The sequence below is a fragment of the Bidens hawaiensis genome, unplaced genomic scaffold, assembly GCF_021521415.1.
Source record: "Bidens hawaiensis isolate Kalapana, Puna unplaced genomic scaffold, B.hawaiensis_p1.1 tig00015852_1, whole genome shotgun sequence".
Lineage (NCBI taxonomy): Eukaryota > Viridiplantae > Streptophyta > Magnoliopsida > Asterales > Asteraceae > Bidens > Bidens hawaiensis.
The window spans coordinates 110,477-182,565 of NW_027492416.1; the positions used below are offsets into that span (position 1 = coordinate 110,477).

Genomic DNA, 72,089 nt, shown 5'->3' on the forward strand with positions numbered 1-72,089 from the left:
AAAGCTGAGAATAAGCCTAATAGTAATTTTCGTGCTGCTAAAAATGAAAACTACTTAAAATTCAAAAATGTGACTAATTCAGGTTTTCATAGAAACAAATCTCAGTTTTACACTGCTAATAACCAAACCACAAGCTATAATTCTTTCAATTCTCAAAGGTTTGGAAGGCCTCTCAATCAATCTTCAAGGAGGTTTCCTAATAGGACTTACAGGAATTTTAGAGATACTAACTTTGGAAAGCCAAAGTTTGGGATGTATAGATCCAAGACCAATTGGTCTTGGATCCCTAAATTCTAATCTTTTGCTTTATTGTGCAGGAACAGTTGAACAGGGCTGCCAACAATCTTTGGGTTGTAGATAGCGGCTGTTCCCGGCATATGACGGGTAACAAATACTTGTTACACGATTTGAAACCTGTTCAAGGAGGGAGGGTGAGCTTTGCCGGTGAAAGTGGTGGCAAGATTACTGGAATGGGAACGGTGTCAAACGGAAAGATGACTTTGGAAAAGGTTAACTTTGTAGAAGAATTGAAGCACAATCTGCTGAGTGTGTCGCAGATTTGTGATAAGGAGTACACCGTTCATTTTACAAAGAATGAGGCGATTGTGTTGAAACCTGGTTTTCAGATACCAGACGAGTGGATTGTGATGAAGGCTCCACGTGAAAGAAATACATATATTATGGATATGAGATCAACTGAAATGGCCACGGCAGAATCATGCCTTATGACAAAAGCGAGTGAATCAGAGTCCGAATTGTGGCATAGGAGAATGGGGCACATTCATCTTCGGAAGATGAACCACATTGTCAGGAATGGACTTGTGCTGGGCGTTCCCTTGAAGAATTTCAATTTTGAAGATAAATGTATAGCGTGCAAGAAGGGAAAGCAGCACAAGAAATCCCATCTCACCAAGAAAGTCAATTCAATTGCCAGTACTCTGGAGTTGCTTCACATGGATCTCTTCGGTCCCGTGAATGCAAAAAGTCTAGGAGGAACTTCTTATTGCTTGGTGATCACTGATGACTACTCACGATATTCGTGGGTGTATTTCCTGAAATCAAAAGACGAAACGGCTCAGATGGTGAAGAATTTGATTACCAAAGTTGAGAACGTTATGGATAAAAGGGTTAAGTTCATCAGGAATGACAATGGAACGGAGTTCAAGAATTTTGAGATGGAGATCTTCTGCCTTCAGAGAGGGATTGAACACCAATACAGCGCTCCGTATACACCGCAACAGAATGGAGTGGCTGAAAGGAAGAATAGAACATTAATTGAAGGAGCCAGAACTATGCTGGCTGATTCGAAGCTTCCTGTGGTGTTTTGGGCTGAAGCTGTTGCTACAGCCTGTTATGTTCTGAATAGAGTTTTAACTGTTAAAAGACTTGGTAAAACGTGTTATGAGATTATGCATGGGAGAAAGCCCAACTTGAGTGGTCTTGAACCATTCGGGTCCCCTTGTTCGATTTTGAAGACAAATTCAAAATTTGGTGAGGTAGCCGATGAAGGAATCTTAGTCGGTTATGTTGTTGGGACTCCCAACAGACGTGTCTTCAATACATCGACCAGCAAGGTTGAGGTGGTGTGTAACACCGATATCACAAGTTACCAACCGCCAAAACCAAGCAACGGACCTGCTGAGTTTTTCGACTATGTTAAACTTTTTAAGTCTTTTAACATACCGTATTTGGATATTGCTGAAGAAGAAGAGAGAGTTGCTACGAAGATGATCCTTGATGAGGAAGAAAACCTATTGCAAAGACAGCTGATCGATAAATGTCAACCTTCCTCATCAAATGCTGTCGATACCCCTGCTACCTCGACTGAAGAAGAATTTTTCAATCCATTTCACTCTCAGCATGAAACAACCATTGACGAGCTCTCTTCTAACTTGGAAGACAATTTGCATGTCGGTTCTGTTCCGACCACGAGAATTCATAAAGATCACCCTTTGGAGAATGTGATTGGTGATGTGTCGTCCGGTGTACAAACAAGACGTAGCTTGAATGAGCACACCAGTGTTTACACAAGCATCAAGGAGACAGGGATAATCAACGAATGCTTGTACACCTGCTTTATCAGCCAGATTGATCCGAAGAATTATCAAATGGCTTTAAAGGACAGCTCGTGGGTCGAAGCCATGCAAGAAGAGTTGGCTCAGTTCAAGAAAATGGAAGTATGGGATTTGGTTGAAAAACCGAAGAATGTGCATGCGATAGGCACAAAATGGGTGTTTAAGTGCAAGAGAGATGAGAAAGGGATTATCATAAGAAACAAGGCGAGGCTAGTTGTGAAAGGATTTAATCAACAAGAGGGTATTGATTATAATGAAGTGTTCGCTCCGGTGGCAAGGTTGGAAGCCATTAGATTGTTTTTGGCGTTCGCTGCTTATAAGAAGATGAAGGTATTTCAGTTGGATGTGAAGAGTGCGTTTCTGAATGGGAAAGTTGATAAGGTAGTGTATGTTGAGCAACCTCCGGGTTTTCCTGACCCAGACTTTCCTGATCACGTGTACAAGTTGAGCAAGGCATTGTATGGACTACATCAGGCACCTCGTGCCTGGTATTCAACTTTATCAGATTACTTGCTTGAAAATGGTTTTGAAAGAGGGAAGATTGATAGCACGTTGTTCGTTAAGAGAGAAGGAAGCGACTTCCTGCTGGTGCAAGTCTACGTGGATGACATTATCTTTGCTGCATCTAAAGTCTCCATGTGTCAGGAGTTTGAGGACGTCATGAAGAAAAGGTTTGAAATGAGTGCTATGGGTGAACTAACTTTCTTTTTAGGATTGCAGGTTGATCAGAAGAAGGATGGGATGTTCATTCATCAGACCAAGTATGTCCATGATGTGCTCAAACGCTTCAAGATGGAGGACAGCACTCCATTCGACACTCCAATCTGCGTCAATCACAAATTGGGTGCTGAGTCAGACGGTGATGCAGATGTGGACCCAACTCAATATCGGGCAATTATAGGTTCTTTAATGTACTTAACTGCTTCTAGGCCTGATATAATGTTTGCTGTTTGTCTTTGTGCTCGTTTTCAGGCAAACCCAAAGGAATCTCACATGAAGGGTGTGAAGAGGATCTTGCGGTATCTCAAGGGCAAACCGAAGCTGGGGTTGTGGTACCCGAGAGGAGGAGACTTGGAGCTAGTCGCTTACACAGATTCTGATTATGGAGGGTGCAATCAGAGTCGGAAGTCAACAACTGGAGGATGTCAGTTTCTTGGTGGCAGATTGGTGTCGTGGCAATGCAAGAAATAGACTTCGGTCGCAATTTCAACCTGTGAAGCAGAATACATGGCAGCATCCAACTGCTGCTCCCAGGTTCTTTGGATTCAACAACAGTTGCGCGACTATGGTCTGAATTTCTTACTTACACCTATTTGCATTGATAACACAGCTGCTATCTCAGTAACTAACAATCCCGTGAAGCATAGTAAAACTAAACATATTGACATACGTTATCATTTTATACGGGATTGTGCTGAGAAGAAACTGATTGTGCTTGAAAAGGTGGATACGCTTGATAATTTCGCTGATTTATATACTAAAGCGTTTGACAAAACGAGATTTCAAAACCTTATCGAGCTGAATGGGATGATCAATCCCGAGTAACCATGCTTTTCATGTTATATTTAAAAAAAAAAAAAAAAACGTCACTATCGCTTAAAATATGTCGGTTACTTCAGTTTGAAGGACTTGTCTTCGGATATGTTTTGGTCCTCATTTTCTACTTGTAGATTTTGAGGATAGCCATTAACCAGATGACTGAAAGTGACCGGGGCGGTTTATGAGGAGTTTTCTTTCTTTCGCTGAAAATTAGTCGATCATATTAATTAGTTAGAAGGACACATACTAGTATGTGGTCGGTCCAGCTGATCCATTGGATCTTCGGGATAACTGTTTACCTGAAGACTTTGTTTTGGTCGGGGCGATTAATGTTAAAAATTTTTTTGAGGGAAATGAAATTATTTTTCAAGTCTACTACTTCGTAAGAAGTTCGTTAGCTATGTTTAACAGAAAATTGATCCAACCTTGGAAAATGATAGATATACTGATTCTGTGTGCTTAACTAGTGAAGTTATTAGGCTTAAAAGGCTTTAGGACAGTCATTGTATGTCATGGTAACTTTTTATGGTGCGTAAAAGTAGATGTGATACAAACTAAAACTACTTGATTTTACGTGGAAACTCCTTACGAGTTTTGCATGTCTTCATATATATCTTTCCGAATGATAGGCAGAAAAGCGATTACCCAGTCATACACGAGCCCGTAAGTGTTCTGATTCCCGTGAAGATAGCGTTTCAAGAAACTGCAGTGATCCAGATTCGGGACTTGCAGTTGGTTACTACTCTGAAGTCTATGTAAATGTTTATCATAAAAAAAAAAAAAAAAAAAAAACACTTATGAGTTATTGAAACATTCTAGAGTTCAACATATCAAGACTTCTTAATCATGGAGTAAGAAAGAGAACGGGAAGGAGATGAAGAATAATTACAAACTTAATCAGACACTAAGAGTCAAAGTCAATTCGGGGTGACTTGGGGAAAGCCAAATACGCTTTGAGAATAGATAGGAGGCATCATAATCTCTGAGTTGTTGCCCACTTAATTTTTGAGCTTAATTGAACTTAACTCGTATCACAGAAACGATGAAAACCATCTTAAGTTATTTACCTGCTTACAACCTGTCTCTATATGTCATAATACAGCTAAACACGGATCTATGTGACAGTCACATAATTAGTATGATTCCTGTTCGGATCTTTTCTAAAACGTAGTAGTCCCTATCGAGACTGAAATTTGATCCCTTATACTTTAATTGTTAAAGTTTTCTTTTTATGTAGTTGTTTGCTTTTATAAATGGTTACTTGGACTTGATCGTGTTATTTGATTCTTAAAGGGAAGTTTTAAAAGTTAATTGCAAAATTTTCGAATTATAAGGGTTGATTTTGTAAATATAGGCGATGTTGTTAAACAGGCGAACTTATGAATAACTTCGCCTAGGCGAAGTTAACCTTAACTTCGCCTGTATAATATCTGACCCTATATAAAGAATTTTTAAGGTCAAACTGTTCATAACTTTCAATATCAGCGAACTTATCCTCGATTATCACAGCGAACTTAATCCGTTTTTCATCCGATTATCTTTTTTTTTCCGATTTCAATCAGTATTCAAGGTGTGTTTGGGTTCTATATCTTATACTCGATGTTCAATGTTGTTAATCCTAGGTTGTTTCGACACCCGGTTAGCGACCTCGGATGTTCGAAACCTATACCCGATTTCAAAACTTGTTTTCCGTGTTCATGAACAAACTGATCGTCCGGATTACTTTACTATCATGTGTTTTAGTCTCCTTAATCGTCTAAATTGACCGAAACACCAGATTTTCGATGTTTGAATCGATCTCACTGTCGCCGATTCAGATTCAGGCGAACTTAAGGTTTGGGCGAAGTTATCCGTAACTTCGCCTGAGTCTCAACTTCGCCTGAGGCGATGCTGTGGTGAGGCGAAGTTATCATTAACTTCGCCTGGACCTTTTAACTTATCAGTTATCAGACGAACTTGTGGCTGACGCGAAGTTGTTCTTAACTTCGCCCCAACTTTAACTTCGCCGATACATATTTAATCACAACTTCGCTCATGGTAACAAGCGAACTTGTGTTATGCTTTAACGTTTATCTAACTTGATTCGTTTGTTGCAGATATGGCTGCTGTTGCCGGTGCTGGAGGTGCTGGAGGCGATGACGGAGATAACCAGAGGCAATTTTTTCCGGGTCACAATATGTACATTACCTTAGACCCGGAAGCGAGCGGAGTTGAAGACTACCGTGAGATCATCACATTCCTCATTCGCTCGAGGATATTCCACGCAATCACGACGACTCTGCCGATATCCTTACCAAATATCGAGGATTTCTGGCAGACGGTGGAATACGATTGCCGTGTTGAGCCCCCGGTTATGCGAGCAACCGTCAACAACCAAGAAGTTCAGTTCTCGTCTGAACAAATACGGGTGGCGTTACGTTTTGGAGAGGAGACTCGGGACGACCCAACTGACTTTGTGGCTCCGTTTCTTGATGGAGCATTCCTACGAATGGGATATTCTGGTCCCTTGGGCGATACCCAGAGACGGAAGGGGTTCCTGCTCGATCAGTGGCGCTTCCTCATGCACGTCATGATTGTGTGTATGTCTGGGAGGAAGGCGGGTACTGACGGAATGGGTGCGACCATGCAGTCCGCAATGACTGCTCTGACATATAACAAACGTTATAGCTTCAGTCAGATGGTCTTTTATGAGATCGACAGACAGAGGAGGGCGATGGCTCGTGAGCGGTTCATAATATATCCAAGATTCATCCAGATGATCTTGAACCATGTGGCTCCAAATTTGCCTCAACGACGCCCAATACGATACGTGGAGAGTGTGAGCAAACGTATCTTTGCTCAATGCCGTACTTCGAGTGCGAGGAGCAAGCCTGAACGTCGTCCAAGGCATACTCCACTCTTTGGGTTCTTAATAAACCCGGGGTATGTGCCAGCTCGGGGGGATGAGTTCAGAGACCCTCAACCACAACATGCAGGAGCAACTCGAGATGTACCTACTGTGCCTGTGGTGTCGGCTGAGGAGGATGTAGACCTTGATGCTGCATTTGGTGGCCAAGGATTCTTCGACATGGACCGGTTTGATCCACAAGAAGAGGTGCAGGTCTCTGCTGCACAGGTTAGGGAAGTGCGTGTTACTAGAGCAGCTACGATGGTGGCTGACTCAGATCTTGATGACATTATGGATGAGGCGAGAAAGATGTTGGTGAGACGTGAAAGGACGATTGGGAAGAGGAAGAGGACAGTTGATGATACTGAGTCAGAAGAAGAAGAAGAGGATATTCATAAGCTGATTAGACGATCAAGACGTGAAAGGACAGGTGCAGGTATGGGAGCTGGAGAGACTTCAAAAGTTGTACGGTTCGCTCCATCCGCACTGTCAGGTACGTCGATTGTTCCTACTTCTGTACAGGTTACAAGCGCCGCGGATGTTCCCGTGGTGGCTACATCAGCTGTCGGCATCCCATCCATCACACTACAGACGACGACTCCGGAGATTGTGTCGTTACCACCTCCAACGCTTACTCCTTCAGAGGTGGTGGCACAATTTGTAGAGTCTACCGTCGTTGCAACTGCAGGGTTGTCGGTCACGATACCACCTACGGTTACGTCCACAACTGCTTCTGATGTCCCGGTTACATTCGAGATCCCTGCTGAGTATACTCCAGATACATCTAACATGAGGTTTGATTTCGATGCAACCCTCTCAGACTCGGAGAGAATAGCTGCACTTGAACGGGTCGTGGCAGAGCAATCAAGGATAAACTTTATCCAGACCCAGGCTATTCAGCGCCTTGTAGCAGAGAATCAATTACAGTCGTTCCTCCTGGTTGAACATGGGCGAATTATAGATGGTATGAAGGAGTTCTTGGCATCTCAGGGGGAGACAGGCTGTAGAGGCGACGAGTTAAGGACGAAGAAGAGAAATGACAGAGACGATAATCCCAATGCACCGAAAGGTGCAGGTGGTGAGTTGCCAAGAACTACTCAAGCTCTTGGGACTTCCACAGCCGATATGGGATTGAAGAAGGTGAAATAATTGAAGAAAATGTTGAACACGAGATCCCAGATGTTGAGAAAGCCGATATGGGTACTGAGATGGAAAATGATGAGACTGAGTGGGAGGAGCAGCCTAGGTGGAAGGAAGGTTGTGCTCATTGGTTTATTAAAACTAAGAAGCCTGCTGTTCCAACCATGTTCAAGAAGAGTTATAATATCAAAGGCTATGCTGAGTCGAAGAAAGGAATTATTTGTTGGATATATGATGAACAGATAAAGTTGTTTGTGGTGAAACGTTTTGATGGAATTCAGTATTTTAAAAGAACGTTGAGATCTCTCAATACATTGCCGGAATGTGAGGTGAAGGATTTGGCTAGATTGGGGCTGATCAATAGAAGCGACGACAACATGGCAAGGGTTATTGGGAAGATCGTGTGGAAAGAAAGCATAAAAGAGAAGAAGTTTGAGTTATTAAAGCCACAGAAGGGAAAGCTAGTGGAAGATAAAGAAAGGGGAATGAGAGCAGATGGCAAGCCGTGGATGGTAATGAAGTACAAACCGATTCGATGCATTAAGGAGGTTCCAATGAAGATTATGCCTCAAGATGTGTTGAAGAATCTTAAATGGTGGTATGTTGATTGCCAGACTGCTGAAGCCGTGATGGAAGACGAAGACGAACAAGAAGTGCTGAGGGTGTATGATCCGATGCATCTTGTTAACTTATCGAAAGCTGATCTGCAAGTGTTGAATGAAAAGAAGATATTCCATATTCCTGCTTGGAAAGACGAAGCGAGGAAGTATCAGCGAGTAGTCACGGTATGTGTTAGAGAAGGAGTGCATGCGTGAAGATTACAAGACAAGAACTTAAAGATCAAGATATGAAGCTACTGCCAAGGGGGAGTCTGTTGGTGCATAAATGTCAGTAGTTCATAGTCTAGTGTCTGTAATCGAGTCTGTAATGTTATTTATGTTTTTGTTTAAGCGAAGTTGTTAACAAGTTCGCCTAGGCGAACTTGTTGAACAAACGAAGTTATGGACAACTTCGCCTGAACATATCAGGCGAAGTTGTCGTGTATTTATATATAGGTTACGGCTTGTTTTGAGTAAGTCAAGAAGTAAGTCGTTTGAGTCGATCGAGTTGATCTAAGTCTGTATCAGTGATTCATATCACGTGAGTTCGGTTATTAATATATAACGTGTTTCGGTTTATTCGTGTGTGTTTGTTTGATTTGCTTTCTCCGCTCGTAACGATCTACGCAGGGATTCCGTACCTGAGTAGACCGAGATATCTCGTGTGATCCGTCCAGGGAACCTTCATCCTCCGAATCATCGTCCAAGTACTCGCCGAATTCATCAGCCTGTTGGAGTGAACGTAAGTGTTCATTCAACTCAGCTTGGAATTCTTTTTGACGTGCTTCCGCCCACGCTTTAACTTCATCGAGTGTTTGGCGGGGGAGCTTCGTCCGTTGTCTCTCTAACTGGGTATCGGTGAATCCCAGTGAAAGTTATTTACTGCACTTGCCCCAGCTCGGGTAACTGGGGTAGTGTTCGTAAATTTTACTGCACTTGCCCCGGTTTGGGTAACCGGGGTAGTGTTCGTAAAAACTGTGTAGTCGCCGGTACTCCCCCCAGTAGCTGGGGTTGTGGTTACCGGGGTTTCTTGGTCACTCGTTGGTTTTGGGACCGGAGTAACTTTAACCATCTTTCCAGAAGTTTTGAGAAAACTGAGAGAATTAAGTTCTAGCTTTTATGCACGGATGGCGCCAATGAAGAAACACTAATCGACCCCGGGCAGATTACGGATAATCTGGGGGTTAAATAGATGTTTCCCACGAGGGGTTAGATCCGGCAAAGATGGTTCTTCTGATAACCTGCAAAACAGACACCGTGAGCTCGTCACTGAGAATGGGGGGTACCTCCTTGTGACCACCCTCCGACGTGAGAATCAGACTAGATTGCTCTTGAATATTAGTGTATATTAAGAGAATGACTAGAGCAGATATCAGGTAATATATCAAGATATGAGATATGAGATAAGATGATACCATTCCAAGGTGTTGGAGTATTTATAGCCGAAGGTAGGTTTCCAAGCAGGTACAGCCGGCTGAATAATGTTCCTGTTCTGCCAACTGTGGGCTACGCACATGCCATGCTGGTGGTTGGTGGATAGGCAGCGGCTGATAGTGACCAGGCCGGCTGTGTACTATTCCTGTTCCACCAACTGCAGGCCATGCCATGCACGTCCTCCGACAGGTTGGTGAGTAGGCAGCGGCTAATAGTGACATACAGTACAAGAGCGTGCTGCTCGTCATACTGTTGTCAGTGAGCTGTCATATCCTTGATCAGATCTTTTGTCCATACCTCGTCAGGTACAGTACAAAAGATCCTCCAGTATCATACGGACTGGCTCATTTGGGCGGGAGTTCTCCCGGCTTTGTGCGGGAGTGTTCCCGGCTTGCTCACTCCTTCTTCAGGTGACATTACTGAATTATTTAAGAGTTAAGTGCCTTGTGCGTGTAGCTTTGCTGCGCAGGTAGCCTTCCCTGATGGCTTGTATCCGTAGCTGCGGGAACAGGCAGAGTACTTCACCATTGGGAGGCTTTTCCTGCAGGAACAGCTTGCGTACTGCGGGTAAGGACGTCACGTCTCTGAGCATGGTGGGTCCTGCGGACCCAGTTGGTTTCTGCGCAGACGTCCCTCTTAAAGGTGGGTCTTGCGGGTCCAACTGGGCTCTGCTGGAACCTACCTCTTCAATATTACATGCACACATATTATAATTACACATTAACAAAGTATTGATGCTTGGTAGGGTACGCGTTCTAAACGCTTCAATCATTTCTTCCAATTAAATTATTCTTGTAGCTTTATCAACTTAAAAGGAATATTAAATACCTCATGAGTCTTCTATCCATACACTATTTGGTAGACACGTTGCTTTTCTTATTCCTTAAGAATTACTTCGATAACTAGGAAACACATATCAAATAAAACCACATATAAATATGGCAATAAAACTAATTTTAAACATGTGAACTAATACCTTAATTCAATTATCACAACAATACAAAGATGTCTTGAGAGTTTAGATTTGATGAAGATTTAAACGTACAAAGCCACTATTACAACATTTGGATTGTGTGCAACAGTGGATTGTGTTGATAAGAAAAAAACACTTGAATATAATTACTATGTAGACCAAAAACAGGATCCCAAGCGAGTTTTTAATTTAAAAATATTTATATAGTTATTATATATAAAATTATGATTGAAATTAAGGAATATATATTAATATTATATACAAAAGCTATGATTATAAATACATATGTAAATAATTATAAACTGATTAAATAATTAAAAATAATAAACAAGCTAAGCTCAAGTTTGAAAAATTACTTGTGAGACGGGCTCGAACACTCTTAAGTAAAAAACGAACCGAGTGCCTTAACGAGCTTGGTCACGTCTCAAGTTGTTGACGCCCCTAATCATAAGGAACGATTGTTTACGCAAGTCAAATGAAACTGAACAAGTGGATGAAAGTAAATTAAAGGAAGTGCTTTTATTAGTAATCTTTTATAAGATCAATGTGTAGTCATAACTCTTCACATGTGGACGTTTTGCGATACGTGACATCTCAGTTAGTAATGAGACATTTTACCAACATTTGCAAAAAGTAGTGCGGTAGTAAAAGACCCCATAATTCAATGATTACATGATTATTATTTTTTTTTAATTTTTAATATAAATAAAGATTCAAATGTGAAATGTGAAGTCATAAAACCTTGATTGGTCAAATTCTCCCTCACCTGGTGCTTAGTAGAAAACTCTTCAAACCAAAACTCAACCCAAAACGCTCTCGAGGATGATGTTCTCTGGGGTTTTCGGTAAGAGACAAAGCCCATTATGCATGGTCTAACAATAGCAATATCATATACTTGTATTTGACCTAAAATACAAGTGTAATCATTAGTTTTCCCAATATAGCAACATATAAATTAATAAATAGATAATATCAACTTATACATTTGTGTATAAAATACAAAGTTTAATCATTAAATTTCCTAAACTCGCTCGTATCAGCTACGGAAGAATCAACTAGAATCTTATATTAAAACATGATTAATAAATCATTTGCCGGTAACCTCTTGTCACAATTAATTAACCGAAAATGACAGCCCACTAACCCACCCACCCACCCACCCCTAAATATGTGAACTACTTCATTCAATTCACGTTCACACTCATTACAAAAACCAAAACACAAGCCATCATCTTTCCAACCATCACAATCCTTACAACTTAAATAAACAACCCTCAATTCATCTCCTTTTTATCATCTTTCTTTCTTTCTTTCTTGATCATCATTACCCATTAAAAGTCTTGAAACTTGTCACATGGGTTTTGTCTAGATTGCAGTTTTGTTACATGGGTTTTGTTGATTTCGCCCCAAATTGAAAGAAAGATCATAAAAATCGGATCTTTTTCTGGTGTTAATGGACCGCATCCGTGGATCTTTGCATATTGTTTTCGCCCTTGTGTTTCTTGTTTTTTGCTTTCACACCCTGACCCATGATCGGAGCTCCATGGGGAGAACCCGGGTCGGGTTTCTTACCACGGATAAGTTGTCCATCACAACCCCACCTGATTGCACTGGACTGAATCAGCATGAGGGTTTTGAAAGTGAATGTGAGTTCTTGATGGCTTACCCTCAATGTAACTCTGATGGGTGTTTTAATTATTTGAGTTTCTTTTACTGTTCTTGTCAAAAGCATAATTCTGTTGGGTATATTGTGCTTGTTGTTTGGTTAGCTGCTCTGTTTTATCTGTTGGGAAACACTGCTGCTGATTATTTCTGTTGTTCTCTTGAAAAGTTGTCTAATTTGTTGAGGTTATCACCTACTTTAGCTGGGGTGACTTTGCTTCCATTAGGGAATGGTGCTCCTGATGTGTTTGCTAGCATAGCGGCTTTCGCGGGTACGGATAATGGTGATGTTGGACTTAGTAGTATTCTGGGTGGGGCGATTTTCGTGACGTGTATCGTTGTTGGGACGATTTCGGTTTGTGTGTCGGATCAGGTTGTGAGTGTTGATAAGAAGTGTTTTGTTAGAGATGTTTCTGTGCTGCTGTTTGCTGTTGTGTCTCTTGCTGTGATCTTGCTTATTGGGAGTGTTAGTATAGGTGGCGCGATCGCGTTTGTTTCGATTTATGTTGTTTATGCTACGTTAGTTGCTGCTAACGAGTTCTTTAGGCGAAAAGTTGGTGTTTTGAAAGGGGAGACTTGTGTCCCCTTATTATCTGTTACGCAAATAGATGATGATCTTGAAAATCTTGAAAGTAAGGATCATGAATCGGATCGTGTGTCGGTTGCAGAATCTGATGATGTGCCGCATTTGATTGAGTCCAAGGTTCCACATTGGATGTGGAGTTCGAATGTTGCAATCTATTCGGAGGTTGTTGGACAAGGTTCAGAAGATGTCACAAACCATATTTGGGGATGGAATGATGACGTGTCGATTCATGAGAGTAAAGATAAAGATTCGTCCTTTTCGTGTTCCAAGCTGGTTTCATGGTTAGAGTTACCGCTAACACTTCCAAGAAGCTTAACAATTCCCATAATAGAAGAAGAAAGATGGTCAAAGGGTTACGCGGTTGCCAGTGTTACATTTGCACCTTTGCTTTTAGCGTTTCTTTGGAACACCGAACACAACGAGAGTCAAAGTCAACTAGCCATAGGTCTTATCTACTTAGCTGCTGCGGTTCTTGGGTGCGTGTTAGGTGGTGTAGCCTTCATATGCACCCGACCGGACCAACCGCCTCAGAAGTGGTTGCTTCCATGGGTTCTTGGTGGTTTCTTTATGAGTATAGTTTGGTTCTACATGATAGCTAACGAGTTGGTAGCATTATTAGTGGCATTTGGGTTAATATTTGGGATCAACCCATCGATACTTGGGTTGACGGTTTTAGCATGGGGTAATTCAATGGGTGACTTAATGTCAAATGTAGCATTAGCGGTCCATGGAGGTGAAGGTGTGCAGATAGCCGTGTCTGGATGCTACGCAGGTCCTATGTTCAACACGCTTGTTGGCTTGGGGATTTGTATGCTAATTGGATCATGGTCACAGAGGCCCGGATCTTATACAATGTCAGGTGATGTTGGGCTTTTTTGTAACGTAGGGTTTCTAATACTCGGCTTGCTTTGGGCACTAGTAATGTTGCCTAGAAACGGTATGCAGTTAACCAAGTCGTTTGGGCTAGGTCTTATGGTGATTTACGTCATGTTTCTAGGAACACGATTAGGGATGTCTATAGGTTCTGGATCACTTGACAATGGTAAATGATAAAACCGTTGTAGCACGTAACTATTAACGGTTTGGCGAAGGAGTAGATATGTTTTATAGGGTATAGGTTTGTATACATAATATATGCTTACATAGTATGTTTGTAGTTCCTTTAATTTGTATAGTTATTGGATGGTTTTATCTTATCATAGCTGTTGTTTTACTTCTATTATTGTCTTAACTAGCGAGTAGCGGGTATGTAATTTTATTTGGTTCAATCAATAGGAGGTGTTTTCGGTTTGGTTTCGTGACGGGTTGTTTTGTTATATCTTCATATCGGTTGTTTTTTTCCTCCCCTCTAAACAGGACCTGAACAATTTGATTTGCTGATTGGTTTTGAAAACCAGCTGATAACAAATGCATAATTTCATTGAATTATTAATTTGTGTAATTATTGTAGATGAAGTGAATGATTTAACCTTATTTTATAACTGGTTGTGATTTAAGTACAAGAAACTTTATTTAATCCTTTAAATGACAAGACACCTGAATGGTAAAAATCCTTGATAACTTATCAAGCTAAGGACTAGCCATAGTAATTAACTTTTGGGATTCACAAATCAATTGTATTTGGTACGCAAATAAAGTTAAGGGAAGTAAATACAATATTTATATTTTAACCTTGACAAAATCATGAAAATAACTAATATACGTGCATGCATAATATAGAGAGAAAAAAAAAACTACATTTTTAGTTAGGGGTGTGTATATAACCGAAAAAACCAATCTAAAACTAAAATTCCCGAATCAACAAACCGAAACAAAAACCAACGATTTGGTTTTTTGTTTTCGTAAAAATCAAGCTTTCGTTTCAGTTTTGGTTTTACATATAATAAAATTCGAAAAAACAAATCAAACCGAATATATAGACTTTTATACTTTTTATATATAAAAAAACTTTCAGTAATCTATAAGAAGTTAATAAAGCATCTGACCCAAATATTTTGCCCAAATGTATATAAATAATGAATTAGCTGTAACTTAACCCAAAAAATTAGGCCCAAATTTAGTATTTTAAGTCAATTTTATTCCGCCCAAAAGGCAAAACATAAAACACCAAACTGAAAACAGAAAATGAGCAGTTTTTAAAAATTTAAAACCAAAATTTCAGTTTATGATTCAGTTTTAACTCAAAGCCAACCCATACACGCCCTTACTTTTACTGATACGGTTACGTATCATTTAATATGTGAAAATAAAATTCATTTTTATACATACATTTTTAAACGGCCAACGAATCATTCAAATTGTGCTACTTGCTAAAGTCACTACATCGGGATACACTCGTCTTTTGATTCAGAAAAAACCTCCACTTAAGGCTAACGTCTGTGAACATTCTTCCGAAAGATAAATCCCGTTCAGTTTAAGGATTCAACTGGTGAAAGTACTTACTTGCGTAGTCTCTTATCATCACCATACACAAATCTAAAATCAGACGTATCATTTAATATATATATATATATATATATATTACACAATCTGTAAATATATATATATATTTACAGATTGTGTCTTTGTCGTTAATTTGGAGTTAAGACGCATAGAGTTCTCTGGGAGCTGCACACAAAACGAAACAAAAAGATTAAAAACAAAAGAGTAGTTAATAGAGTGTAGAGGCTGCAATTAATAATAAAATGAGATATTTTATGAGGATTAAAGGCATATTCATCGAGTTTTGATGGTTGAGAATATTCTGAGAATATATAATAATATTATCTAGTTTGATATTGTGCAAAGTTGAAGGAGAAGAGACAATATGCTGGAATGGCAGTTATTGTATTTAGCTCTTTAGCTTCTTGTTATTTTCATAATATTTAATAATATCCAGTCGTTACAAAAAGGAAAAAAAAAATATTTTCTCTCTCTGTTTTTTTCTTCTAACAAAAGCCAAATTTCATTAAATGTTATCACACATTTCAATAAAAGCATACGTTCTTTATGCTAGTGCCACTTGCCACACTTTTTTTGAATGGCATTTGTCGCACTTTTGCATTGCTTACAAAAATGCTAGTTATTTTGTAATAAAACAACTAATAGATTTATGAGTAGCAATAAGCAATCCTTACACAACTTGTTTAAACAAATTAAAAGTATTTATTCACACTACATAAAATGGCTATATAACTACTAAAGAGAAGTTTAGTTCGATGAGCCAACCACTATTTTGATTAGTTTTTTTTGTGAACACTATTAAACACCAAAATGCAGAGGATGAAAGTGACTTCAAATACTAATGAATTTAGGTTTTCCTATACTTAACTCACATGAAGTTTGCACTCTTTATCATCTTCATGATCTTATTGATGAATGCTTTTTTGTTATTATAAATGATATCATTTTTGTTCGTTATATACACTAACAAGTGGTAAGAATCACCACATGAAAACTTTATTTCTAATCGAATAGGAGAGTAGGCTTTTATGAATGTCAAGTAGATCCCGTATAGGAAAGTATAGATATGCCATATATGGGAGCTTGCACCTTTGGCCAACTAATTGTCAAATAGTGATCACCGTACACCATGTTATAAGTATATGATCCTCGGAATTCGAAAATATCATTGCAGAAAGGACACCGTTCCGCACTTATTATAGCATTACTTTGGACATATACCGTCAATGACAGATCTAGAACAAAATGAGGGGTAACGTTCAAATTTTTTTTACCGTATTTCATACAATGTAAACTGAACAAAATAGAAACACTATTGGACGTAATTTCTATCTTAATAGGCCTATCACGTGTAGGTGACTGGGTTGAACCTATTTGGGCCCATGGAATTCATTAATGTTGTAATGGGGTTACGGGATTGCAAGTTAGGTTAGTCTATATAAACCGAGTTATGGTTAGACATTAGAGACACACACGAGATGTAACCGAGTTAGGGTTCATCTAGAGAAACACGAGTTGTGTGTAATAGGGTGAAGAGGTAGGTCCCAGCAGAGCCCAGTTGGACCCGCAAGACTCACCTCAAAGAGGGACGTCTGCGCAGTTGAACCCGCAAGACTCACCTTCAACAGGGACGTCTGCGCAAAGGCTAAACTCGCAAGACTCACCTTGAAGAGACGTCTGCGCAGAAACCAACTGGATCCGCAGGACCCACCATGCTCAGAGACGTGACGTCCTTACGCGCAGTACGCAAGTTGTTCCCGCAGGAAAAGCCTCCCAATGGTGAAGTACCCCGCATGTTCCCGTAGCTGCGGATACAAGCCATCAGGGAAGGCTACCTACGCAGCAAGGCTACACGCACAAGGCACTTAACTCTTAAATAATTCAGTAATGTCACCTGAAGAAGGAGTGAGCAAGCCGGGAATACTCCCGCACAAAGCCGGGAAAACTCCCGCCCAAATGGGCCAGTCCGTACGATACTGGAGGATCTTTTGTACTGTACCTGACGAGGTATGGACAAAAGATCTGACCAAAGATACGACAGCTCACTGACAACAGTATGACGAGCAGCACGCTCTTGTACTGTATGTCACTATCAGCCGCTGCCTACTCACCAACCTGTCGGAGGACGTGCATAGCCTGCAGTTGGTGGAACAGGAATAGTACACAGCCGGCCTGGTCACTATCAGCCGTTGCCTACCCACCAACCACTAGCATGGCATGTGCGTAGCCCACAGTTGGCAGAACAGGAATACTATTCAGCCGGCTGTACCTTCTTGGAAACCTACCTTCGGCTATAAATACTCCAAATGGTATGGACACATTACATTACCTTATCACATCTTATCTTTTTTAGCAATCTCTTAATATACACTTATATTCAAGAGCAATCTAGTCTGATTCTCACGCCGGAGGGTGGTCACAAGGAGGTACCCCCCCCCCTTCTAAGTGACGAGCTCACGGTGTCTGTTTTGCAGGTCACCAAAAGAACCATCTTTGCCTGACATAACCCCTCGTGGGAAACATCTATTTAACCCCCAGATTATCCGTAATCTGCTCGGGGTTGATTAGTGTTTCTTCATTGGCGCCATCCGTGCATAAAAGCTAGAACTAATTCTCAGTTTTTTCAAAACCTCCGAAAAGATGGTTAACGTTACTCAGGTCCCCAGGCCAGGGAGTAACCAAAAAACCCCGGTAACCACAACCCCAGCTACTGGGGGGAACACCGGCGAATACACACATTTTACGAACACTACCCCGGTTACCCAAGCCGGGGCAAGTGCAGTAAATTTTACGAACACTACCCCGGTTACCCGAGCCGGGGCAAGTGCAGTAAACAATCCTCCCCTAGGATTCATTGATACCCAGGTGGAAAGACAACAGGCGAGGCCCCCCCGCCAAACACTTGAACAAGTTAAAGCGTGGGCGGAAAAACGTCAAAGGGAATTCCAAGCTGAGTTGGATGAACGCTTACGTTCACTCCAACAGGCTGACGAATTCGGAAGCACTCAACAGCTCAACATGAGCAATGAGTGCGAGTACTTGGACGATGATTCGGAGGAATCCGAAACCGACGTAAACCCTCGCCATAGGGCGAAAGGGAAGCGTAAGGACACGGACTTCCAACCGAGAATTTTGGGAGAAACTTTCAAACCAAAAATCGCGGGTAGAAACCCACGTGACTTCTCCAAAGCTTTTAGACCAACTGTTGCAAATGCGGGAACGTCCAAGTTTGCAAGGGACATTGCGGAAGCAATCGCCCCGAAGAGTGCCAAGCAGATGCCCAACATCGGCACTTATGATGGTATATCCGACCCAGACGATCATTTGAACAGATTCATAGCGGGGGCAACCGTCAGCAATTAGACGGAACCCATGTGGTGTTATATGTTCCAGATGACGCTAGTTGGAGCGGCTAGAGCGTGGTTTGACCGTCTACCGGTCCACCACATCTATGATTGGGCAGACTTCCAACAGAAGTTTAGCCAACACTTCAGCCAACAAAGAATGTATACCGAAGAGCAATGGACAATCCTCAATTGCATTCGAGAGGAAGATGAATCTTTGCTAGACTTCATCACTCGCTTCAACTCAAAGAAGCTAAGTCTGGGTAGTATTAGGAAAGATCTTGTTCGCGCTGCTTTCATCCAGGGCACAAAAGACCCAGAGCTCATCCGCACCTTAACGGGTAAAGATGGCATGCCATCCACATGGGATGCCATCATGACAGCAGCTAAACGCTTCGCGGAAACGGAAAAGCAACTGGGTAGAGATCTTCCCCAGAGCACAAACCTCTACACCCAGAAAACAAGAGAAAACAATGTCCTTACCGCCAGACTAAACAAAAAGAGGAAGCTAGGCATTTGGCAGTCAAGGGTAAACTTTGACACCTCATCCGGCTCGCACCCTCGGTTAGGCGGAAAGGATAACATGCCGTCATCAAACCGGAACTCCAGATGGACGCCACTCACCAAAAGCGTCACCGAGATATTCGACACCGAGAGACTCCCATGGCCAAAGGCTCCAATAATCCGAGAGCGTCACAACGCTGATCAGAGCAAATTCTGTGACTTCCACAGGACAAGAGGCCACAACACCGAGGAATGCGTAGACTTGAAGGACATCGTCGAAGCATTTGTCAGAGATGGGACGCTCACGCACCTCGTGGCGTAATGAACGCTGAGCAGGCTAATGCGTGTAGAACCCCAGTTGGGGAAAACACGAATAAAACTGCAGCTTCAATGTCGGAGACTACATACTGCGTAAACAACGAGATTCCGAACCAAGTGCATATCGGCTCGAAAGGCTCGATGACACTCCCAAGAACATGGAAGGGAGCTCAATTACACAGTCTGCATGTAGATCAATTCCAAACTTGTAAAAGAAAAGGCCCAGAGCAACTTCTAATGGAATTGATTCTCCTTATCACATTGACGCTGATGGTCTTACATTTATACTTAATGAAATTTCCACACTGATATGCCGGTCTTCACCGCATACATAAGTGGGAAAACAAGTCGTTGCATGTGGAAGGCGGCAAAACCCGCATAAACACAAAACGACAAATTTTTAAAGAAAATATAAGGAAAGCCTTCACGCAGGTCAGTCATAGGTAAAGTTTGATCATCCTACTAAATGAAAGTGCCGGTCCTAACCGCACAAATCATGATAGAGGACACCGAACTAACCTATTGACAACCGCGCGTCGAACGGTTAATTTATTCAAAACACTGATATGCCGGTTTTCACCGCATAAATAAGTGTGAAGAAATCGTTGCGTGTGGAAGGTGGCAAAACCCGCATAAACACAAAAAACGGCAAACCTTCACGCAGGTCAGTCGTAGGTGAAGTTCGGTCATCCCACTAAATGAAAGTGCCGGGCCTAACCACACAAATCATGATAGAGGAAACTGAACTTTAACCTATTGACAACCGCGCGTCGAACGGTTAACTTATTCAGAACACTTTGAAAATATCTTCAAGGAAAAAAAGAGGAAAACCTCCACGCAGGTCAGATATAGGTAAAGTTTAGCCATCCTACTAAGTGCAAGTGACGGTCTTACCCGCACAATCACGAAAGAGGAAGCAAAACTTTAACCTATTATCTGCCACGTTGATAGGTTAACTTATTGAGATGCAACCTCTCCTCCCTTTATATACTCATCGCAATGAATGCGATGAATTTAATGCGGAAGAGAGAGGAAAACGCTGGTGCAATGAAACTATGACACGTGGAAAAAGCAAGCTGGCAACAGCTGTTGACAGGACGCGTGCCGTAAACTTCGCGGCCACGCGCCCGAAAACTTGCGCCCACGCGCCTGAAAAAGCGTCTGGAATGACCATATACCGTCACGTCGTCAGAACTTCCTGCACGTCCTGACACTGTCAGAAGAAACCGTCGGACGACGTTTCAACAGTTTGGACTGTTCTTATCCTTTCACCAACTCATCGAATTTCAAAAAGATTCAAAAGTAAGCGGGACTATACCCCTTACCTTGGCAACCAAGTAACTATAAGACAGGTGCGAGTACAGTGTTAAGGCAAAACCCTTCACAAATTGATTCGATACATTGCTGTGAGATACATCTAGGAACCTACAATTCGTATTAGAGCTTTGGCTTAACTTTTGGGGTTTTTTGATCTTTCTTTTCGGATTTTGATCGTGTTAGTTTGTAGATCTGAGTTTGGTTTCGTGTTTGCTACTAGATTTAGTGTGTTTTGGATCATGTTCTTGCTTAATACGGACTAGATCTGAGATTTGGTGTTCTTGGTTGTTTCGGTTTTGAAACCGAATTTAAAAGGGGGAAAATGAGTGACTTCTTGTGGGTGGTTAAAAGAAAAGGATTGTGAGTTGGAACCTAGAAATCATGCATTTTAAAGATCTGGTGACATTTGGGAATTTTAAGTAGTTTGTGATTCTTGGATCGTATAAGGTTGTTCTCTAAAATGCCGTTATCTAAAAATTTGTTCTCTAAAAGGTTGTTCTCTAATAGGTTGTTCCCTAAAAAGTTGTTCCCTAAAAAGCAATTCACCTATAAGTTATTCCACAAAAAGTTGTTCACCTATAAGTTATTCCCTAAAAAGTTGTTCTCCTTCAAGTTGTTCTTGTTCTCCAACAAGCCATTCTCTATTCTCCGTTCTCAATTCGTTGTTGTCTGTTCTATAAAGTTTTTCGTTATTTTCTTCAGAATTTCATTTTACGAGTAACTTAAACATGGTTTCCAAAGCTGAATATCTATCGCACTACCTTTGCATGGACAATGAATCGAGTTCCAACAACAAACTACCTAAATTGGTTGATTTTTGAAGAGTTTAATTAATAGAAATATCAGTTCATGAACTTTGCAAGAACTCAAGACATGAGAATGATCAAGTCCATTGAAAAGGGTCCTTATCGTCCCAAGGTTACTAACAATGTTGATGTAGAACTTGACAAGCCCTCAGTTTCTTTGCTGCTGATGACTTTGACTTGTTGAACGTTGATCAGAAAGCTTTTGGCTACTAAACAATGTGCTTAGGTGATGCATAATAATTTATACATCTTTTCGGCACTAAAATATCTCCAAATAAACGTAATATCGACAATTATATTAGAATAAATAACCACTAATGCTCATAATTTCTATCTATAGGTAAATATAGCCTTAAAGAATAAAACAAGTTGATTTACGAAGAAAAACAATGAAAACAAACTCAACGCGCCCCATTGTGAATCAAGGAATGGTCATGCCTTGAACATGCGAAGAAAAGACAAAAAAATCAGGAAGTCATAACCTGGCCATGTTAACCAAAACACACCCCATGTTGAAAGTGCACGAGGAAAAGACAAAATAGAAGATTCTGAAGCAAAACATGTGTAACATCTCGGATTTTTCGTATTTGTTTAAACCGATTCGAGAACGTAATTCGGATCTTTTGAACTATTTAAAACTTGTATTTATTGGTATTTAACTTGGTTTAACTTATTTTATAATTTCATAACTTTCAATTATGCCAAATAGCACTTAGAAACCTTTAAATTCGCTTAAAACGGCTAAAAATCGTATTTTCGGGAACTACATGGACTAGTTTTGCCAATTCTTTCCTATTTTCAATCAACTTAACGAAACTTAAGCTCCAAAATAAGTCAAATAATTTTATAAAACATTTCAATTTCGTTTTATTACTGTCTAAAACAAAATTTTTACGTTATTATACATGACTTTGTCATTAATTGATTATTCGGTTTCCTAAAATAGTTATTTCCTAATAAACAAGTCTTAACCCTTAATACTTAAACAAGGCATATCATAAAACCCTAAATTATTACTTTAATACCAGCCTCCATAGCTAAAATCCACAAAATTCCTTTCCCCATTGTCGGTTTCTTCAAGAATTTATCAAGTTCGTATTGCTTCGTTGACTTTTAAGCTTCAAGACCCTTTGACCTCGATTATCTCTTGTTCCACTCATCGTTCGGGTAAGTTGTGTTCTTCAACATTGTATATTTTTATCTATAGAACAAAAGATCTCAATCAATTTTTCCGATTGAGGGAGTCTTGGTGGTCAATTGGACTCAAACCCGTTTAAGAGCATAATAGTCAACAACTTTGACCAATCAATTTCTTATGCTTTTGGTTAAAACCAACGTTCGGTCAAGAAGACTTTTATTTTCATAATGAGATTTTAAGGCTACTGACCAAAACCCAACTTCCGACTCGCTGTTCGGATTCTGGTCAGTACCAGCTCGCTCAAACGTTTAATTAAACATAACCGGAGTTCTAGACGTCCGTTTGGATTGATTCCAGTGGCATTAAGTTCGTTTTTACTTATATTATCAAATCTCAAGTTTTAGGTTCTGATTGTTTATATCATATGATACATAGTGGATGACTCGCTTATTCGTTAACTCGTTTATTTGTATTTATATTCGCTTGCCTTTAATCTAATGTGAGTTTTGTCATTTCCCAATTTTACTAAGTTTTTCTAAACGTTTTGGGGACATATGCATATTTCATATTATATATATATATATATATATATATATAGGGGAGGGTTCAAATGAGAACCTATCATTAATTAAAAACTATGAAAACTATTAAAGACCAATCATAGAATTTCTTTTGTTTTCATTTTTTTATTTCCTGCAAGGCTAATAAGGTAACTTTAGGCACCCTTTTAATGTTAGTATTTTTTTTTATCGTCCTGATTTCTCTCATTCATTTATGTTATTTGTTTTACTAATTATTAATTCTCTCTTATTTGTCATCATCTCTATACAATATTATCCGATCACTTTTGAACTTGCTTCACCTTCGCACAACCAACGCCACAACATACTCAGTTTCCAATCAAGAAAATCTTCGCGCCAAAGCCGCTGCTGCCGCTCGCAACAATCGACACAACCGTCACTCGCGTCACAACAATCATTGTCATCGTTGTTTGTTGGAACTCTCGACTGAACACGTCTTTTTTCTCACTCAATGTAGCGATCCATATTTTGTTCGTTAATGTACTCAATTGAATTGGTGATCAACTAGTCTGGGGATTCCGACGATTTTTTTTAACCAATCTGAATAAGATTTAACTGTCGGACTATGTGTGAACTGTGGCTTTAATGAAGAAAAGACTCCAGGCTTATGTGCATCCATAACTATATGATGTTGCAAAAACATTGATTGAGTCGGATCCAATATTAATGCCTATAACCCTCAAGCCTGCAAATCGTGTAAAACAACAGTTCGCTTTTGGTTACATATATGTATGAAGGTGGTGAAAATTATCAATTTCTAGTTATGCATCTTTTTTTGTTTTGTTTATTTTGAGATTACATATATGTAGCATAATAATAAGATATGGATACATATATGTACCATTAATAAAAAGTCAGTTGATGCATATTGACGGGTGGATTGTAGAGCCACCCTTAAGTGTCGTAATTCGAGTTAAAACGTGTGCGTTTATGTATAAATTCAAGGATTTGGATTACTACACTATGTTGTGTTAACGCGGGTACAAATGAGGAGAAAAGGTTGCTCAAGTGTGTTCAGATGAAAAGGAACAAGAGAGTCAATGCGGGAAGTCAACAACCAATAATTGATAAAGAAAAATGTAATTTTGAACTAGGTCTACCGTAGCTTACGGTAGCCACCGTAAGCTACGCTAGGGGTCTGCCGTAAAAAGCCACCGTAAACAGACACTTTCCACCGTAAGAACTTCTGGACTACCGTAGCTTACGGTAGCCACCGTAGCTTACTGTAGCCTCAGCATTTTAATGTCGGTTACAACTCGAAAATGTGGTTTTAAAGGACTATTGGGTTCCATTCTTGGGGATTCCGACTTAGACAATTGTGTGGGGTGATTTTGATGCCTTGGAACAACATTTTGGGTGTTTCTAATCAAGGATTAACATCATAATCTTGGATTGCTTCGGATTAAACTTGGTATGATGATTTCAATTATGTGTGGCTAAAACTTCTAGTATTTCTCTTGGTTGTAAGGTTATTGCAATACTTTTTTTGTTTATTGTTCTTGCACTTGGGTTGATTATCGAATCGTTTAGATTAATATAATCACGTTGTTTGTTTGATTGTTTGTAATTTGTCCATATCGTTTAACCTAGTTTCGTTCTATACGTTCTTGGTGTTGTTAACAATCGAGATTTAGTAGAAGAAATTAGGGTTAAGATTATATTGATTGATTACCAAGTAACGACCTCGCGTTCTAGGAATCCGAGTACTCAGTTCTTGATTAATCATAAACAATTACACTTACACGAAATCAAGATATTATGATTTATCCATTGAACTTAAACAAAAGAGTTGCGTAATAACCGAACTCCAAGAGGAATGCTCATTTAATCAATTGTATACAACCTTCGTTTAGTTTATTTAGTTTATAAAATCAAATCAAACCAACCTGAATTTTACTTTTTTGTCATTTACATTTTTATCAGTTTAATTGTAAGCTACTCAGTAACACATATTCCACAAACTCTTCGTGTTCGACACCCATTTACCGCTATCTAATTAGTTGTATTTGGTTTATTTTTGCGCAAGTCTTCAACCTCGTGTCACATATATGTAAACTTGTAAAGCGTTAGACCTGTTTTTATATGTTGGTTACATATATGTATATCTATTATTGGTACATATATGAAAACTGATACACATATGTACTTATTTGGTCAAATATAAAATATATTTTTTTGGTTTGTTTATAGGTTATATTTGATTGTAATCTTACGTTTAACATCATCATCTGGTAGAAATTAAATGTTTTTTTCTTTTTTTTTTGTAAAAGTTGGTGATTTTAAAAGTGAAGACAAGAGAGTAATTATAAGAATTTTAGGAGAGAGAGAAAATTTTGAGTGATTTTTTTACCATAATTACCCTTTTACCTCTTAATTAATTTTTTTTTATTTATATTTAATTATAAGATTGCCATTATAATCCTCACCATTGATCTAATAAATCAATGGTCTATATTTAATTAGATGGTTTTCAAGAAAACTATGGTTCTCATTTGAACCACCTCCTATATATATATATATATATATATATATGATAAGAATCCTAAGAGAACCATTGGCAAATTAAGAACTTTGAGAACCATTTTGGACCACTAAAAAACCCTCTAAAAAAATTATAAAACAAACAAAACCAAAAATTTTAAAAAGTAAAAAAACCAAAATTCTTATATTTCATTCTGGTTTCATTAAAAAAAAACCGAAATTTTTTTTCTTTTTAATTCGTATTATACCTATACACATATGTATACTTTCATTTAATCTCTAGTTACGTAATATACACATATGTACATTATCATTTACCTTAAATTATACATATGTGTATAGAAAAGAACATGTGTGTACATATTATACATATATGTATAATAAAAAAAAACCGATTTTTTTTTCTTTTTAATTCATATTATACCTATACACATATGTATACTTTCATTTAATCTCTAGTTATGTATGTACACATATGTACATTATCATTTACCTTAAATTATACATATGTGTATAGGAAAAAAACATGTGTGTACATATATGTACATATTATACATATATGTATATGTATAATTTATAGCTAAACCGAGAATTTTTTTTTTACGTTTTTTTTAGAAACCGGGATGATAAATAAGAACTTTAGTTTTTTTACTTTTTTTATTTTTGTGTTTTATGATTTTTTTTTATTTTTAAGTTTTGTTGTGGTTTAAAATGGTTCTCATAGTCCAAAAAAATTCTCACATAATCCTGATTATATATATATATATATATATTATCCATAATAGATATTTGATGTCTATAATGGTAATTACTACTTTTCCGATAAGACACCGCTATATTAAATGCATTTGAAGTCTCCGGCCGTGTCTTCAATTTGCTCCGTTCAAGTGTTTGGTTAAATTGATGGCGACATCCGTTAGGCTGAGGGGTGTGGGGGGCGCGAGAGGGGGCGTGAGTGGGGGCGCCAGCCAATAATATTGTGACGTGTGGCAGAGAGAGAAACTTGATAAGATGGGTGTTGGTAGTGGTGATAGCGCCCCGGGCCATGGTGTGGAGGGGCGCGAGAGGGGGCGCGAGCGGTTTATTTTTTTATTTTTTTATAAATGTATTAAAAAAACGTATTATTAAAAAAACAAGAAATTATTTAAAAAAACACACATTAATTAAAAAAACACATTAATATATAAAAAAAAATTAAAGTACTAAAGAAAAACATTATTCTTATTATTCGGCTTCGTCTTCTTCGATCAACCTCTTCCGGATACGTTCCTTTTGTTTTTCCATCAGCATTTGGTCGACCGGATTTAGGTGGCTGAAGTCTCTTGCAAGGAAGTCCAAATCTCTCATTCTTTTTTTTTTCCTTTTTGTCAATAGAGACCACCTCCATGGTTTTGTTGAATTTATTGAGGGATTCAACAAGATCGTTGATGTTTACGGCTTCCCCCTCAGCCGGTTTTTTCCCCCTGGCGTCCCTTCCCAATGGCCGCCTCCTCGGCGGTGAAGACGTTTCCTCCCCCGCAACGTTTAGGTCGAATCCAACCCGGCAATCCGACCCGGCGGAAGTGCTGTACGCTCCAGACGAACTAGTTTTAGTCCGTTTCGGCCCTACTTCCGCATCAAGGTCCGGCGCCACCAGCTCAACCCACTTGGAACACCTTCTCAACCTCTCCCACACCTTTACATCGTCCCACGTCTTCACCGTCCCATACCTCCGCAGGCACTCCTGCCTCCACTCTTCGACAGTGAAATTATAAACCGCCAAATCGTCACTGCCACTTGGTCTCATACGACCGGCGTTCCTGTTGAACAGATTAGTAAACAAGCCGACAAATTTTCTGATTTCGGTCCACCGACCCGAAATCATATCGGCGTTCCGCTCTGTACTCCCAACGAGCGAATAGAACGTCTCCCTAACCTTTGTCCAAAAGACCTTGCTCTTTTGGTAGTCGGCTGCAAAATGCATAAATAAATTTGTAAGTCATTTAACTTTTTTTATTTAACTTTTTTTTTAAAAATCATTTTTAAAAACGTTAAAACAATTACCGCAACGCCGATCCTCAGAAGTGACTATCCAAGCCCGACACAGGGCTTCCTTCTCATCCGATGACCACGGAGTGATTTTCTGTTTCGTCCTTCCGGTCGAAGCCGAACCCGACCCGTCCGTTGCAATTTGTTTTTTCCGGTGGACGCGTCTTCTTTGTCCCGCAGCTTCACCTTCTGGTTCTTGTGTCTCCGGAACTACAAAGTTAGGAGACGGTTGTATGTTGGATGGTTGAAAGCCGGATGGTTGTTGCGACCCCGAATAAAACATCGCTTGGTCCGGTGCCGACCATAAATCGTCGTAACTGTAATCTGATTCTAGGTTTGGGTACCAATTTCCAGCCATGTTTTAAAAAAAAGGTTTGGAAGATGGGGTGATTTTGGGTTTTGGGTGTGGTATGTGATATTGGTATGTGATATTGGTGTTGGTTTGGGTTTGATATAGGTTAATAGAGAGAAAAGATTGTATGTTATATTGTTGTGGGTTTGTGTTGGATATAGGTGAAATATATAGAGAAATTTGTATGGAAAAAAATTTTTTTTTTTTAATAAAAAACGAGCCCAAACGGCTATATTCACGCAAACCAAGAAACCTTCACGCCATTCTCAGCCGCTAGCCCATCCGCGCCTGCCTCTTTTTCCGCGCTCGCGCCCCTCTCGCGCCCCTCTCGCGCCTCGGTGGTGTGGTGCTCGCGCCCTGGGGCGCGAACGGCTGTCCTGTTGCGCCCTTTCTCGCGCTCCACACCCCTCAGCCTTAGGCTGAGGGGTGTGGAGCGTGAGAAAGGGCGCAAGAGGACAGCCACTCCCGCCCCGGGGCGCGAGCACCACACCACCGAGGCGCGAGAGGGGCGCGAGCGCGGAAAAAGAGGCAGGCGCCAGGGGGTTCGCGGGACAGGTTGAGCGTGAGGGGCATGGGGAGTGGTGAAAAGAGCCGTTTGAAAGATAAAATTGAGCCGTTGGCTCTTAATTTTAAAAAAAAAAAAAAATTTCTACTCCTATATATTACCCATTTTATACAACACTTTAACACAACTTCAAAAAACACCAAACTTACCCATTTCTTTATACAACACTTCCTATATATTACCCATTTCTTTCAAACTTTTTAAAAAAACCTTTACAAAATCCTATATAATACCCCTAAATCAACCCATTGTTACCATATCAAACACAACTTCAATCTCCAAACAACCCATCGTCCCATTTTTTTTTTAAAAAATAATGTCGTCGTACTCGTCTGATTCCGACTCCTCCGAAGAGGATGATTTGCTTCTTCATGTAGGGGGAGTTTTGACTGCAGCCGTGGTAAATCTCTTGCAAAATCAAGCCCATCAACCCCGACTCCCGAGGGTTAGAGCACCACCTCGTGATCGTGATCGATCGGGTGCTAACGATACTTTGATGAGGCATTATTTTAGCCCTCAACCGGTATACGCGGAGTCGGATTTTCGAACTCGTTTTCGAATGAGCAGGCAATTGTTCACGCGTATAGCGAGTGATTTAGAGGCACGGTATCCCTTTTTCCAACAAAGGGAGGATGCTAGGGGTCTTCCCGGTTTTACCCCTCTTCAAAAATGCACGGCTGCTATCCGTCAACTAGCGTACGGCATCTCGTCGGACGCTTTGGACGAGTATTTACAGATGTCGAAAAGGGTTGCACGTGAATCCCTTCATTTTTTCTGCCAAGGTAAAAAACATTAATTTTACTTTTTATTAAATATTTATTACATTTTTTAATATATATTGTACGTAGGAGTCATATCGACTTACGCTCGGAGATATCTGCGTAAACCTACAACGTATGACATCCAACGCATATATGAGGTGCACGCAGAAAAACATGGTTTTCCTGGGATGCTAGGTAGCATCGATTGTACGCATGTTGGATGGGCTATGTGTCCAACGGCCTGGCGAGGTCAGTTCCACCGTGGTGATCATGAAGGGCCGACCCTCATACTTGAGGCGGCGGTGTCACAGGATCTTTGGTTTTGGCATGCTTTTTTTGGTGTTGCTGGGTCAAATAACGACCTTAATGTTATCGATCAGTCACATTTGATCAACGACCTTATCGACGGGGTTGAACCACCTCAATCTTTTGTTGCAAATGAAGAACTCTTCAAGTACGGGTACTATCTGGTCGATGGTATTTACAACGAATGGGCTGTGTTAGTTCAAGCTTTTACAGATCCAGTCGCCGACAAACGGAAGTATTTTACGAAGAAGCAAGAGTCTGCTAGAAAAGATATTGAAAGAGCTTTTGGAGCTATAAAAAAACAATATTATGTTCTGGCGAACCCGATACGTTATTGGACTCGGGAGAGGATAATGGACGTCGTCTACACGTGTCTTATCCTACACAACATGACGTTAGAAGACGAGGGCAAAGCTATATGCCAAAATTACCAAGGTGACATTCCGCCACAACCGTCCACAATCAGTGATCAACAAAAACTTCATAACATAGCAAATATCAAGAGCCGTGAGATACACGGGGATCTTCGACATGAGTTGGTTGAACATTTGTGGGCGAGGCGACCAGAGGATCTTGTATTAAATTAGTTTTATTATTAAATATTATTGTTTGTTTAATTTTTAGTATGTTTTTTTTATTATATGAATTTTCAAAAAAATGTGTGTTTTTTTAAATAATTTTTGCGTTTTTTTAATAATACGTTTTTTTACTACATTTAAAAAATAATAAAAAAAACCCGCTCGCGCCCCTCCACACCATGTCCCGGGGCGCGAGCACCACTACCAACACCCATCTTATCAACTTTCTCTCTCTGCCACACGTCACAATATTATTGGCTGGCGCCCCCACTCGCGCCCCCTCTCTCGCCCCCACACCCCTCAGCCTTAGGGATTAATTCTGCTCTTGTAACGCCGAATGATTGAACACTTCAATTGAATGTGAAACCGCTTCAGTGCTGCTTTACGATTTTAATTGCGGTATATATATTCTGCGGACCCCAAACCAAACAAACCCTAAATCCTCAAATTCAAACTTTTTCTAGGTATGCCCTTCAATTACTATTAACAATCTTCAATACTCTCTGTAATGTAATTATTGACTGCTATTGTTGGTTAGGGTTCGTGTTTCGGGCACCGCCGCAGACTACAACCGTCAAATGCAATCACATCCCTTCCGATCGCCAACACCTGCTTCTGCTTCAGTTTCATCTGCGACTGACGACAACACCGCAGGCCCATTATAAAGGTAATTACTTTTCGATTTGCCAATGTGATTTCTCATGCACTATGGTGATGGTTGGTAAAATCTATGTACACTTACCTCTCAATGGATCATTAAAATATGAAAACATGTATGTAAATTACTAAATTTATGTCATGTTTACACAGAAAATTTGACATATTATTTACACTCAAGAGGTAATTAGACACAATTTTAAACTTGTTATAGTCAACCTTATATCATGACCTGCTATCTGTAAACAAATGGTAGGTTGTTGCGTGGACAACAACAAACTGGCATCAATGATTCATGCGAGTGAAGATATTAATAGAAGAATTTCCAGCTTGACAAAATCTTTACACATATCGTGTAAGGTACAAGGAGAACTCAATCCTGCTGATATTATTGCATTTACTAACAATCATTAGATTAAAAAAGCATGTTGTTCATTGTTCGCAGATTAACGTATTCGATTCAATTCTTTGCGTTGTTGTTTCCTAAATCAATTAGCCATGGAGCAGGAATATTTTGTACACCGTCTCACAAGAGAAGACGGATCCGGTAAGTTATTTACTTATTTATGGCAGAAGGATTAGATTTTATCATTAAATGATTCAATCATGTTATTTGTGTGTTAGTGTAGATATTTAGAATGGAACCCATGATTTATTTGTCATTGTCTGTTGCAACTGTGTTCGTTGATGGACTCGTGATAGTCGGGATATTGTTAATGACTTTGCTTATCGCATTGACAGTAACGTTACAGTCATGCCAAAGTCGAGAGCGTTGGAGTATTTACATGAAAAAGCGAAGCCGGTGGTAAACGCTTGTTGCACGGGCATTTTTTTATATGCTATTTGGTTATTTTTTTCTTTATAAGATGTTTATTTGAAGGAAATACTTACATAAGAGTCAACATTTGACTTTTTAGAATAAAAATAATACTTTTTATAACTTAAAAGTTGCAGTAAACATTTTTTACTTAAATGGAGGAATAATAACCAAGTTTCATCATTCTATTTTCATATTATTGCATTGCATGAATATTTTCATTTGATTAAGCTACATGACTTAAGCGGTATCTAAATGGCTTAAACGGTATACGAAACGCGTTTACTAACTGACAATTTTTTAAAAATTTAACTAAAACTGACATTTAACCTTTTTAAACAGGAGCAACTGTCGCTTAAAGATAGGAAGTTTGAGAAAATGAAGGACCATGTTCTAAAATGTGATTATCTTGTACAAAGACTATATCTACAGTGTGTTCAAGAAACACAAAATGTGAGACCTCTGATTGCTGATGTGATCACTGCTCTTCATTACTTGGCATCACAATAGAATGCTCCATCAACTAATCATGGTCAACGGTCTATTGATGATAATGAAAAGAAACCGATGTGTAAACATTGACGGGTACTTTTTTGTTTTTGTGTATTGTTAATACGAAAGGGCGTTCGATGTTGTTTTTGGCATCATGAAGAACTTGGTAACTAAAACATTTTACATTGTCTTTTCTGTTTAGGACAAAAGTTTAGGAGGCTGACATCATATATGATATATTTTCCTTGGACTTTCTTTTGTTAAAAATAAAGTTTCGTAATATTTAATCAAGATCTATTCACTTTATTTCCTTACATGATACTTGTGATTTATGATTAAATTGTTACATAATGTGTAATCCATATTTTGGAATGCATGCACTGTATAATATGTAAAATTAGTTTTTTGGAATTATGTTTAATCACAAGTAAATCTATTGCTATGGTACCATAAGGAACTAAACAATTACCGACCTAAATCTCGTTGCATCCCCGTTGCATGGGAAACCAAACTCACATCAATCGAATCCCTATTATGTCCCGCCGCAACGCGCGGGCTTACCTACTAGTGTGTGTGTGTGTGTGTATATATATCAAAAATTAGCAAACGTATAATTATGTGTGATTGATCAAATATACTTGTTATGTGTTTACTTGTTTATGTGCACATTCGCATTCGGAGAGGTCCAACATATCCCCTTGTATAGGGTTCTTATTACTATTTACCCGCGCCCGATTCGCCTGGCAGCGGTCTTATTATTACATGCTCATGGTTGATTACCAACGCCTGATTTGCTTGGCAATGGTTTAATTGACACTTTACTTGTTCATGGTTTGATTTCATTACCTCATTTAGTACGTTTTGCTTTCTTACTTGCATGATGAAGAGGTTTGCTGAAAATTCCTTGTTGGTTGAAGGCAGAAATAAGGTTGCTTCAGAGGTTCCTCCATGTTGTTTCTCTAGACCCAGATGAGAATAATAAAAGTCCTCAAAATTAGGAAAAAATATCAAGGGATTTGGACTTCGTTTGATACTTCAAAACAACAAGATACTGATAGGTAGCAGTCCAACTTTGATTCTGGCGCGATCATGAAGAATGCCTCAGTTGGGGGTCTCATACTTCCTGGAATGAAGTGAAACTGGTGGGGATCTTTAAGGAAGTCGTAAAGGTGTATTACAGAAGTGGAATGGGGATATTTGGCAGACTTATGAGAGAGATATGAAAGAGTTAGTGAGGGTGATGAATTGTGACAGCAGTGGAGTTGTTTAAATAGGAAAGAAAATGGGAGATGCAATGATTGCAACACTTGCATGGATGACAATTGGAAGAAGGATCTTGCATGGGCTCCATCCATGTAAAAGACATGGTTTTCCAAAAACAATGGGGTTGTGGCCAATGGCGTTGGTTGAGTCTCACAAGTGGGGTCCAATAATTTTATAAAATGAGGAATTTATCAAGTGTTATCGTGTATTTTTTTTATAAAATCGTTTTGTTTTGGCGGTCTCACATAAAATAAGCAAGAATAATATTAACAAGTAATATTATGTATATTTAACAAAATAATATTTATACAGTGTGCTGAATAACTAATTTTGACTTAAAAGCTGGTGTAGGCATGCAGGGCACACAAATTCCAAACATAAGGGAACGAAACTAACACATAAGGTTTTTCACACCATTCCACATGTATTCTCAAAAAATATATCATAGTTTGTGAATTTTGTAACTTATGGATTATATTTTTGGTCTCTAATATTTTCCCGGATGCGTCCAGTATGCATGTCGGGTGTTGTACTGCATTGTAATGCGTAGATTGCATGAAATGAAGTTGTATACAAAACGAGTTGTCTTCTCTGCCATAAATGACTAGAATTAAATGTAATCAACCTATATAACTCGTAATTAGGATTTATGGTGATGATTACAGCACAAAGATTTACCGATAATTTTGTTGGGTGTCACACCACCACCGCATTAACTTTGGAAATCAATAGCAATTCAAAGGGTTAAGCATGTTTAGTCAATATGGCTTATACATAAGGAGTATGATAACTCATTACAAGGTCATCAGAGAATTCATAGTCCATTCTATATCTATATTTGTATAATTACACAAAATCATTGCGTTTTCTCTCATTTCCAATTAAGTAATTTCTTCTATACCTTTATTATTGTATTTCTTCTCTTCCACTCACATCACTTTCAAAAAATATTAAAAAATTATACGGTATGCATAGTATATTCTCAAATTTACAAAATTCACTTAACATTTTCTCTTATATGCTCACAGCCACTCATAATTATATCTTATAATTTACAAAACCTACTCACATTATTTATAGGAAACGGATTCAAAATGCTCCTAGAGCATCCACATTTGGGAGTTTGTCTACATCACTCATATTTATCTATTGTGGTGTAATTTTTAGCATCCATTGTACCTTGAAACTCAAAGGAATGTGAAGAAGAAAAGACTGCCTTGGTGTACACGAACACCCAAATTGTATCTTGAAACTCAAAGGAAGGTGAAGAAGAAAAGACTGCAGAAAAACTCTATTCAAGTGTTGTATTTCTCTATAAGTTGTGTTTTAGTCGTCTTTTCTAAGCAAGATGAGTGTTGGTTTATTAGGGAAGAGACCCTTGAGTGTCAAAAGGACTAAATACAAAAAATTGCATTGAGCGTCTTCAATGTTTTTTATTAAGTTTAATTATTTTTTGACATCAAGCAGTCATCCTTTCAGATTCTGCATTTAGTGGAGGAGTCAAGCATTCTTTTTTATTAAGTTTAATTAATTTCGACATCTAACTATCATCCTTTCAAATTCTGCATTTAATGGAGGAGCCAAGCAGTCTCGAATCTGCAGATTGATAGTTTGTGTCATACCCCAACCTAAGGTGGAAATGCCGAAGCGTGATCCGATTGCTCACAGCTCGAAGATACTATCATGAATATAGGTGACAATATCTAATTAATTATTTTTATTCAAAGTATACACATATTATTCAATTACAACAAACCATTTAAATACATGAGTATAAACTCAAATAATGATTATCTTGATTATATCCTAAGGTCTTGTCTACGTGTCCAAACTTCAATCTTCAATACAAGCAACCTGCATATGCGTAGAAAACAGAGTTTATCAACATAAAATTGAGTAAGAATATCACCATTTTTGCATGTCAATATAAATAAGCATAACGTGTTAAAAGCTGTAAATATAATCAAACCATAAACAAGTACGCAGACCGTTGCCAAGCGAATCGGGCGTTGGTCTGTAGCTTGAGCACCCAATACATGAGAATACGTTGGACCCCTCCGAATATACGAATGAATGAATATTAACATAAGTAAGCATGTAACACGTATATTTGATTAAGTCACTCAAAATTACACGTATGCATTTATTTGATATATATATATATATATGAAATACCAATAGGTACGCATATGTCCCCAAAATGTTTAGGAAAGTTGGTAAAATAGGGGAATGATAAACTCACCTTAGATTAACGACAAACGAATATAAATACGAATAAGCGAGCTAACGAATAAGCGAGTCGTCCACTACATGTCAAATGATATAAATAATTCAGAATCTGAGATTTTAGGATATGATAATATAAATAAAAACGAACTCGTTTCCACTGGAATCACTCCAAACGGACGATTAAAACTCAAGTTATGTTTGTTTTAAGATTTAAGCGAGCTGGTACTGACCAGAATCCAAACAGCGATTCGAAAGTCGGGTTTTGGTTTAGTAGCCTTAAAATTACTTTACGAGAATAAAAGTCTTCTGGACCGAACGTTGAATCCGACCAGAAGTATGAGAAAACGTTAAGTCAAACTAGTTGACTAATTTGCCCTTTAACGAGTTTTAGACGAATTGACCAGTCAACACCCTTCAACCACCGAAATTGATTGAAGGTTATTGACTAGGGAATGTACATGAATGATTTTACAGTTTACAACTTACCTGAAAAGTGAAAGAATCAAGAGATATGATGAGTCAATGATCCACACGCATGCAAAGTCAAACGTTTAAGACTATGTCTTCAACCAAATAAGCAAAAACCGAGATGAATGATGATGAACAGAGGGTAGGACGGCTGGAGAAGGTATATTAGGGTATGAGGAAGTTTTGTGGCAGAAGAAGTATGATGTGTTTATATAGAATAAGCAAAAACGAACCATATTTAGTAAATCTACTCGTTTAGGAAACCGAATATGTTTTTAATGCCTAAATCAATATTAAAATCTATAAAATTTGTTCTTGGACAAGGGTTAATGAATATGGACATGTATCTAAGCTTTGGGGGATTTCTTGGGGCTTAATTCACTTGATTATGTCCTAAAATAAGCGATTTCGGGCCAAAAACAAACTAGGAAAGGAAATAAGCTTAAACGATCTGATCAGCTACCCCATAGCGCCGCGTGGTGGGCCTAGGCCACCCCACCATGTGGTGCTCAGGCCAATAAGAGGGAATTTGATTTTTAACGCTTTTAGTCCTTGTAGTTTGAGAATTGGATAAATAATGAATCTTTTATACATAAATTAAAAATTGAACATCATTTAAAGTATGAAGGGCCTAAAGTGAATATTAGAAACTTAAAGTCTTATAAACACTTGATTTTCAATAATAATAAAGGTCTAAAAATCTTTCGGTTGGTTCAAACGAAAACAACGACGGGTTTGAAAAAATCCGAAATGTTACAGTCTCCCCTACTTTAGGGAATTTTGTCCCAAAATTAAGAAAAACCAAAACATCATCGTTTTGAAAATAATTTAAACTTTTTAAAGAAATATCATAACATAGAACTTTCAATAACCAAAGCAACGCTTCAAATAACAATTCGATAAGGGCACTTATATATAGGACGTACCAGCGGCGTATCCACCATGTCCTTATCATCTCATTATTCGTACAGTTACCCAAGCTACCTTAGGTTCTAAATCATGACACACAATTGTACGTATTATGATTTCCTTGCGAGGACTTTGGTAATTAGGTGTCGACCGATAATTACTCAGATCGTCGGATGGTCCGCATAACCCGTTTCATCATGTGGGTTATAAAATATTTAAAACCATCATTTTAAAAGAAACAAACATTTTGATTATTTAAGTGTAAATTCAGAAGATAATCAATTCGTGTTTGATTAATAAAATAATGTAAGTTCTAAAATATCTTTTACTTATGAAGGAAACAAATTTCGTGAAATAATCTTATCTATGAATCGTGATAATCGAGACTAAAGAAATTGAGGTATAGTTATAAGATTTTAATAAGTCTACCTTGATGAAAGGAATTTTATTCAGGGGATGAATTACGCGAAGGATTAATTTATAACAAATCTTAAAATAGTTAATAACATGCGGAGTCCTTAAAGATCGTATTCTTTTGGAATAAAGTTCTTAAGATCGAAAGTATAAGTTTAAACATAGTTAACGAAAACTTTGGTGAGTCGAGTTTGGTTAATTTGAGTAATTATGAGATTAAAGATAGGTTTAGAGTTATAGCTTTTCAAGTTGGTAATTTTGAGATTAGATTAATTCAATTAAGATATCCCAAAGTATTATAATAGTTAGTAATTAATGATTTAAATATTAGTGATAATGCGGAAATATACATATTTGAATCAAATTGTTAATAGATTAAACTGGGAAGCGGATATTCCCGAATCACCGAGATAGTCCTATTCCAATTAAATCTTTAAAATTAGATAAAATATAAAGTAGGTAATTAAATTAGATTAAATTGGGAATTCGTGGATTTTTTTTTTAAATTTAAGTAAATAACAAATTTTAAATTAATCGTGATTCCAAAAAATAAGATGTGAAGTATATAAAATAAACACGAGACTAGAAATACATGAACCACCATGAGTGTTCTAACAACTACGAATTTATCATTAAAACGTTCAAAATTTTCTATATATATCAAAAATCAAAGTGGGGAGTTGAATTATTTATGAACCATCGTTTAATTTCAATTAAATAACGAAACTTAATCACTAAATGGATTTCTATGGAGATCTAATCAAAAAGTCAATTTAATGATAAAGTTAAATTAATTAATGGATGATTTTTAATTTAAAAATGAAAATTAAATTTAGAGGATAATAATAAAATTTACCATAATTGAATTTTAATAATAAAGATTTATAAAATGGAAAGTAAGTCGTGAACACTAAATGAAGTTGAGGAAAGACAGGAAGTAATAAAATATTTATAGTTAAAGTTGAGGGTAAGGATTTAAATGCAATTAGAAATTTATAGTTTGAGTATATGGATTTAAATAAGAGAAGATGAGTTAAATAATATTTTAACGGATATGAGTTAGTATAAGATTTCTTGTTCGAGGTATTTATTGCACACACTTCTTGTCGAGATTGGCGGTCGTTTGGTTAACGGAATACAGCGGCAAACTTCTTGTCGATTTAGTAGTCGAACAACAATCACGAGAAGCAGACGAACGACGTTGATTATGATGATTGATTCCTAGAAAAGACATTCTATGAGGACCAAAGATGAAACCTTATAAGATGATGGGTAAGTTGTGGAAATGAGTCAATGTGGAATAATAGAGAAGTATAATAGAATTGTGCAAGTGATGACTGGAGGACGAGTCGGGATTCAAATAATGTGTATAAGTTTGAAGCAATTAACTAAATAAATAATGTTTATAAATTTTTTTCTAAGAATAAAATAACTAAGCATGTCATACGTGTTGACCTCCCATGAGGTTTCCATGGCATTTTAAATGGCCCAACAAAATAAAGCAACAAAAAGTTTGTGAATTGGCCTCCCATGAGCGTTCCATGGCAATTTGTTGGCCCAATTCAAATAACGAGTAATAAACAATTGAGTTGTTCAGCCCATGAGCATGTACATGGCATTTAACTGACCCAACTAATTAACGAATTTCGAATCAATGGAGTTGTTCGGACCATGAGCGTTACATGGCATTTAAACGACCCAACTAAATATCGAATCAACGAATCAAATAAACTTAAAATAACTAAAAACATAATTTGGAAATATAACCGTTTAGCCGGTTATGTTTACCACGCAACCGTTCAGCCGGTTACGGGTACCACTTAAAGTTACGGTTGTACGACATTTGTCATACCCCCATGCTTCGAGGTGAAGGAGCAAAAACAAAATGCGGGAATTCTTAAGGAATTTCCCACAATAAAAGATAATCTACTAAAATAAAAGATTTAGAAAAATATTTTGAATGTGAGGCATAGCCTCGGAATTTGTGTGTGTGCAATAAATATATAAGAGACAATATAATAAAATAATTAATCTAATTAACCTGTAAACAATTTATATAGCACATAAGGCAGTTCAGATAAGCACGTATAGGGTCCTATGCATATGTCTAGGACAATTTCTAACGACCAGCTTATAACCTTCGGCTCTGATACCAATCTGTCACACCCCAGCCTAAGGTGGAAATGCTGGGGCGTGATCCGATTGCTCACAGCTCGAAGATACTATCATGAATATAAGTGGCAATATCTAATTAATTATTTTATTCAAAGCATACACACATTATTCAATTATTGCAAACAATTTAAATACATGAATATAAACTCAAATAATGATTATCTTGATTATATCCTAAGGTCTTGTCTGCGTGTCCAAACTTCAATCTTCAGTACAAGCAACCTGCATATGCGTAGAAAATAGAGTTGGTCAGCATAAAGTTGAGTGAAAATATCACCAGTTTTGCATGTCAATATAAATAAGCATAACGTGATAAAAGCGGTAAATATAATCAAACCATAAACAAGTACGTAGACCGTTGCCAAGCGAATCGGGCGTTGGTCAATAACATGAGCACCCAATACATGGGAATATGTTGGACCCCTCCGAATATACGAATGAATGAATATTAACACAAGTAAGCATGTAACACGTATGCATTTGTTTGATATATATATATATATATATATAGTATGAAATACGAATAGGTACGCATATGTCCTCAAAACGTTTAGAAAAGTTGGTAAAATAGGGGAATTATAAACTCACCTTAGATTAACGACAAACGAATATAAATACGAATAAACGAGCTAACGAATAAGCGAGTCGTCCACTACATGTCAAACGATATAAACAATTCAGAATCTAAGATTTTAGGATATGATAATATAAATAAAAACGAACTCTTTTCCGCTGGAATCACTCCAAACGGACGATTAGAACTCAAGTTATGTTTGTTTTAAGATTTAAGCGAGCTGGTACTGATCATAATCCAAACAACGATTCAGAAGTTGGGTTTTGGTCAGTAGCCTTAAAATTACATTACGAGAATAAAAATCATTTAAAGTATGAAGGGCCTAAAGTGAACATTAGCAACTTAAAGTCTTATAAACGCTTGATTTTCAATAATAATAAAGGTCTAAAAATGTTTCGGCTGGTTCAAACGTAAACGACTACGGGTTTGGAAAAACCTGAAATGTTATGGTTGGAATACTTGTTGACGAGTTGCCTGTGGCGGCATGCCACTCTGCCAGGCTGGACTAGGTGGATAGGCCACGCAGTTGTGTCACCTTTGTTTAGACCTGTGAAGTGCATGCCGCCATGACAAACTTCATGCCATGCAGTCTAGGGATCCAACTCGCACGACGTCTCAACTCAGTCCGCCATGTGTCACACCATCCTAACCCCTACCAAATCACTTGTGTACCCCTTGTCTGCTGCATAGTCGGTGCGTACTTGAAGGTGACGCACCATGTCTACATTTATACGCTCTAATTCGTGTCAACCGAACATGTCGATGCATCAAACTTGGCGCACCAACTTCAAAATACTAAGGCCATTAAGGTGCCACTTCACGCCACGCAGTCTAACTACCAGATCCAACTCACACGACATCTCAACTCAGTCCACCATGTGGCACGCCATCCTAATCCCTAGCAAATCACTTGTGCATTTTTTGTCTGCTACATAGTTAGCACGTACTCGAAGGTGACGCACCACGCCTACATTTACACACTCTAATCCGCATCAACCGAACATGTTGATGTATCAGACCTGGCACACCAGGTTCAAAATACTAAGGCCATCAAAGTGCCACTTTGCTCCCAAGTCGCGTGTGTGACTCGGTGGAAGTTAGGTTTCACTTGAGTGTGGTTACTTTAATGGGAACATTAAGTAACAGATGCTCCTCATTTTAAAACTTTCAAGGTTTTGTTTCTCCTCAAATATGGGACAAGCTCTCACATCTTCCACTAGTTAATTTTTATTATTTATTATTTTTTTTTTTACATCTATAAATTTCAAACTCCTGACTTCGAGTATCTATTCAGCATTTATCTATAAGTTTGGCTCGTTGAGACTTGAGAATATCTCACAACATAGAACACAAAATTAATAGTTAACACATATACTAACCACAGTTGCATATATTTAACTTTGCCCAAAGTTTGTAAAAATACATTTTTGTACTTCAAGAAATATTCATTTTTTCACAACCTTTCCAACAATTACTAATAAGTTTGTTTTTGCAAATCTGTACATTTACAACTTCCGATGCATCGCCTGAGTTAGCTTGCATGATTTAACTGCTATCTATCGTTACTTAATGACTCGTTAATTACTCCGGTGAGTTCGTCTTGGTACTAAGGTTTTCGTGTAAATCCGTCTCGTAATAGACTATCGGAGATTTAGGCCTGTGATGCCTTCTTTCATGTTGATGGTGATGATGTCCTTTGATATCTTTTTTATCATCCTTATGTGCTTCCTTCTCCGGACTCTCTATGGGTGATTTCTTATGTTCAGTTGGGGCTGTGTACACAAAAGTTCCAACCGGGATGTCAGTAAAGTCCGCTAAAGGTTTGAGGATGTCAACGATCATGCTCATGGTAGGCCTTGCCTTCGGCCTATGGCTAAGGCAGTCATAGGCCAATTCAGCTGCCTTTTGTGCACCAATTTCCGAGTACTGTTCTTCAAGTCTTGGGTCCAGTATTCGGGTAAGTTTTCTAGCAACCTTGAGTTGTGGCCTAGCCCACTCGGCTAGGTTTTGTTCTCGGTTTGAGCGGGTTTTGTCCATAGATTTACGACCTGTTAAAAGTTCAACGAGTACAACTCCAAAGCTGTAAACATCACTTGCGGCAGTTAGGTGACCTACAAATAAAAACCACATTAAAAGTTAGTAAAATGTTATGATTAATAAACATGTATTCATGTATATAAAAGTTAAAACAACATACGCATGAATCATTACCTGTCATGAGATATTCAGGAGCCGCATAGCCGTGTGTGCCCATAACTCGGGTTGAAACGTGTGTATCATCTCCTTCGGGACCATCCTTTGCCAGACCAAAGTCTGAAAGTTTGGCGGTGTAGTCCTTGAAAATATAAAAAGAAAAATAAGTTTACTATACTAAAAACCAAAATCAAAACAATGTAGTTTCAATTTATTTTGAAATAAGGTTAGATGTTTAATAGCATCATATTCATATATATGAAGAGCTTACAGAGTCTAGTAGAATGTTGGATGCTTTGAAATCACGATATATAACTGGTTGTTTCGCTTCATGAAGAAATGCAAGCCCTTTTGCAGCTCCCAGAGCGATTTTCATCCGTGTGGACCATGGAACAGACACCGAATATCCTGTAAATCAAAGATGATTGCAAATAATATTTATAAATATAATGAAAAGTATAAAACATAACCAATTGATTCATGCGTTTACTAATTTATTATCTTAAGAAAGATTCAAACTTTCTTAAGACCCTAATAACTATAACTCTGACTTTTCAACAATATGGAATCTTATATATGTTGTTGGTGAATGGTGAACTGAAAAAGTCTAAGGTGGGAAATTAACAAATCTTTATATTATTCTTATTATAATTATAAGATATATGTATATAATATTATATGTTCTAAAGAGCTGGAAATGAGTTGTGATTTAAATTTAAAAATTGAAATCTGAAATGGAACTCACTTCGAAAGAGTTGATTCTCTAAGCTGCCTCGTGGCATGTACTCGTACACCAGTAGCCTGTGTTCATCTTCACAGCAGTATCCGATCAACTTCACCAAATGTGGGTGTCTAAGTTGTCCGAGAAATACCACTTCTGTCTGCAGTCAGATTCATGCAAACGATCTTTATTTAATAATAATGCATTTAAAATAATAAATGATGAATACAAATAATTGAAAGAATCCAAAGTGGGAATTTAAACAATATTGGTAAATAATACTTTTTTTTCTGTATTTGATAATATATTTTTTTAAACAACTTGTAATTTGATAATTGAAATCATTCTATATAGTTTAAGATAATAAAAAAGCTAGCCAACTAATGATAACATTATTCGTTTGATGAAAATACTAATAATAATACGTCAATAACTATTCTAATATTCAAACAAGATAAATGGTAAATCAAGTAACGATAACTATAATAGATAATAAACTCGGTTAACAGTATTTAATAAGCGTAGGTACCAGCCATTCTTTGTGACCTTGTCCGCCGTCTAAGTTCAGGAGCTTGACAGCCACAGGCTGTGCCTTCAAACCAGGTCTAAGCTTATCATCTATGAACCCTTTGTGAACCGGTCCAAACCCGCCTTCACCTAAGAAATTGGATGAAGAAAAGTTCTGTGTGATGACTTTAAGTTCCGGGAGGGTGAAAACATAAAGGTTTGATCCTGCTAATGAATTCGATAACTCCTCCGGTAGCATATTCAAGCTGCTTAAATCCGTATATGAGATTCTCTTATTAACCGACTTCTGCGATGTAAGAGGAGGATCCGTCTTCTTCTCCGGTTTCAGTTTTTTCTCTGGAACTGATTCATGGCTCATGAAACAGTTTCGCCAAGAATATTTTGATGTTTTCTTGATTGCCATTTCGAATTACAAAAAATTAATGAATTTTTAAAGAATTAATAATTGAATAAATAAAAAATGTGGTTTTGTGGTGTTTGGTTGTTGATTTTGGAGAGGACAAAATGTATGAAATGAAGAAATGATAGAGAGGGTGGATTTATAAATGGAGATGAAGTTAAGAGAGGCCTTGGCTATTAAGAATAGTCAACAAAAGTAACTACATTTTTTTCAATTTATTTATCTCCTTTTAAATGTGTTTTTGTTATGATGATTAGAGTAATATTGTATCCATATGCCACTTCAACTTTAATGGTTTTGAAACCTTTTGTATTGAAACTTCGAGGGGTAAATTTTGACTCGTTTCTTTACTCAACATGTTGAAGGTGGAATCATTATTTGTGTAGAATATTATTTGACCCTTCAAGATTATGGTTTAATTTTCTAAAATTATCTAGAAAACTGGATGTGTACATATACAAACTTTGTTTTAATAAGTGAGAAAGATATCAACTCGTGAAATACTACGCCATTGGTTTCACCGTCGTTAAGGGTCATATGTAATTGTCCAGACATCTCAATACGGGTGCTTTATGAATTATTAAGAAAAATCATATAAGAATATAAGAATAATTAGATGGTGAATGTTTGAGATTCCTTAAAAGAAACATCATGTTTTACTTTAGTTACTTATAACTTTTTAATGATGAAAAGGCTATGTTCCTATCCTTTTTAACAATATCAATAAATAATTAACATGTAAACTATTATTTGGATCATACAAATGAAATATATATATTTGAGGAGTTGAAGACAGGTTGGCACACCACCAACTTTAACATGTCCATTTAGTTCAATTTCATAGTGCCTCAAAATTTATATAAAAACTGACTTAGTATGCCTTACTGTATTCATTAAAATCATTATTCTATAATATAATATGTAAGTTTTGTGCCGATAAGTGTCAATTCAATCATATGGCGTCACCGTATTAGTCGCTACCATTTTGTTTTTTATTTATTTTCTTTTCTTTTTATTCATGTATCGTGACGAACATAACAGAAACCGATCGAATACGCGTAGGCTCATAGCCTCAACGTCCGAAGATTAACCAACGCCCAAGTTTACCAACCTAAGCTACCCCATTAGAAATAAAATGAAATGTAAATGAATTTATTTTTAGCGGCCAACAAACATATAATTACCTAGATACTGTGCATAGGGTGACTAAATGGCAAAAGGTCACCGCCAACCGGCCAAACACAGTCGTATGAAGGCCTTAAGAGCCTCCAAGTTATCTTCAGTTTTAGGAAAAACATGCCCACCCGAAGGCCTACTGGTGGTAAAACCCGAATGCCCTCATGATTGAACGGGAGATCACAAATATCTCGGTCTTTCTTCATTAGGTCACTCATGCCATGCCCCTTCAAAATATTGTCTATAAGGATTAAATCTGAGTCATCGTTAGTAAACTCGGGCTTTCTGCCGGTACATCATATTAGAAAGGACAAATGAATTTGTTTACTAGTATGTAAATAAAAAGTCAAATATGAAAGGAGTTTTCTTAAATATGAAAGGAGTTTAACTGGGAAACTTCTGATTTGACTTGTTCATTTAACTAATTTAAATAAAAAAATAGGCGCGTTTGAAAAAGAGGTTGGTCCAGACAAAGGCGCCGGGCGATAAGCTGTTTCCAAGCGATTTGTGGCGCGTTTCAGAATCACTTATTTGACCACTTTTTTCTTATTTTCAATTAAACAATGGATAATCAAGAGGACATTTCTAATTAACGATTTTTCTTAATCAACCACATCATCAAATAGCAATATCACATTTAGAGACTTTATAGCTTTTAAACGTGTAAAAATATACACACGCAATAGTTTATACCATATAATAATGCATATGTGATATATATATATACACACACATACTACCAAAGTGCCCGCGCGATGTGACGGCGAAGAACACTTAAAGGTTGTTAACGAGTTAATATGAGCCTAACCAAGCCTATTTAGAACTGGACTTGATCTTCATTCTAAGCTGGGTCGGCTAGGCTTCAAATTAAACTTGAGATGGTTTGCTCGACTCAATTTGCCTCAACATTACAATTTATTATTTTAAATGCCAAACATATAACTTAATTATGTTAATGGGTTAAAACTAAACTTAACCAAAGAGTTGTATGCTATTTATTAGTCTATTAATTGTTATAAGGAATTAACTTGCATTTATAGAGTAGATGGGTTCTCCCTTATTGTTCTCCATTTACTTGGGACATAGAAACAATAGTTAATGTTTAACATTAAACAAAAAGATAATTATGTATAAGATTCTTAATGTGTTTTAACACTCTTAGTTACTTAAACTACTGAATTTTATGTACATTTATATTTTTGTCCTCTTTATATGATAACCTAAATTAAGCATGATTCTTTCAGTTTTAAAATAATGATAACTTTTCTATATGACATTATTATATAAAAAAAATAAGCCATAAAATTAAGCGTTTAAAAAAACTATATAATTTTTTTTCTAGAAAAACAAACTACATTTTTTTGCGATACTTTTTTTCCAAAAAAAAAAAGATTTTTGTTTCTCGGTGCATTGTGCGTACAATATGTGATTATAGTCATGAGTAGATACTAAAAATATGTTGTGAATTATCACATAAGGTGTGTAATTATTTTTGCATGTGCATAATTATGTATGTGCATAATTTACAAATATAGATTGCGTAATCATACAAATTGCGTGATTATGTATGTGTCAAAACGGAATGATGTTTTTTTTCAAACGGGTTAGAATGAGGTGGCGTTATTTTCAAAACATGTAAGAATGTGTTGATATGACACGCACAACCCGGCATCAGTATGCGCATAACCCGACATGGAACGCTTAATTGGCCCGCTATGCACGTAACCGACATTAGAACACGTAATAGGCCTGCTACGTGCATAAGCCAACATTGGAATCCACACAAACCCAAATCGATTGCGTAAAATGGCATCCAACTTGTAACCAATGTCGATACAAATGTAACGAGACAATGGCCGCATAACCGGTACCGGCACAAGTGTAATTTGATGAAGTTATACACGCAAAGCGCATCATTGGACTCGTAATCGAAGTCGTACGAAGGTAACCAGCACTTGCACACGCGAAATTTAACTTTGGCACACGTGTAACACAAAATCCAACACGTAACCGATGTTGGTACGCATGCCACCTAACATCGAACACTTAACCAGTGTCATTGTAACCTGACGAATTTACAATCCTGACCAGAACTCGATTGCCAGTCCTAACTCGTATTTGTGTAACATGTGAATTTTTTAAAATCACGAAGTGTAGTAAGACTATACTCAGATTAAAGAGAATAAATTTCTCGTTTTATGGTGTAGTTTTTTAAAAAAAATATTAACGTATGAAATAGTTATAGTCATTTAAAAATCACGATAGGTAGTTAGTTTTAGCTTAAGGGACCAAGAATGTAATTATTGTTTGAATAGTCAAAAGATGAGTAAAGTCAAGGAGTCAAAGATGCAAGTATTGTTAAAAAGACATTTTTGCCCCAAAAAACATTTTAAAACATGTATTGACACTTGTAAATTTAGCAATGTTTGTTGGACCTCTTAAAATTTAAGAGTTCCTTCACTCCTATATTATATATAAAATAGATTAGGGGTGAGCAAAAAACCGAATTAACTGAATAAAAAAACCGAGCTGAAGCATTAACCGATGGTTAACTTTTTGTTTTTTTGAAAAACCGAATTTTGGTTTCGGCTTTTCATTTTTAAAAAACCAAAAAAAACCGAACCGAATAGATATGTGTTTTTACTTAATTATTAACACAATTATATGTGTTTTTTAGATGTTATAATCGAAAACAAAACACCAAAAGGATCTATCGTTGATGGTGATGAAGATTATGAAGATGATGAAGATTGGGAGTAAACTTTGAATATTTAATAATATGAAAAATGAAGATTGAAACTACACTTTTAGTGTTTTTTTATTAAGAATTTCGTTGAATTTTAAATTCTAGTACTCTTGCAAGTTTGTATTCGTTTGGTTTCACGTAATAAATGCCTATTATTGTGATTTGAATCAAATATGCATTTTCATTTTTTTTTTATTTTTTTGCAATGCCTACACACACCAAAAAACCGATTATAACCGAACCAAAATCGGAAAAAAACCAAAAAATCGAAAATCAAACGGTTTGCGTATTTGAAAAACCGACTTTTCGGTTTCGATTTCACCTAAAAACCGAACCGAACTGAACCGTGCTCAGCCCTAGTATGTATGTATGTATGTATGTATGTATGTATGTATGTATGTATCTATATATATATATATATGTATGGAGTGGATCATGCGAAAAGTTAAGTTACAGCGAGAAGTGCGAGAAGTCAATCTAGGCCACTCATTTAATTTTCAATCTTCATAATTAAAAATATATGAAAAAGATATTAAAGTAATATAAATTTATTCTCTCTCAAATTAAAAATATATAATTAAACCATATGAGTTATATTTCTAACTAATATAATTAATATAATCAAAATAACTAAAATAATTAAAAAATCAATAAATCCATAAAACAATAAATTTATCTTTATAATTTTTTACCCTGTATCTTGAGTTCATCCTACACAACTATAATTTTTTCTTACACCCTTCAAATGTTTCCTACATATCTTTAATATTTTTCATACACGTCTTAATTTTTTTCCTACTCATTTTCAATTATCTTCATACGTATGTTTTTCGTCCTATACATCTTCTTATGTTTCCTACGCATATTTAATTTATTCATACACATCTTTAATTTCTTTCTACACATATTTAATTTTCCCATACTCATATTAATTTTTTTCCCTACACATCTTTAATTTTCTCATGCACAACATAATTTTTTTCCTACACATCTACATTCGTCGTACACTTTTTTTTTCTTCTTACACATCTTCAATTTTTTCCTACGCATATTTAATTTCTTCCTACACAATTTCAAATTTTTCCTACACATCTTTAATTTTCTCATACACATCTTAATTTTTTTCCCTACACATCTTTAATTTTCTCATGCACAACATATTTTTTTTCCTACACATCTACATTCGCCGTACACTTTTTTTTCTTCCTACACATTTTCAATTTTTTCCTACGCATATTTAATTTCTTCCTACACAGCTTCAAATTTTTCCTACACTGTAACACCCCGGCTAAAGCGGAATACACTCGGGTGTGATGTACAGATCACTCATAAGCTCGTACGCTATTAAAGCGATAATAATTATATTTATTTCATTTCAATAAATCACAAATACACAATCAGATAATAATACAATAAACTTCGAATTTCGTTTCTATTAACCTAATGGTCCAATTACTCTAATCTTCAATCCTTAAACTTCAACCTGCAGCACGTTTAAAATATTATATTTTGTCAACAATAATATTGGTGAGAATTCATAATGGTTTGCATATATATAATATGAATAGGCTTTAATGTTCGTTAATGGGTTTTTTATTATTTTCCGGCGGTTATCGGTGTTACAGGTTGAAATACGCACTAATTAGGTGTTAAAACACATTATTGATGATGATTATACGTTTTCCGTTATGTTCTAAAGTCGTTACGAGTCATTTATTGCGTTAAACGCAGGATTTGTGGAGTAAAAAGGGTCGCTGGACTTTTTAGCGGTCACCGGAAAACCGGTTGACTGGAGAAACGGGGTCACGGGTGGAGATGGTGGCTGGATCTTTATTAATATCATTTTATATTATAATTTAAAGTTAAATTTACACATATGGCCCTTGATCTTTCATGTTTCTTATAAATCAACTTATATATATATTTTTTCATTTAAGACCTTGCACTTTGGAATGTATTTGTATTGAAATAAAAGTTATAAATGTAATAAGGATCTATAAACTTGGATAGTTAGCATATTATACCCGCAAAGTTTTTGAATTGTTTACCTTTATTAAACACTTTAAATCTTAGAGTTTCGAGAATTGAATAAAAAGGAATCGAACAAACAATAGCGTAACTCATCGTAAATATAATATTAATGATGAATAACAAGCGAGAATACACGTAAACGATAAATCGGGTCGATCTAACGAATTCAATAAAAATCGAAAAATTTAAATGGGTCGGGTTTTTGGGTTTGAAAAGTAACGAATGTTACATACACATCTTTAATTTTCTCATACACATCTTAATTTTTTCCCTACACATCTTTAATTTTCTCATACACACCTTATTTTTTTATCCTACACATTTTCAATTTATTCGTACATATTTTTTTTCCATCTTACACATCTTCAAACTATTTTTATGTTTTTAACAAAGGAGTAATCAAAGATGAAGATACTATTTTGCTTAAATCTTATAAATTAAAAACTGTTTATTGATGAAAAAAGAAAAAAATTAAATCTTATACTAACATATAATGAAATAAATAAATTGTAACTTATAAATCATAAATTAGTGATATTTATACTTTGAGCTTTTATTTAGGGATAGATAAAATAAATTAAATGATGAATTATTTTATTCTACCTAAATTACCCTTTTCTTATTTATTTTAATGTTTTTCAAATTTTATTAATTACAATAAATGCAATAGTGTTTCAACCATTGATTAATAATCTAATGGTTGAGATCACTTTCTCACACTTCTCGCTATAAGAATCACTTCTGAAATTAATACAAAACATAACATTGTTTTTTTACACACGTAATATATGTTGTAACATTTAATACAAAACATCGAAAATTAAAAAAAAAATGTTTAGCTATTTTTTAACATTTTTTTTACTAATTTTTATATATGTTTTCAGAAGAGATAAAAAGTTATATTTATATTTACATTTTTTATTTACTTTAATTGTGAACCACAAGATTTAAACTTTAATTAAAAACATATGGTTAAGAATGAGTTTCTAGAGTTTCACAACTCAAGTGGGTTTTTATTTTAACCTTACCCTGTGTGTGTGTGTATATATATATATATATATATATATATAAGGGTTCAAATAAAAATAAAGAGTTTCCTAGGAATGGTAAGAACCAATAGATTTTTTACATTTGGCATTAAAACCTATGATAAAAGAATAATTCTGGGAAAATATGTAGGTTATAATGATGAAAGAGTAATTCTAGGAAACTATGTCGGTTTTGGTTATTTTAAATCTCAACCATTGATTAACATGATCCAACGGATACGATTTATTCTCAGTCTTCCTAGGAAACTAGTTCTTTTTACTATAACCCTCCCCTATATATATAGATAAAAGATAGAATACAATAATCCTTTATCGTACATTACGTACGCGACACTTCTAACCGTTAATTTTCAGAAACCCAAAATCACAATTACACTAATCTGTTTGTCCATCTCCTTCAATCCGTCTCCACCACCCCTCACCGTCATCAGCACACCTCCTTCACCTCCGCTCGCCGGCGCCATCAACACTCTTCGTCACCATTATCGCCGTCGACAACGAACTCATCGGAAAAACGCAAAACTCGTCACAGATTTGTTTAGTTGATTTGAAATTGAAATTGAGGCCAATTGACCGATTAATCTTTGAAATCGATTCAATTAATCATCAATTTGAAGCTTCAATCGGTCAATTTTGAGTTCTGGATGATGGGTTTTTGACATTGAATGTTTAAGATTTGAACGTGTTAGTTGAACGTTTAAGTTTTTGCTTGAACTTTTAAAGGTTTGTATGTATTAGCTGAACGTATTAGCTGAACGTTTAAGTTTTTGCCTGAAATTTTAAAAGGTTTTGAACGTTTTAGCTGAACATATTAGCTGAACGTATGTCGCGTACGTAATGTGCGTTAAGCGATTATTGTACATTAACCTTCCCAAATACACACACACACACACATATATATGCATAGGGGATGGATCATGCGATGAGTGATATTATAGAGAGAAGTGCGAGAAGTCGATCTCAACCATTGATTATTTCTGATTAGTTCAATGCATTATTCCTCAAATTACTCCTAAAATATTATCCACATTAATTCTTATAGAAAGCTATAAATTTGAATTATCTATTACCTACATATAAAAAAATGTATATGTAGATGAATTGTATTAACTTGATCACCTACACAAGTAACGTAATAATCTACACATAGCTCGTACTCAATTATACAAATTGTTAGTTATTTTTATTTTTATCAAAATGTAACTCGTATTTACCAACACAACTTATTTTCTCCTACACTAATTTTGTTTCTTTTATTTTTCACCAACACATAACTAATATTTACTAACACATATATCATATTCACCTACACAGTTTGCTAGTTCATTTTGTTTTCACCTACATATAAATAATATTCATCTACACATAACTCGTATTTGCCTACACATAAAATATAGATTATAAAATAATTAAAATTATTAAAAAATATGATGTGTTCCTATATTGTGAATATTTTACAAGTTTAGGTTAATACTATTAATTGTATGTGATATCATGTACAAGTTTTTTTTGTGTAGGTTAATATTCTGATATGTGTATGTAAATACAAATTGGTAGGCTATAACATTAAGTAAATTTGTATATGTAGGTTATTATTGTGATTTGTGTAGGTTAACATGAATTAGTTATGTGCACGTATATAAATATTGTGATCTGTGTAGATGATAACATGAACTAGTTTTGTATGTGTGGGTTAATATTATGATTTGTGTAGGTATTTGTTTTTATGATGGTTAAAATATTTATATTTTTTATAGTATGAGTATGATGGTTTTGTTTTATGAATTGTTTAAAGATTAAATCAAATTAAAAAAATAAAAATAAATGTATAATCATTTGTAACTTAACATTAATTATTATTAATTACCAAAGAAACTCCTAAACTTTTTACTAATATACTTCTACAATTAAATAATCCAAAATTAAAAAAAAAATTATGATTGGCCAGAATCTCTTCTCACACTAAAAGCACTTCTGAAACGAATCCAATCATATATATACAAATATATATATATATATATATTACTAATAAAATATTAAATGCATTTCTTTGCGTTCTTTTAGGCCCGGATAAAATGATAAGTTCTTATAGTTTATCCAGTGGTTAATACATTAGATAGATTTTGAGCATACTTCAAGTGTATACCGGTGAATATTGACGGTCCCAATTGGCGATTACTCATGTTCAAATAATGAACTTCGGTTCTTTGGTTCATAGAGATGGAATGACTCTGAATATCAGAATATGAAACAATTACATGATAGAAGAGAACAAGACAAAAAAAACTTTTCAACTATTTATTCTATTATTTACGTGTAAAACACTAAAAGAATTAAAAAGATGGTTGAATTTCAAATAATCTAAAAGATAATCAGAATACAATTACAATCATCAACCCCTTGAATACACCAGACCAAAGCTGTAATTGTTTACATCATCGATCAAGACTTTTTGGATGTATCACAAAAAACACATATAATCTCAATGTTAGGAACTAGTATTTATATAGTCTTATTCCTTTCTTTTGAAGGAAAATTTATATAGTCTGAAAAGTGAGTTTTGGCTCAAAAGCCTAGGGAACGATGAAGATGCGCCACCGTCACCACGTATACGTTGTTGCACATTTGGGCAAGAGACATTTTCGTCACCACGTGAAGTTGCGCATGTGATTGATGACTCGGCGGCAGAACCCTAGCCGTCGTCGCAAGCCACCCATCTCTGCCACGCCCGAGTCGGCCGTTCTCTTACCACCGTCAACCGTCTTTAATCCGCCGAAGCGGAGTTTGGTGACTGGTTCAACACCGCTGCCTAATATAGAATTAAAAATGATGCCGAAAAAACGAGGAGCGAAACCCAGATTTGTTGCGATCTGCATCTTCTTCATCTCATGTATTTTTTTATGTATGCAATTGGTATGTAGTTTGTAGCGATTTGCATATCCAATACGTTCTTCTTTTAATTGGTTTTAGGTTGGGTTTTATTTTGGATTAGTTAAATTGTTATTCAATCTAGCGGTCAAAGCGTCTAGTTTCATGTCTATGATAGTTGCATTCTACTTTATTCTCCTTTCTCTATTTCTTGGTTTATTATACGCATATATGTACCTGAAACATATATGTAACACACAAGCTACATATACGTAATGTGTCAAGTTACATATATGTAAAATGGTATACATATACGTATATGCGTTCCTTCCATCACTTACACATATGTAGCTTGTTTCTTTGATTTTTGTTTCACGTGCACATTTAATAATTCAATTTCAAATGTGTTATACAATTTAGATATGAACAGTTTTTTAGATTTTCTTTTTTTCAAACAAGCTGATGTAATCATTAATCAAAAAGGTTAAAGTTTATTAAAGTTCTTAATATAATTAAGTAATCTTTTCATTTTATATTTCATCTTTTCAAGAATCAATAATGAGTGCTCGAACACCAGTATTGTTCATACAATCAGACGAACCCACAAGAACACCGAGAACAATCATGGTGCCGGAATAATCACAATAGTTTATGATCTAAACAACTTTTAGCCCAAAAGATGTAATCTACTAGAAAGTGAGCGGACGCTTACTTGTAATTTTTCTAGCCATCTCAATAACAAAAATTAAAAAAATATGCTACTTTACATATATGTATCTTGAGTTACGTATGTTAAACTATACTATTGCATATACGTAACAAGATGGTGTGGTTTTTATCCTTTTTTTTGTTTTCTTGTTTCTAGTGTTACATATGTGTATCATACTTAAATTGAGTTAAATTTCAACGATTACATATATGTATCTCAACTATTTATTTGAATTTTGTATTGGGTGACTTCATGTAGTTTATTTCTAGTCTTCTACATATATGTATTGTAATTAATCTTATGGTTAAAGTCCACAAAGAAAAAGTTGAAAATACTGATTTCGTATAATTTGTTTATTTTTATTCTAAATTATTAGAGATAAAGGAAGAGTGAATTTAGGAATTGCATTAGTTGAATATAGGAGAGAGGAAAGCGTGAATTTAGGGATTAAATTAATTGAAAATGTTGGTTTCTTGAACGGATTCTTTTTTCCAACCCGATTTTGCCCTTTTTCAATTAAACTAAACACCTTTAGCTTTCATATATTTACTTAAATACCACTACCTATATCAACCATTTATCTAATAAATCAAAGATCTAGATTAATTTAATTGGTTTTCTTGAAAACTATGGTTTTCAATGGAACCCTCTCATATACACACACACACACTAGATTTTATCTCCCATATTACGTGGGTTGTTTTATATTATTCGTTACTAATATTTATATATGTATATTTAGATTTTAATTTTATTTATTGTAAGAAAGTTAATAATTAATATACTTGAGTTTTGATGATGAAATGGCTTCACAAATAAATGATATGTTATAATCCGGTTTAAAAGCTATCTGGGTTTGGTGATACCCATTACCCGTTTATTTTCTTTATTTTAAACTTGTTTCTTAACTATAAATAATATCTTTTCTAAAATAAAATAGGATATTAATCTTTAGTATATTCCTATTTTATAGGATTTTCATATCAAATATTTGATGAGATTATTTTTTAATATAATGAGATGTTATAACCCGTTTAAGAGTTATCTGGGTTTGGTGAGACCTTTACCCGTGAGTTCGGGTCAAATGAGTGAGAAACCTTCATTTACAAATAAAGTAATCTGATGGCTTGAAAGAATGGTTGTTTTACATTTTTCGTTTTTTAATATTTATATTTTGGATTTTAATTTTCTTTATTGTAAGAAAGTTAATAATATACTTAGGGTTGATAATGAAAGGGTTTCATAAATAAATGATATGTTATAACCTGTTTAAAAGTTATCTGGATTTAGTGACCCATGACCCGCTTATGTTTTTTACTATAAAATTGTTTATTAATTATAAATAATATCTTTTTCTTTTTAAATTGGATATTAAATTTTAGTATATTCCTATTTTGTGGGATTTTCATATCAAATAATTGGTAAGATTTATTTTTAATTTAATGAGATGTTATAACTCATTTAAAAACTATATGGTTTTGGTAAGACCCATACCCATGAATTTGGGTTAAATCAATGAGAGGCCTCCATTTAAAAATCAAGAAATCTGGTGGCTTCCATAAAAAGGGGGAGAGACCACATCGCGACACATAAGATTTTTGGGTTTTCGTTTATATATATATATATATATATAATACTATTTTAAAGAGAATACAATTTGACAGTTTTACTATATTTATTTTTAAAATAATAAAGTATATAAAGTGATTTGTATATAGAAAATTGATGGAACTAATCATTAATAAAAAAAAATTAAATCAACCACAAGCTTAAATTTCCTATTTTGTCAATCCTAAGCATTAATAACTTTAAAATCAATATTTTATTTTATATTTTGAATATGTATGCATGTGTAAGCTAACTATTTCTATATAGTTAAAACACTCTTCTTTGACAGCATGCTTATTTTTTATAAAAACTATGAACATTATCACTCTACACATCATCAGCTGACTATAATACACTCGTTACAAAATTATGCATACACATATTAATATTAATAATAGAATATAAACATATTCACATTTCACATTATATCATATAGTTAAAAGAATAATCATGCATATATCTTATTTTATTTTATCTTACTCTACTAATAAACAAAAATATGATTATGATATGTCATAATCATATTAAATCCTAATTTCTAATCTCTATTTTCCTTACTCGATGATACCCATGGGTCATGGATTGAAATCATTTTGACAATTGGGATATAAAATAGTTAATTTTTCATTCTAATCTTTTAATATTCCATCTCATTCATACTAGCAATCAAAACCATTTTGGCAATTGGGATATAAAATTGTCACGAAATTAAAAGTAAAATATTAATTGAAGATCAAACATGTAGAAATACGAAAAACAAGTAGAAAATAGTAAAGAACAATCTTTTTTCAAGGTTGTTTTATTCCTTCGATATCCTGTTTTTTCTCATGAGCATTATATGCTACATTATTCAGGGTAACAACAGACATGGTATAAATTTGTTTATACTGGATGACGATTTGAATACTTGTGATAAAACAACAAATGTTGTATACAAAGAGATTTTTTCAAATTTATAAATTTGATATTCTAGACTTCTTATTATTTTTACAATACGAGAGTAGGTAAGTTGGCCACACATATGATTCAAAAGCTAGTATTAGCATAAATGCATGCACGTATACGCTATATGCAAATTGTTTCTAGAAGGGTTTGAGAAAGACGAGAGTAGGTAAGTTGGCCACACATATGATGTTGATTTTTTCTTATTTCAAAACGGAACTTAAAAAGTCAGATAGGTTTCTGGAAGGCCATTTAATGGTTTTCATGGTGGCTGACCAAAGTCAAAAAAATCCACAAGTTGGAGCAATTGAATTAACTATAACTATAACTATAACTATAATTATAGGAAAGTCAAAATTGATTGGGTCATTTAGCATAATATATAGGAAAGTCAAAATGTTTTTTCTTTTAAACCGCGAAGAAAATGGTGCTATTAGCTATATGCCCTTTCTGCCATTAAAACCACTTGGTTGAGAAGCCTCAACATTTGTTTAGCTTCTCAATTTTGATCAGGCCATTCTGATTCAAGAGCGAAAGTGGTTGAAAAACGCTCCTTCAAACATGCTTGGTCACACCATTTGTCTAGCCAAAAATAAAATGTAGCCTTTTTACCAACTTTCGACCTTAAATTCCCCATTAGATTATTGGATAGTTGGATTAGCTCTTCCGTTCCGTTTGATAGATAATATATCCTTCGAAGATCTTTTGCTACTATGTATTGCTTATAAACCCATAAACTTGAACATCTTCTTTTTGGAATTTCCACATCTACTCATCCATCCTGCAACGTTAAGAGATAATGTTGAAATTAAATTAAATTAAATTAAATTTAATAAACATAAAGGATTCAGTTAAAAGGGTTAACTTATTCTACAAATGTAGACAAAAATGAGAAGGATGAGAATGATTTATAGCCACACAAAAAAAAACCCTTCAAAAAATTTAAAAACAAATAAATAAAAAATCATAACTCCAATTTTAATAAAAAAAAACAAAAAAAGTAAAAGCACAAAAATGTTTCCACCGTCTTCCTCGTTCTTAAACAAAAAAAAATCTCGAAAAAGACACAATGTTAAGTGAAAAAGACCATTGTGTCTTTTTGTTTATCATTGTGTTTTGTGTTTATTTTCGTTATTGATTGTGTCTTTTTTCCTTAACGTTGTGTCTTTTTTTCTTGATATTGTATTATATTACTCAACATTGTGTTATATTTTGTTCGGCATTGTGTTAAATTTTGCGATTTATTGTGTCTTTTTTAGTTATAATTGTGCCTTTTGTTTTTTTTCGTCATTGTGCCTTTTGTCTCTGCATTGTGTCTTTCGGAGTTTTTTTTTTTTGAACGAGAATGCTGAGGGAACATTTTTGGGTTTTAAACTTTTTCGCTTTTTATTTATATTTTGATTTATGATTTTTTTAATTAATTTTTTGGAATTTTTTAAGGGATTTTCTTGTATGGCCACAAATCCTTCTCACACTTCTCATTTTTGTCTCCTTTCGTATTTTAACTTTTCCCTCGGTTAAAATAACACCACTTTACAAAAATGTGTGGTTTAAGTACGGAACACTTGAGGTTAATGACTTGTCATAGTTGAGTTAATGTTAATTTTAACGTTTTAAAGCACACACAATAGTGCGTTTTAAGACGGTTTCAGATGGTGAGGTGGTGCCCCCTTGTCAGATAACTCTTTTAGCCGTTGTGTCAGTTTTGAGGGTTTGGTATTGTGGAGGAATGAATCGAACGAATGAGTTTTGTTGGAGAAGTGGTTTTGGCAGTATTTTTTTTACGTAATTTTTAATGTGTGTATCTAACAATTAAAACTTCAAATTTCAAATTATAATATTAAAGAGCATTCACATCCTACCTATCAAATTATATGAGTTAGGTTTTTATTATTTAGTTAATGGTTTAAGGTGTTGTGAATAAATAGAGAAAAAAAAAAATAGTAATTTTTCTATATATTTAAAAAGTTTTTGTAGCACCCTCCCTAAAAATTTTTTCGTATATTTTGATAGTGGTTGTGAGTGAAGGATAGAGAAAAGGTAACGATAAATATATAAAACAGTGTTATTTAATTGAAAGAAAGAGAGAAAATGTAATGATTTTAGTGTAATTTTGGATTTGGAGATAACGAAAGAAATGGAAATGCTCTAAATACTGAGTTGCAAGTAGGGTGCAAACGAGCCGAGCCGAGCCCAAGCTCAACTAGGCTTGGGCTCGGCTCGTTTAACTTGTACAGGGCTCGAGCTTGAGCTCGGCTCGTTTCGAGCTCTATTTTCAAAGCTCGAGCTCGGCTCGTGAGTAGATTCTCAAGCTCGAGCTCGGCTCGGGCTCGGCTCGTTTACTATATATCAATTATTTTTTTATATAATTATAATAATTTTTATATATTTATTTCTACTATAATTTTATGTATAAAATAATATGTATTATTTAGTTATTTTTAATTATTTTTTTCATAACATTATATATATTAATTAATAATTATAAAATATATATTTTAAAAAATTATATAAATGGCAAGCTCGTTTAGGCTCGCGAGCCGGCTCGAGCTCGATAAGTGAAGCTCGGTCTTGAGCTCGTTTATTAAACGAGCTTACTTTTAGGCTTGAGCTCGAGATCGGGCTCGATTAAGCTCGCCTCGATCGAGCTTTTTAACGAGCCGATCTTGAGTAGCTCGGCTCGTGTGCACCCCTGGTTGTAAGTGTTAAAATATCTCTCACTTTGTAATATTTAGATAGTTCTTTTTAATTTTTTTAATACATTCTAGAACATTAAATAACATGAAAGGTAATGAAATCAACAAAAGAGCCAACGATAGTTAGACGGTGTCCGCGTCAGACAGCGGGAAACACAGACATTGGTAATTATGTAATAAGTTTATGGGTGTATATTGTTCAGTTTGAAACCGTAAAACCGTTTAAGCTGGTCATCGGTTTAATTTCACGGTTGATTTTTTTTTCTTTACTTTTCGCCGGTCATTTTCAATTTTCGAAGGTTCTGTTTTGGTTTTCGACGACAAAAAGCTGTTACTAACAGTTTAGCTCATGGTTTAATTTAAAACAATCAAAAGCAGACCGCAAACACCCATACGTAAACTGTTATTTTTTTAACTGAAAGAAACTATAGCAATATTATACTCAAATTAAAGATAAAAATATGTTTGTGTTTTATGGTGTATTTTTTTTAAATATTAAGTATGAAAAAGTTAATAACGTTTAAAAATCATTTGGGGGGGGGGGGGTTGGGTTAAAAATGAAATTTAAAATAAGATATAGGTCAAAGATTAATGGTGATAGTTGTAATAGTTCTTTAAATTTATAAATATTGATTATAGTTGAGAGAACAATATTGTAACTACATTAAATTAAATTGAATTAACATGTGAGCTTTAATGTGACAATGACTGTTTTGCCCCCATTCAAGGTTATACCATGTGCAACATTACTTATAAATCCTTTAATGTGAACTGTCTTAATTTGTCAATTTCTGATATATTATATATACTATAGATATTTATATATAGTATAGATATGATTAATTGATTAATTGCCAGTGGCATCAATGTTGTCACATCAAAGAGTGGGTGTACAACTGATACTCACCCATAACTCCCAAGCCATAATTGACTAATTTTAATAGCAGCAAGATCTAGAGCCTGATGCGCAGCCTCGGTGCTATAGTGGCCAACGGTGTGTTCCTTCTTGGAGCTCCAACTAATAGGATTGAAACCAAGAAGAACACAGTAATAGTATACGACCGTTGATCATTAAGAAAAACCAACCCATTCATCATCTACATAGCCATGGATAGTAAATGTTGTAGAGCAAGAAAGAGCCAACAAACTAGTGTTAGTTCCCTTAAGACATATCGGAATGCACTTAACTATTAACCAATGTCGATCAATAGGTCTTCGAATAAATGAAAAATCGTGCTGATAGAATAAGCAATCTCAGTTACATCAAAGTTAGTTACTATAGTCCCCTAACTGAGTATTTAGTGATAGATCATCCTTATTTACACCTTAGAGTCTAGAAAGTTGTCAACATTGTGAAACTAGACTATATGAGGGTTTGCACTTAGTAAGACTAGCACGCTACAAACAAATTAGATAAAAACGCTACTATGAGAGATATAATCCACTATCAAAGAAAGTAGCTCAATCTGCTAAAGTTATTGGCACTTTTTTTGAGTAAAGAAAAGGAGCTCCCTATAATCAAAATATTATCTACATAAACAAGCACATTACATGAAACTGAGTGTTGGCAATAAATAAATAGTGACATGTTAGAAATAGACCGGGTGAGAGAAAGTGTCAAGAGAGTCGTTGAGGAATCAGAAAACCTAGCTCTTGGGGCTTTGCTTAAAATTATAAGTGCCCTTCAGCCAGAATGCATGGTGTGAGCAAGTAGAGTCAACAAAAACATGAGGTTGTGTTATGTGTGCAATTTCAATATGACCATGTAGAAATGAGTTGACGTCAAGTTGACTAAATCTTATTGTACCTTAAGAACACATGATCTGTACCTTAAAATTCCTTAATCTTTTTCTAACCACCAAATCTTATCGTATGATGTTCAAAATCGTAACTACTTGAAACAAACACCAAATCTTTTTATGATTTGAGAAATGCAATCTTGTATCTTTATTTTGGTGAAACTTTCAATCATGTGTGACATACTTTATTAACAACCAATTGTTATTAATGCAACAACGTAAAAAATAACAGTAGATATCAAGTTGCTCAACTCGCATGGGAGAGGAAGTGAATATTTGGGTTGGAAACCATAATATCTCAGGTTCGAATCCGATCCCAACCGTGTTTTACCGCAATAGCCTTTTAGGCGACCGGTTTTCCCCCGAATAGGAGATGGTACCTAGGAGTGACTGTGATCACGGACGTATGAATCACCTTTTGTTATTGGGTTACCCTGGTTAGCCGGTCTTGTTAGGTAAAAAAAACATTTTAAAACTTATTAAAAGTTAAAAACTAGTTATTAAAATGTCATGATTATGAAAATAGGATAGATAAATGATGACATGATTATTCCAAGATTCAAGAGTGAGATATGTGAAGCGATTCGGGGTGAATTGAATGATAACAACTGATCCTCGAAGATCCGAAGGAACTGAAATCACGCATTGAATCGGGCATCTTTAACCCGATTAAAACCCGTTTGAATAAACTCACACACAAAGACAATATACCTATTATTATATTGTGTTGTATTCGAGTTGAGCCAAGTGGAAACCCTAATTCAGTTTCACGGATCATGTCTTCTGATCGTCCTGCTGCTTCCAATTCTGCTTCTCCTGACGACAATTATCTGTAAGTGTTTCGATTATTATAATACCTAATCTCACTGTCTAATATGCTTATTCATAATTAATTGCCTTTCGTTGAATTGCATAACCTAATTGAAAGAATTGGGACATTGTTATAGAACATAGTTGATTCATATTAGCCTGTTATGCAGTAATGCTAATGAATTTTTTTTTTGGGTATAGGTTCCTTGATATATCAAATGAAGCTCCTTTATGTGGGCACCGGAAGCGTACAAGCATCATTGGAAGCGTTTTGTATTGTATACTTTTGGTATGTGTCGGTCCTTGTTTTATCGGTGCAGTGTTAAAGATTTTTAAACACTTGGCTTGATTATGCGTGGTTTTAGTCAGGTTATGCTGCATTGGCTATCGGAGCTCCATGGGTATTCAAGTCTGAGAAGTACTTGACATTGCAGATACTTTGCACCTGTGACATCATTTTGTTGATCATCACCGGTATCTTCCAGCAGTATATGGTTTACCAGGTCCAGAATATTAGATTACAGGTAATGCTCTACGTTCTTTCGGTTACACTGATAGACCGCTCTGACCATTATATTACATAACTTTCTTGTTATTGTGTTATTGATGAATGCATGTCTTCATACTCATAGAAGATGATGTTGTTATAGGATGGGATTGTAACATTGGTTTCTTTCATGTAGGGCTACTATATTTTCAGTCAAAAGCTGAAGCATATTGTTCGCCTACCTTTTGCCAGTACGTCATATGGTATGCATACTTTCATTACTGTTCTCTGTTTCTTAGATAGTGGACGAATATTTCAATTTTAAGAATAACAACTCAGTGGCTAGTTCTTGTGTGTGTAAAACTGTGAAAGGTATTCAGTAAGCCTTTTACAAAGTTGATTTTGCCTTCAAAAGGCTAGGAAACTGCATTTGTATTTGTTTGTTTGTTAATATTCAATAAAGCGTGAAATTCATTTTGTAGGTACCGGGGTGATGCTACTTATCATGGTTTGGGAGCCTAATATAAGAAGCCTTCCAATATCTATGATACTCAGGTAACTTCCTTTCCAGTTTAGGAAACTGAAACTTGAATATTAATATTACTATTAGTCTGAGTGTCTAATTCGCTTCATTCTTAAATCATTGTATAATTATTTGCCTAAGAATCCCATGGTCAAATTAACTGATGCTCTTTGATGACATTTTATTAGCCTTCTCAAATTTTCAGGATTATTATGGTGGCTGAAGCTATCATTGCTGGTTCTTTCATGAGTGTATATATCGGTAAGTTATATTACCCGCCTAAGATTGAAGTCGGTCGCGGTGGAGGTGTATCCTACTTTTGATACTCTATTTGTCAAAGAAATCCACTTAAAACATTTTCATGTTTGAACCCAAATCAATTTCAATTCACTGTTGTACCATATCAAGTTTATGGCAGTTCATTATATGTTTTAACCAAGTATTTGACACTTGCAGGTAATGTACACCAGTACAACATATTGGAATCCCAGCCAGATGTTTTGAAGTCCTTGTATTCTCCCCTTCAACCATCAAGCTCTCTAGAAGGGCTAAGGTATCGTACACCTCACTAATTCTTAATTTAACTTCTTAATATTTTATGGTAAAATTGGTTATTTTCTAATACATGTGGGAATTGGCGGTTATTAATCTAAATAGTCTACTGATTAGAGAGGTGTTATGCATCACAGGTATAGGTATAATAATGATGGTGGACGGTTATCTGATCAGCAGATGGCTTTGCTACAGTATCAGAGAGAGAATCTTAATTTTCTGAGTGAGGAGGTAGATAATGATGAAAAGATTAGTGTTGATTATATTCCTTTTCTTGATTAAAATAATTAAAAGACCATCTGTGAATGCAGATTCTTCGACTGCAAGAATGCTTGAGCAAATATGAGAGATCTGGTGATGGGATGGCACCTCAGGTAGTAAATATGGTTTTCCAACACTTACTAATTTATATGGCATTTCTGATAACCTTCTTCTTTAGGTCGATCTCGCTCATCTATTAGCAGCTCGTGATCAAGAGCTAAGAACACTTTCAGCTGAGGTAATACTCATACATCAGCTATTATATATGAGAGGTGTCTTTTAAATCATATTTTGGGATATACGTTTGTATAAATGCATATATGGTTTCATTCATATCTGCAGATGAATCAACTGCAATCTGAATTACGTCTTGCTCGATCTCTGGTTGCTGAGAAAGAGACTGAAATCCAGGGCGTGCGTAACACGAACAATCAGGTATTTCTAATATTGCCAACTATAGATAATTATGTATAGTCGACCCGATATAGTCATGATGGCATGATCTAAACCTTTTTGTTGGTAATGAAACATAGTATATGGAGGAAAACGAAAGGCTGCGGGCCATACTAGGAGAATGGAGTACCAGAGCAGCAAAGGTATTTGACTGTGATTTGTTTCTGCAACACATTGTTATAAATATGCATTGATAAATGCGCATGTTAAACATGTGCTTCTTATCCTTTGTAGCTTGAACGAGCACTTGAGGCTGAACGGATGTCAAAACTTGAATTGCACAAGAAGATTTCAACATCAAGAACCCAACAAAGCTAATAAATAGTAAAAATCTGTGGAATACTGAACTTTTGGTCTTGATACAAAAACAAACATGAAACAGCTGGTCATACATTTCACAATGGGGGTACATGGTTTATTTTGCTCAAAAACAGCTTCAATATTAGATGATTACCATAAAAAGTGAAGTGTTTCGTGCTTTGAACAAACTTCTCTTATTCAAATTGTGTATTGTTCGCCAAGTCGCCAATCTAACTACTTGTTAACATGTTACAGTCATAACATAGGTAGAATGTGATTGCACATATCCTAATATCCCAAGTAGGACTAGAATAAAACTTTACTTAACTACCATAACTACTTGTAAACTTGTTTCAGTGGAGAAGAGTTGGACGGTTGGCTTAATAGGTGATTATTGTTTTCCCGTTGACACGACTCTAGAGAATCTCAGATTGACAGATTGTGTTACGATACAACTCACCTGGAAAGCAATGCAGTTTAATAGTTTGATGGCATCATGCCTTTATGAGGAAAACAGATATGTATGAGATGTTACAAGTAGGTTCTCAAATACTATGTTTGAAGATGAAACGCGTATAATAATGGACCATGTTTGAACTGAATCCTGTGTACAGTGGAAACGAGCCCTCAACATCTACAGAAAATAACAAACCCTATGGAAATCCAACTCGGGCTCGCTCTTTATTTTAAATTCAACACTAATAATACTAATAATTTATTTTAAATTCAACAAAATGAAAGAAAGAACGATCTTACTCCAAACTAGCTCTTTAAAAGACCATTATTATTCATTTTGATGCTCTTTTGAATAACGTCAATAAAAGCAAGGAATACACCGTTAGCATATTCTTGAGAGGGTTAAAACCCGAGATCAAACGTTCAAGCTAAAATTCTTAAATGATGCTTTTTGTTGGGCAGGATTACAAAACCTTACCAACTCCACATTATCTAAAAATGATGCCTGGGCAACTGCGGTCCATAATTAACGTGGAACAGTCCACAAAAGCACCATCTTTAATTGTGAGGGATTGTTATTGCACGTATCTAAGTAGAAGGATTAGCATATAATTATAGTTAGCTGCCATAACTACTTGTAAAGTTGGCAGGTTATGGGGAGCTACTTAAACTTAAAATGGCTATATTCGAATTTCAAACGGTAAGAATCAGTTCAAAGAAAATTGATTCCAAATTGGTTTATGAGCAAAAAGAGTAGAAACGGACGCAAACCTATTGGGTAGGTCCGGAACCGAACCGGTCGAGTATGGTTTTTAAACAGGTTCAGATTCAAGAACCTGTTTTTTTTCTTGTATGAGTACAAGTCTGCTATTGACAATACCTATGTGTAACTACTTTCAATTAGAGGTGCAAATATAGGTTAACCGGTTTCTATAATACCCGTTACAAACATAAGCTGATTTTTGTCAAATGGTCAAAACGGGTACCAGTTTTTAGAAGGGAAACCCTAACCTATGTAACCAGTTCGGTTTGGTTATTCGATAATAACCTATTGAAACTAGCTAATCATATTAACAACTAATCTTATTAACCTATGTCCGGCTAACCGATATCAGTTCATCTCAGCTTGTAACCGGTTTCTCCTATACCGGTTAATAACCAGTTTTCATCTTGATTAGGTTACCGGTTAGGATTTACAACTTTACCTTGAATCCTCAAGGTAGCGTTTGATATAAAGAAATGGAGGGCAGAATGAAATGACCCATTGCGAGGGAATGGACAAAAAATGTGTTTGTTTGATCAATTGAATGGAATGACCAATTACCTAATACCAAACAGACCCCAAATCTTTAACGGAAATGTTTAGGCCTAATGGGCCTAATACTTACCAAAATTACCTGTTTGAAATTTAGACGGGCCTTTGTATCTTTCTAGGGTAAAGCCCACAGTTCAATCTAGTGGTGCACAACAAAACCTGATACGGACAAGGACTTGTATTCAGGGAAAAGAAATTTTCAAAAACCGGATTTTCTTATGCCTAGCTATTATGGTTTCATACTAGACCCTACCCGAAGATATGGCTGTCAATTGGACGTTTGTTCAAGACCTAATTAAGCGTGCTAATAAAAAAATTAAGCTATGTGATCTACCTATTCTATTCTAATAAGGTAAAATAACTAGGGACACATGTTAGTTTATGGTTCATTCTGAAGGTGTTTTCCCGTTAAAACCATTGACCCACATTAACAAAAAAAAATACGGATCCTTTTTGACCCATACCCGTTTCTCATTCTAACTCTTCTAACCCATCTACAACATCAGAACCCTAATCGGCTAATTATATTCCATTTACGGTAGTCCAACACCATTGTCAGCATCCAAACCCTAATCGATCTTCAAGGTATCATATCTTGCTATCTTTTGTATCTGTAATCGTTTCATACATCTATTGGACATCTTTATTATTCATATGTAATCGGTTACGTGTGTATTTATGCTCAAGAATTGCGTGTATCGCATCTACCTTTAATCTGGTATTTTGAATTAACGAGATATGTTTTGTTTATCTTTGTTATTGGTATTCTATTTTGGATTCGGTTTTTAAATTGTACGGAAATCTTTAACTGTTTTGGTCTTCCTAAAATGAAAACATTACATGATATGTTTGTTAACCGCTGTTTTAAATGAGATGTTCATCCATAATTGAGATGTTATTTCTATGCTTACTTTTCTTTGTAATTCAGTATGTTTGCTTCATGATAACCATATTGTGTTTTGTTATGCTTTTGAGATGAATGAACTCAATAATTGTTTAATTTTTGGAAAGCCAAATTTAATTTGATATTATGATATTATTCAGACACATATTTGATGTGAATTTCATTACAGAGTTCACATTCATGCTAATAGTTATATATGATTTAGGTTAAAACCACTTGGAGGCAGTGAAGTTGATTATTAATATCTGCAAGCTGATTTCATGGCAGGTGTGCTGTTCACTTGTAGGTGTTTCATCATTTCAATAACATCCAATTTTTAGAATTGTTGAATTAGAGGCAAAACCTTTAATTCAATTATATAAAAATATTTCCCCTCTCCAATATCAAAGAGAAATTATCACGCAATGCATCGGTTGAAAGTGTTGCACAATGCTGAAGAGGCTAATTACTATAATGACTGTTATGGTTTTTGTAAGTAAGTGAATGATTTCAAAGGCACTTTTGTTAATTGTTATTTGCTATCATATGGTATTAATAAGATGTAAACGATTGTTGTGCTATTTAATTTATATATGCGATTTATAGGTACAGGCAGAGTATGGGGTCCTTGACAGAGCAAATACTACTTCACTGGCTGATGGGAATGTGGCTCAGTTGAAGGTCCACATATGGAGCACATTTTGGTGTTTCACGGTTCCCTTGATTTGATCTTAGTGTTTTGGGAGGTAATGGTAGCATGTTTGGAGCTGGACTTACATAATTGTTACAAATGCAACCATGGGTGACTCAAAACCTATATAAGTTTACTTAATATGTAAATAATTCCGTAACATTTGAAAACTAGAGGTGACAAAAAGAACGAGTGGTCAATACAAGTTTGGTTTAATATCGGTCAACACGGGTGTGGTTGTGTTTCGGTTGACTCACTTAATTTTTTTGTTCATTATTAAATCTTTTTATAAATACTGAACTCCATATGAATAAATATAATTAAATTGTTTTAATAGAACATGTTTCATTATGCAGTACAACAGGAATATGTTGTTGGGGAAACGAGGTCAATATTTCTAATGGCTTCACACGCTTATCTTAGCACTCACAAAGGTATTATATTACCATCTTCTGATGTTTGCTCACTTTTAATGGTGAGTTGTAATAATGGAAATAAAGGTTTAATAATATGCAGCAATCCATTGTGCAGCTGGTGGATGAAATATTGTTTTTTTTTTTGAGTTTTCATCTCATGTAGTACTTTGTTAATACAACTATGTTGGGAAATTAAGATATGCATCTTTAAAATTAATACTTAAGATTGGAAAAAGTGTGTAGGATTAAGCAATTTATGGATGGGTCACCCTCATTATATTATATATATAATGGAACAAGTCAAATATAATATTTAGTTAATTTGTGAACGGGTCAAGATTATAATTTTATTAAAATGGTAAAAAAACTGTAAAAAATCCCGTGTTATAAACACGGGTTCTAAATCTAGTTTCCTTAATAATTTAAATTAGTATGTCAGGCTCCATCGTTTTTCTTGTTAGTAAATGAAAGTTAAAATTATGTTATAGACATGATCTATAAAGTAGTTAAACGAGTCGTATTCATGTTTAATACTTATGTTAAGACCTATTTTGCCAGCCCTACAAGGGTACATTATTTTTGTGTAAAAGGCTAAAAGCTGCAACCGAAACCGTTTTTCAATACCCGAACTATGTTTTTTCAATACCCAAACACCGATATAACCGGTTATAGTTACTTGGAGCTTCTAGTCTCTTTTTGACCGCTACAATGCCATTGGGAGCCTACTCTCTCTTTTTTTTAACCTTTATTTGTTAGCATAAATAGGTAGCTATATTTTGGTCTAATCACAGCACTCAAAATAACAACGAAGACGATGATTAAGGCACCGATAAACAAAATGCATTTGTAATTTTTCATTTATTTTGTAATGATTTTCTAATTTCTAAAATTTTATAAATAAATTAAAATTTGAATTTTAAAACTTTTCTTATAAAATTTAAATGTTGGGAGTTTAAAAAAATCACAAACCCGTAACCAATTATGAACCCAGCTTGGTTTTTGACTCGCTTGAACAAATCCGGAACCGGTTATTGCCAGTACCCGGTTTTGTGCACCTATACTTCAATATTCATTTTAGCTCGGCTGCCTCATCATAAATCTTCCGATAATGGCCCACTTCAATGTTATGGTCCGGTAGTGGATATACCAATATACCATGCCAATTAAATGCAATCTTCTATCGCTTTCACCCATTTTGTATACACACGACGATTTAGTTTAGAAATGTGAATGTAACATTCACATTTAATTTGGTGCATGGTAAAAGCTACACATGTCACATGTGACGTGATGACTATTTTGTTTCTAAGAGCAGCTTCCTACTTGTGCCTTCCTTCTACATCTTAAATATTCACATACTTATCTCTTTAATTCATATAATAACAGCCATAACATAATAATTTACTTTATAACAGGCTCGGGTATGGAATCGGCCACCTTACCTGTTTATTTGGATGGTGATGTCACAATTAAATTAAACATTAGGCATATAAATATAAATAAATATATAACGGATGTGTAAAATATTACATTACCCAATTGTTTTTATGTATTTGCAATATTATTTAAATTATGTATGACAAAACATAGTGTCTAAAATGTTAAATAGACAATTAAATGGTATTTTAAAAGGGAAGAAAAACAAAAAAGAATTTTGAAATTAATCTGATTGTTTATTTACGTATATAACCTAAACATATATACACGCAATATAAAACACATATGTGTAAATAAATAATATAGCTTATAGATATGTAGGCAATTAGCTAGTACAAAACTAAAACATACATGGACAAATTAATTTGATGTTCTTTTAGGGTCAAAATTCAAAAAATAGGTACTTTCAAAGTTGAAAGTTTTAGGTATTATTATAAATTGTTTAAAAGATTATAAACGGTATGTTGAAAAAATGCTAAAGATGATGTATAACTAAAACAAAACTAAAAGGGTGAGTATGTGAATAATATATTTAATTATGAACTAAAAAGCAGAACCTATTTTTACCATTACTTGAACTTGATTTTGTTATCTTCTCCACCAAGACTTTCTTGCAAAGGTATCCGGTGAACCTACTTTTCCGGTGACTTTTAAACCCCAAATCGATTCGACCAATTGACGATGTCGTTTGACTCAAGATCTTTTATATATCAAACATATATATGCATAAAAAAGTTTAACCCCCCTAAACTTACGTGCCCCGGCCGGGGGTGCAGCCCGCACACCCTAGGCCGGCACTGCTCAACTCGGTTGAGAAACCACTTCCTGAAGCCTGAAGGAGCCATCCCTCTGTTGAGTAAAACACACAACTAAACTGAGGTCCACTTCATCCGACTACTCAAGGCTTTATTATGTTAGATTAAGAACTAATTAAACCCACAACCAACCTTAATCTACTGTTGCACAACAAAAATAGGTAAGAACCTATATCCAAAAGGAAAAAAAAATAATCAGATTTTCTTATACTTGTTTACGAGACAACAGGTTTCATACCAGACCCTACACATTTGGTACGCATAGGGTGCATATAAGAGTGTAAAACCCAAAATTGTTCTTTAATACCCGAACTTGATTATTTTCAATAGCTGAACTAAGTTTTTTCAATACCTGAAAACCGGTATAAGAGGTAATAGCTGTGGGGAGATTCCTATTCGTTTTTGCGGCTATAATTAATGCCATTGGGAGCCTACTTTTTATGTTTTGACCATTTTAACCTTCATTTGTTAGCATAAATAGGTAGGTATATTTTGATCTAATCAAAACACTCAAAACACCACGAATACAACTATTAAACTAGAGGTGTGCAAATAAACCGATTAACCGAACCGACCCGAAAACTGAACCGAAACCGAATCGGTTTGAAACCGATTATGTAGAAACCGGATTGGAACCAATTGAAACCGTATGTTTGGAACCGGTTTGTAATTTTCTCCATCGAAACTGGTTAACCGAACCAAAACCGGCCAAAACCGAGCAAAAACCGGTCAAAACCCGAACTGAAACCGATCGTAACATTGTAAGAAACCGGTTTCAACCCGAACCGAAACCGATCATAAACCGGTTTT

At 35.6% G+C, this 72,089-nt stretch overlaps 2 protein-coding genes and 1 pseudogene across 2 annotated transcripts; 2 read left to right on the forward strand and 1 right to left on the reverse strand.

The window, feature by feature from the left end:
• Positions 1-12,145: 12,145 nt before the first annotated feature.
• Positions 12,146-14,134, forward strand: LOC143549875 (cation/calcium exchanger 4 pseudogene; annotated as a pseudogene).
• Positions 14,135-41,894: 27,760 nt separating this feature from the next.
• LOC143549879 (serine/threonine-protein kinase RIPK-like) lies at positions 41,895-44,382 on the reverse strand. The gene is made up of 5 exons (XM_077040662.1): positions 43,858-44,382; positions 43,353-43,488; positions 42,879-43,015; positions 42,626-42,749; positions 41,895-42,525 (listed from the first exon to the last, which is right to left on the reverse strand). The coding sequence occupies exons 1-5, from the start codon at positions 44,257-44,259 to the stop codon at positions 41,996-41,998; spliced, it is 1,329 nt and encodes a 442-aa protein (XP_076896777.1). The 5' UTR covers positions 44,260-44,382; the 3' UTR covers positions 41,895-41,995.
• Positions 44,383-62,655: 18,273 nt separating this feature from the next.
• LOC143549847 (protein FIP1-like) lies at positions 62,656-65,347 on the forward strand. The gene is made up of 13 exons (XM_077040637.1): positions 62,656-62,712; positions 62,892-62,979; positions 63,056-63,214; positions 63,374-63,440; positions 63,660-63,732; positions 63,906-63,961; positions 64,157-64,253; positions 64,396-64,483; positions 64,564-64,626; positions 64,692-64,751; positions 64,856-64,948; positions 65,047-65,109; positions 65,201-65,347. Exons 1-13 carry the CDS (start codon positions 62,657-62,659, stop codon positions 65,282-65,284), a joined length of 1,047 nt encoding a protein of 348 aa, XP_076896752.1. The 5' UTR covers position 62,656; the 3' UTR covers positions 65,285-65,347.
• The last annotated feature ends 6,742 nt before the right edge of the window (positions 65,348-72,089 follow it).

What these genes read in the sequence shown, in the direction of transcription:
- LOC143549879 (XM_077040662.1), bottom strand. Translation starts at nt 44,259, where the DNA reads ATGGCAATCAAGAAAACATCAAAATATTCTTGGCGAAACTGTTTCATG. An exon ending in AAGGTCACAAAGAATGGCTG is followed by an intron (nt 43,489 to 43,857) that starts GTACCTACGCTT and finishes ATCTGACTGCAG; the next exon opens with ACAGAAGTGGTATTTCTCGG. An exon ending in CCAACATTCTACTAGACTCT is followed by an intron (nt 42,750 to 42,878) that starts GTAAGCTCTTCA and finishes TATATTTTCAAG; the next exon opens with GACTACACCGCCAAACTTTC.
- LOC143549847 (XM_077040637.1), top strand. Translation starts at nt 62,657, where the DNA reads ATGTCTTCTGATCGTCCTGCTGCTTCCAATTCTGCTTCTCCTGACGAC. An exon ending in TCTCCTGACGACAATTATCT is followed by an intron (nt 62,713 to 62,891) that starts GTAAGTGTTTCG and finishes TTTTGGGTATAG; the next exon opens with GTTCCTTGATATATCAAATG. An exon ending in TTTCATGAGTGTATATATCG is followed by an intron (nt 63,962 to 64,156) that starts GTAAGTTATATT and finishes TGACACTTGCAG; the next exon opens with GTAATGTACACCAGTACAAC.